The sequence below is a fragment of the Cnephaeus nilssonii genome (assembly GCF_951640355.1).
Source record: "Cnephaeus nilssonii genome assembly, chromosome: 5".
Taxonomy (NCBI): domain Eukaryota; kingdom Metazoa; phylum Chordata; class Mammalia; order Chiroptera; family Vespertilionidae; genus Cnephaeus; species Cnephaeus nilssonii.
The window spans coordinates 25,431,281-25,498,680 of NC_137076.1; the positions used below are offsets into that span (position 1 = coordinate 25,431,281).

Genomic DNA, 67,400 nt, shown 5'->3' on the forward strand with positions numbered 1-67,400 from the left:
AAATATTTTAGAATATAATAGAAGTAATCCTGTGATTTGCAGATTTTTAATATTTCCTACAACTTTTGTGATATTATACTATGTTAGTACAGTTTTGGTAATATATTTAAAATGTTTTTCTTGAAATAGTAATGTTTATTGTATGTAACATTATTATATTTAAAATCATTTTTCTTGAAACATTAATGATTATTGCATGTAACATTATGAAAAATAAATAAAATAAATAACATAGCCCTAACCAGTTTGGCTCAGTGGATGGAGCGTTGGCCTGCGGATTTGGGGGTCCCAGGTTTGGTTCCAGTCAGGGGCATGTACCTTGGTTGCAGGCACATCCCCAATGGGGGGTGTGCAGGAGGCAGCTGACCGGTGTTTCTCTCTCATCGATGTTTCTAACTCTCTATCCCTCTCCCTTCGTCTCGTAAAAAATCAATAAAATATATTTTAAAAAATAAAAATAAATAAATAACATAGATGGTGCCAGGTGGGTACTGGAAATATTGAGAAGAACACTTTGTAAAGCACATGATTGTCTAACCATATGCTGTATACCTGAAACTAATGCAAAATAATATTGAATGTAAACTGTAATTAAAAATAAAAAATTATTTAAAAATAAAAGATTTACTAAATAAAATAAAAAAGAATTCAGGGAAATGCAAGTTAAAACAATGAAGTATCACCACACTTTCACCAAAACAGCTAAAACTAAAAAGACAGACAGTAGCAAGTGTTGGTGAGCAAATGGGACTCTCCTCCGCTGCTGGTGGGAATGTAAAATGACACAGCCATTTGGAAAAAAGGTCTGGCAGTTTCTTTCCTTTAAAAAACAAACAAACATATTTCTTTATTGATTTCAGAGAGGAAGGGAGAAGGAGAGAGAGATAGAAACATCAATGATGAGAGAGAATCATTGATTGGCTGCCTCCTGCACACCACCTTCTGGGGATCAAGCCCACAACCCAGGCATGTGCCCTTGGCCGGAGTCGAACCTGGGACCCTTCAGTCCGCAGGCTGATGCTCTATCCACTGAGCAAGCCGGCTAGGGCTGGCAGTTTCTTATAAAGGTAAATGGGTACCCACCATATGACCCAGCCATTGTACTCCTAGGTATTTACCCAAGAAAAATAAAACTGATTGAAAAAGAAAAAAAAACCCACAAAGACATATAGACAAATGTTCATAGCCGCTTTATTCATAATGGCGAAAACTGAACGCAACCTAGAGGTCTGTGAATGGATGAGTGGTCCAACAAACAGTGGCCCATCCGTATAAGGTGATACTCCTTGGCAATAAAAATAAATGAACTATTGGTAAGTGCAACAGCATGAATAAATATATTCTTAAAAACATTATGCCGGCCCTGGCTGGGTAGCTCAGTAGATTAGAGCATCCACCTGATATGCCAAGGTTGTGGGCCGGCCAGGGCACATACAAGAATCAACCAATGAATGCATAATAGATGTAAGAACAAATTGATGTTTCTCTTTCTCTCTCTTCTTTCCTCTCTCTAAAAACTAATAATAGTAATTTTAATATATATATATATATATATATATATATATATATATATATATTATTTCATAAAGGAAGGGAGGGAGAGAGAGAGAAACATCAATGATGAGAGGGAATCCTTGATCAGCTGCCTACGGCACGTCCGGGGGATTGAGCCTGCAACCCGGGCATGTGTCCTTGACTGGAATTGAACCCAGAACCCTTCAGTCTGCAAACTGGCTCTATCCACTGAGCCAAACAATCTGGGTCAAGCATGTCAAACTCAAAGGCTAACACGGGCCAGATAAACAAGGTTTAAATTTATGTGGGCCGCAAAAAAACCAAAAGCTTCAATTTTCATAGAAACGTAGGTTTATTTCAATAGAGACATGCTGAATACAAAGGGCTGAAATAAATGAGTAATTGTTAACATAAAATAATAGAACATTTTAATAAAAATTAATATTTTTGCTTGAACATTAACTTACCAGACACTGAATAACTGCACAAATTAATAAGCGCAACACAAATAAACCTATTTTTCTTGTTCTCAGAAAGCAAAATATTTCCTATTGCGCACACCAAACAAGTCAGCACAAAATTAATGATGTGGCAATCGGCTGCTAAAATATTCGCTGCTAGTATTAGTGGAGAGAAATGGTGCACCTGCGTGTAAGGCGCGTAAGGGAAATGAATGCAACACGATTATAGTGATCAGTCATTAGCAAACGTTGTAGTTCCTTATTATGTATAATAGGATATTGTAAAAATTAAGCTACGAAATTTTTATTAAAACATTTCTTACATACCGCTATATTGGCTGGGCCGCAAAAATATTCAGTGGGCCGCAAGTGTGACATGCTTGATCTAGGGCTAATAGAATTTTTTTTAAAAAGCATTATACCAAGTGAAAAATGCCAGACACTTTTGTATGAAGTTCTAGAACAGGCATAGCTAATCAACCTATGATAAAAGAATTTGGATCAGGGGTTGCCTTTACAGGCGGAAGTGACTGCTGGGGCCATAGTGTGACTTGTGGGGGACTGGAAACAGTACTGTGGTTACACAGGTGGGTTCAGTTTGCAACAGTTACTTGATATACATTACATTTTTTAAATGGAATTTTAAAATGTAGTTTAAGAAAGAAAGAGGTGGCCCTGCAGGTTGTAACAAGAGTGAGGGTTTATAGGCGCTTACTCAGCATCAGGTGAGGAAATAAGTGCTTTATGTTAAATCTTTATAACCGTTTTCTTATTGGGGAGAGTGACACAGAGAGCTTAAGTAACTTATTAAGTGCTTTGCATTAAATGCTTGCAACCGTTTGTCAGTTGGGGAAAGTGACACAGCCACTTGGAAAAAAAGGTCTATTTAGAAGATTAACACAAAGGGGTTAATTAGCTCACAGTCAGTCAGTTAGTGAGCCTGGGGCTGTACAAGTATTTGAACTCATAAGCCTGACTTCAAATCCCACACATGTTCCACACGCTTTAGCCACAACCCTGACAGTGTAGCCCAACTCAGTTTTTAGGTCCTACTGGTGAGTAAAAATAGCAAGTTGTGTTCAGTGTTTAGTCATTTATGGTATGAGGGAGGGAGAGAGAGAGAGAGAAAGAGAGAGAGAGAGAGAGAACATTACACACAAAGGTACACATACATATGTATGTCAGCATGAAACTAAACAGAAAAAGATCTGAACACTTCCGTGGTTGTTATAGGACCAGGATGGAGTGGAGCTGGCAAAGGGGACGAGTTTTCCTGATCTATGTTCTCTCTCTCTCTCTCTCTCTCTCTCTCTCTCTCTCTCTCTCTCTCTCTAATAGGAGGAAGTATTTATATGTTTCTTAGGTAATTAAAACTCTATCTCAAAAAATAGATTCAAACAAACTAGTCACAAAAGGACAAATACTGTATGATCCCCCTTATAGGAGGTCCCTAGAGGAGTCATATTCATAGAGACAGAAAGAAGAATGGTGGGTGCCAGGGGCTGGGGGAAGGAGAATTGGGGAGTTTAATGGGGACAGAGTTTCAGTTTGGGAAAATGAAGAAATTTTGGGGACGGATGGTGGTGATGGTTACACAACAATGTAAATGCACTTAAATGCCACTGAAGCGTACACTTAAAATAAATAAAATGGTAAATTTTAGGTTATGTATATTTTACCATAATAAAAATTTTAAAAATAGATTTAAAAAAATATGGTACAACACAGCTGTGATGGGAAAGCCCACAGGACGCATAGGACCTAGACATGGGTTGGCAGGTCAGAGAGGGCTTCCTGAAGAGGAGACCTGAAAGCTGAATGAGAACGGGGTGGAGAAAGCAAAAAGGCACAGGCATGCACTGAGTAGAGAGGAAAGAGAGAAAGAAAGAGAGGAACCGAAACTAGGGAAGTCAGTGTGTCTGGGGCAATGGGTTCAAGAGGTGCATCGTGGGAGAGGTCAGCAGGGATCTGCTGTGCCAGGCAGGGCAGCTCAGGGCAATGGGGAGCCATGGGGGATGTGAGAGTGGGGGAGGGCAGTAGGAGCTGTGAGTTTTGGAGAGATCCCTTTAGTGCTGTGGAGAAGAGGTTGAAGAGGGATCTGCTGTGCCAGGCAGGGTCCCTCAGGGGAAGCTGGGGAGGCTGTAGGCCCCTAGGAGGAAGTGGGGCAAGGCCACAGGTCGTGGGGACAGGGGAAATTGCAGCTGAGGCGGGGCAGCTGTTCACACAGAGATGCTCTGTTCTCTGACCCACTGCAGCTTCGGGGCTCATGAATTTTTCAGCCAAACAGGACTTGAGTTTCAGATTCCAGGATGCCTGGCCCAGGCTTTTGGGTTCTATTTACTGCCTGCAAACATCCCTTCTCCTGGGGCCCTTGATGAGGTTCAGTGATGCCTGGGCTGGGGTGAGGGACTGGCAGCTCCCAAGCCCCCCTAAGATACATACCCTTGACCAGAATAGAACCAGGGACCCTTCAATCGTCAGGCCAACACTCTATTCACCGAGCCAAACCAGCTAGGACTATAAATATTTTCTGAATGGATCAAGCTGTGTGCTCAATGGTTGAGCTTCGGCCTCTGAAAGGCAGTCGATCTATGGTTCTCTCTCATCATTGATGTTTCTATCTCTCTCTCCCTCTCCCTTCCTCTCTGAAATTAATAAAAAATATTAAACATATTTTTGAATGAATAAGAGTAACATTAGGAATAATAATAAAAGCAGCTACATTTGCCTTACTCAGAGTGCAACCCTCAGTTCCCGTTACTGAGTGAAAAAATTTACTAGTGAGTAAATATTTGAGTGAAAGAATAATTCATAGGTGAGGCGAACGCACGCGGACCCCATCCTAAAGCCAGCATTGATGGCTGATCAGGACACTGGGGGCATCAGTCCCCTCCAACAAATGGTGGCCACAGGTGCCGGGGCCGAGGTCACCTCCATTTTCATGACTCCCCTGGATGTGGTGAAGGTCCGCCTGCAGTCTCAACGCCCCTCAGTGACCAGTGAGCTGATGCCTCCCTCCAGACTCTGGAGCCTCTTTCGCCAAATTGCCCTCCTCCCTCCAACCCACAGGGAAGTGCCTCCTGTAAGGCAGTGGTGTCCTGGAACCCCTGTACCTGTGCCCAAATGGTGCCTGCTGTGCCACCTGGTTTCAGGACCCCACTCGCTTCACCTGGTGATGACTGTGCCAGCAACTGCCGTCTACTTCACGGCCTATGACCAACTCAAGGCCTTCCCGTGTGGTCGAGCCCTGACCTCTGACTTCTATGCACCCATGGTGGCTGGTGCACTGGCCCGCTTGGGCACCCTGAATGTGATAAGCCCCCTAGAGCTGGTACAGACTAAGCTGCAGGCTCAGCCTGTGTCATACCGGGAGTTGGGTGCCTGTGTCTGAACCTCCGCAGCTCAGGGCACTGGCGCTCACTGTGGCTGGGCTGGGGCCCCACTGCTCTTCGGGATGTGCCCTCTTCAGCCCTGAACCGGTTCACTATGAGCTGGTAAAGAGCTGGCTGAGTGGGCGCAGGCCAAAGGACCAGACTTCGGTGGGCATCCGCTTTGTGGCTGGCAGCATCTGAGAGACAGTGGCTGCCACCCTGACTCTACCCTTTGATGTGGTGAAGGCTCAACGCCAGGTTGTGCTGAGAGCGGTGGAGGCTGTGAGAGTGTCACCCGTGCACGCGCACGCTGACTCCACGTGGCTGCTGCTACGGAGGGGGAGGAGGAGGAGGAGGAGGAGGAGGAGGAGGAGGAGGAGGAGGAGGAGGAGGAGGAGGATGATCCAGGCTGAGTTGGCACCAGGGGCCTCTTTGCAGGCTGATCACCGAGGCCGCCTCCTCCTGTGCCATCATGATCAGCACAGGAGTTGGGCAAAAGCTTCTTTCAGAGGCTCAACCTGAAACAGCCTCTGAGCCAGTGAGAGGAGCGAGGAGATGAGGGCCCCACCCCTTCCATGGATGGTGGGGCAGGAGACGGAGCCAAGTGCCTTGTCCTCAGGGGAGGGGCCTCATTTTTCTTCCCTCTCAGCTCGGCCCCAAGGGTGCCAGCCCATCTGTTGGGCCTGCCCAGGCCCCCACGAGACAGCTTTCTTTCTGCTGGTACTCATCCAAAGCCCCAAGGATCATCACTTTTCCACCCAACCCAAGTTCAAGACCAAGTCTGTTACCTCTCTCCTTCCCCTGCCTCTCGCCCATTTTCCTGTGTTTGTTGTAGCTGGGCCTGCCCCCAAGGCCTACAGAACCCTGGACCTGGACAGTCTGAACCCACTGCTGTTAATTCATGGAGTGTCAAGATGAAAAATTTTTTCATAAATATTTATTGTATAAACGAGGAAAAGAACTAATGATTTGGACAAATATTACTGAGCACCCCGTGCTGGGCCCTGGAAATACAAACATGAACAGGACCAAGTCCCTGCTGTATTGGGTCTGACAGCGTGTGTGAGAGACCGGACGGACGGACGGACGGACGGCTGGCTGTCCTGGGTCTCTACCCGTCCGCACTCCTGGGTGCGATGGGAAAGTGAGGCGGGGTAGCTGTCCGGACCGGACCGGAGTCCTGCCCCTTTCGTTCCCCGCAGGGACTTCTTGTCCGCTGACAGCGCCGCTCACCTGGCGGCCTCCCCTTTAAGACGCGCTCACCTGAGCGCTCACCTGCGCCGGCGCTTCCGCAGGAAGAAGGAAGCGGCGCGGCCGTCGTCTCCCGCCCTCCCTCCCGGCTCCCGGTCCGCCGGCCGCCACCATGTCCGCCTCGGCTGTCTTCATCCTCGACGTCAAGGGCAAGGTGAGCTGGGCGTGGGGTGGGGACGGACAGGTGAGGTGGCGCTCCCTTCTCGCTGGCAGCGAGGGCCCAGGTATCCCCGAGGGCGTGGGGGCACCCCTCCCCCAACCCCCCTCCCCCCACAACCCCGAGTCCGGGGTCCGGTCCCACTGCCTACCAGCCGCGTGCCTGGAGCTGGGGCTTCGCCTCTCGGAGCCTTGGTCTCACTGTCCCTAAACATGGGAATAACAGGGGTCTCCACCCCAAAACAAGGAATACAACCCGAAGCCGGAGGTAAACCACTTAGCACAGCAGCCCCACTGCAAACATGAGGTGATCGATTCATTGAAATTGTTATTTCTGTCACCACCCTCATCCACAGTATGAATATTTGGGGACCCCAATTCCCCTTTGGGGCTGTGTTGTCCCTTTCTGGAGCCCCCTCTTATGGTCTTGTCATTCAATAGCAATAATAAGAGTGATGGGGGAAATAATATTTCTGATAATAATAGTGAGAGCTAAGGCGTCTGAGGACCTGCTCCCAGTTCTAAACACTGGACGAAACAACCTTACCGAGTAGGTGCTGTTGTTATTGATTGCTTACTACCTGCCAGTCAGAGCTAAGAGAGATATCTGGGCATAATCATTTTTATTTTTCTCTTTTAGATATAATCTTTCTTTTTTTCTTTTACTTCTGGGCATGCTCTTTCTTTTCTTCCTTCCTTCCCTCCTTCTATAATCTTCCTTTTCTCTTCTTTCTATAATCCATCCTTCCTTCCATCCTTCCCTCCTTACCTTTCGTCATCTCTATCTTGCCGATTTGGTGCATATGAAGCCCTGGGCAAGAGCAGGATTTCTGGAACCACGGTACTTGGTCCAATTCCTGATTTCCTACTTATTATGAGTACGGTTCCTACCTCAGTTTCCCCATCTGTAAAATGGAGGTGACAGTGACCCTACCTCACAGGGTTGTGGTGAGAACCTAATCAAGCAAACATCCACTCTTTTTTTTTTTTTCTGAGAGTGTATCTGTTAAAGCTGGGGACAATGAAATAAGGAAGGATTTAGGATAGAAGAAGCAACAGGAGAGAGCCTGCTTTGGCACTTCATAGGAAAGAAATGAGCCTGGGCAGGGCTGCTATTGGCTCACTGAAAAGTCAGAGAAAAGAGGGCCTTGGTGACAGGTCCTGGGAGGAACTGCAGCTGCTGCCCATGGCTCCCCCGGTTGCGAGTCTCGTGGGGGCCCTTAGCGGTTGGGAGATGCACACTTAAGAGTGAAGAAAGGGCCGAAACCGGTTTGGCTCAGTGGATAGAGCGTCGGCCTGCGGACTCAAGGGTCCCAGGTTCGATTCCGGTCAAGGGCATGTACCTTGGTTGTGGGCACATCCCCAGTAGGGGGTGTGCAAGAGGCAGCTGATGGATGTTTCTCTCTCATCGATGTTTCTAACTCTCTATCCCTCTCTTCCTCTCTGTAAAAAATCAATAAATATATTTAAAAAAAAAAAAAAAAGAGTGAAGAAAGGGGTGGGTGTGCTCCTGGGAGGGAGAGGGCCACACCTCCAGTCTTTAGTAGAACTATGACCTGGACCTTAGTGAGGGGTCTGGACATGTTAGCTGTTATTATCACGTGCCCATTTTACAAAGGAGGAAACTGAGGTGCAGAGAGGTGCTCAGGCCCCTGGGCCAGGAAGTAGGGCCCAAACCAGGCACTCTGGGTAGAGTGCCCGTGGGTGGAGGGTCCCTGGATCCCAGTGATAACTGGGCCTTCTCTGCCCGCCCTTAGCCCCTGATCAGTCGAAACTACAAGGGCGACGTGGCCATGAGCGAGATAGAGCACTTTATGCCTCTGCTCATGCAGCGGGAGGAAGAGGGCGCTCTGGCCCCGCTGCTGAGCCACGGCCGGGTCCACTTCCTGTGGATCAAACACAGCAACCTCTACTGTATCCAGCCACAGGTGGGGTTCCTGGGGGGCTGGGGTGGTGGCAGCTCAGGCCCAGAGAGGGTAGGCTGAGGATAGGAGTTGCACAGCGCATCAGTGGGGCTTGGGCTGGGGTTGTGTGGGTGGGCAGAAATGGGGTGCTAGTGGGGAACAGGGTGGGGGTTCAGGGTCTGTGCTCCTTTTGAGCCCTTCCAAAATGGCACCTTTTCCTTAACCTCGCTGCCCGCAGTGGTGGCCACCACGCTGAAGAACGCCAATGCCTCGCTCGTGTACTCCTTCCTCTACAAGACAGTGGAGGTAGGTTGTGGCCTCCTATTGGCCAACTGGTCTGTTTGTCCACCTGTCTTGCCCATCTCTTTCATGATCCATTTTTCTAAGAAGCTCTGCCTGACCTCCCTTAACAAAGTCCCATCACTTTGTGTTCTCACTGGCTGCTCTGGGATCACCTCTCGCTACGGGCAGGGACCCAGGGGTCTTCGAGAGAGTGTAACTGTTCAAATCTGAGCCAGAGTGAACTGGTTTCCAATCCTAGCTTTCCCTGCTTCCTGGCTGTATGACCTTGAGCAAGTCTCTTCTCTCTGTGCCTCTAAACGGGGTTACAGCAAGTCCTACCTCGGGGTTGTACAAATTAATAAAATTCATACCTCTAAAGTGCCTAAGACAGTGCTCAGTATACACTAAGTGCTCAATAAAGGCTTGGATTATTGTTAGCATTATCACAAATGTTATAAAATCAGGTAATTTATTGAGCTCTTACTATTTGCCATTCTCAATGACTGAGAAAGTGCTCAGTCATTACTATTCAACAAACAAGAAATATTCATGGATTTGTCTCCTCTCTGCCAGGCAAAGGGAAAACACCTATGCATTAGACGGGTCTCTGTCTTGAGGAGTTAAAGGGCTTAAAGGAGATGAAATCTGGTTGAGTTGCTAATCTCACCATAGCATCATGATACTCATGGGGGGCGGGGAGTGGCTTCATTGAGGAGGTGACATTTGGGCTGAGGTCTGAATGACAAGCAGCCCTCTGTGAGATGAGCTGAAGGAAGAGTGTTTCAAGCAGAGGGAATAGCATATGCAAAGGCCCTGGGGTAGGAATAGAAAGGCCAGTGAGGTTGGAGCAGAATGAGGAGTGGAGAATAGTTCAAATGTTGATGACTAACAGGTGGTTATGCCTACTGTGGTTATGCCTACTAATTCCCAGGGGCTTTTAACTTGGGGACTCCAGACTTCCAAGGCCTATGAACAGAATACAGAAAGTCCTGTGTATTTTATGTATTTACAAACATTCTGAAATGGGCCCATGAACATCAGATATGCAGGGATCCATGTTCCAAGAAAAAACAAACAAAACCAGTTCTAATTCTTCCTGGACTTTCCCACCTCTGGGTTCCTACTTTCCTTGAGTTTTCCACATTATTGTACCCAACATGTTGGATTATATTGGTTCTGTTACCAGTCCATTTCCCCCACTGGACTTTTCCCTGAGGGCAGGGGCCCTGTGGGCTTTGTCCATCATTAATGTCCCAGCGCTGGTATAAAGTAGGCACTCAATAATTGCTTGTTGGCTGGCTGGCTGGATCAATGGGGACCCAGCCTATGGCTACACCAGCTCCACCTCTGTGGGTGTCTGTTCCTGCACCCCCAGGTATTCTCCGAATACTTCAAGGAGCTGGAGGAGGAGAGCATCAGGGACAACTTTGTCATTGTCTACGAGCTGCTGGATGAGCTCATGGACTTTGGCTTCCCCCAGACCACTGACAGCAAGATTCTGCAGGAGTGAGTGTGCTGTGGGAGCAGCCACAGGGCAGGTCATGGTGGAACGAGGTTGAGGAGGGCCAGGAAGTGTTCCTGGGTCCCCCTGTTCATGCTCCCCCTGTTCATGCTCCCTGCCGTCCTGCCAGGTACATCACACAGCAGGGCAACAAGCTGGAGACAGGCAAGTCACGGGTGCCGCCCACTGTCACCAATGCTGTGTCCTGGCGCTCCGAGGGCATCAAGTACAAGAAGAATGAGGTCTTCATCGACGTCATTGAGTCTGTCAACCTGCTGGTGAGCCCCCGCAACTTCACCCCTCCCCTGCCACGGTCTGGGGACAGGAGAGGGGACCCTCCGCCTGCTGACCCTCATGCCCATGTGTGCATCCCCAGGTCAATGCCAATGGCAGTGTCCTGCTGAGCGAGATCGTGGGCACCATCAAGCTCAAGGTGTTTCTGTCGGGAATGCCAGAGCTGCGACTCGGCCTCAACGATCGCGTGCTCTTTGAGCTCACTGGCCGTAGGTGTCTGGAGTAGGGGGTTCATGGAGGAGATGGAGACCCCTCTGCATCTGGGGCCCCAGAGAATTGCAGTTTTGAAATAAGCACTCGAGCACCCTCTGCTGGTCATGGCCAACACTACAGCTGCTGGTTCTGTGAGCAAACGCTGCTTATTAAGTGCTAGGTGCAAGGACAGGGTGGTGAAGAAAAAGACAAATCCTGGCCCTCACAGAGCTGACATTCTAGACCAGGGGTCCTCAAACTTTTTAAATAGGGGGCCAGTTCACTGTCCCTCAGACCGTTGGAGGGCCGGACTATAGTTTAAAAAAAAAAACTATGAACAAATTCCTATGCACACTGCACATATCTTATTTTGAAGTAAAAAAACAAAACGGCAAAAACACCCGCATGTGGCCCGCGGGCTGTAGTTTGAGGACGCCTGTTCTAGAGTATAGGAGGAGACAGACTAGCATTGTATTTAAAAGCCTGACAGTGAGAATCAGATTCCCTGGATTCAGATCCTAGCTCTGCCCCTGGGCAGCTGGGTGACTGGGCAAGTTACTCATCCACTCTGGGCCTCAGTTTCCTCATCTGTAAAATGGGGGTGATGATAGCAGTGGGCTATTAAGTTAAGGGTAGGGACCCTGCCCCAGCCCCCACGGTCATCTTGCATGCTTGGCTCTGAGTTTCAGGAAACAAGAACAAGTCTGTGGAACTGGAGGATGTGAAATTTCACCAGTGTGTGCGACTCTCCCGTTTTGACAATGACCGCACCATTTCCTTTATCCCACCTGATGGTGACTTCGAGCTCATGTCCTACCGCCTCAGCACCCAGGTGAGGCAGGGTCAAGCCCCATGGCAGGGGAGGAGAGTGACCCCAGAACCTCCCAGAGCTCCCCTTCCTTTGTCTGCAGGTCAAGCCGCTGATCTGGATTGAGTCTGTCATTGAGAAGTTCTCCCACAGCCGGGTCGAGATCATGGTCAAGGTGGGTTGGAGGAACAGTACTCACAGTGCTTGATCTGCCCCTCCCACCTCCTCACCAATCTAACTTCCTTCCCCGCCTCCCTGCTGGTTCATTTCCTTCCAGCCACACTGGGCCCCTGGCTGGTTGCCAAACCTTCCAGGCTCAGGTCCCCCAACCCCTGCAGGGCCTTTGCACTGGCTGTTCCCTTTCCCTGGATCATTCTGCCCCCGCTCACCCAGGTATACCCATGACTCCTTATCTCATCTCCTTAATCTCTTAAATTGGAGATAGTCTAGATCAGGGGTCCTCAAACTTTTTAAACAGGGGGCCAGTTCACTGTCCCTCAGACCGTTGGAGGGCCGGACTATAGTTAAAAAAAAAACTATGAACAAATTCCTATGCACACTGCACATATCTTATTTTGAAGTAAAAAAACAAAACGGCAAAAACACCCGCATGTGGCCCGCGGGCTGTGGTTTGAGGATGCCTGGTCTAGATGCTTAAATGTCATCTCAAACAGGCCTTCCCTGATGTACCTATTGAGAATTATACCCGCCCCCAGCATTTCCCACCTCCCTTCTTTGCTCTATTTTTTTTCTTCTATTACCTATCACCATCTATGATCTGTTTTACTTACATATTTACTTTTTTAATATATATGTATACATAGATAGATAGATAGTATATTTATGTGATTTAAAGAATAATGAACTACCCAGCTTATTTAAATGTAATTGACCTTGCCGGCATGGTTGAGTGGTTGAGTTTCGACCTATGAACCAGGAGGTCATGGTTTGACTCCCAGTTGGGGCTCGATACCCGGTGTGGGGTGTGTGGGAAGCAGCCTAATGGTGCTCTCTCATTGTTGATGTTTCTATCTCTCTCTCCCTCTCCCTTCTCCTCTGAAATCAATAAGAATATATTTCAACAACAAAAAAATGTATTTGACCAGAGCCTCTGAATCATTTTCGTCCCCCAATTCCTGCTCTCCCTTTGCCCAGAGGTAATGACAATCTTTGAATTTTATGTAAATGATTTATTTGCTTTTCTTCATAATTTTGCCCCCCACATGTGTAGCCACAAATATTTCATTCCTGCCAGCTTCTGACCCTCATATTAGTGGACTCGAGCTGTATGATTTTATGTATAACTTACTTTGTTCATGTAACATCGATTTAAAAAAATATATATTTCTATTGATTTCAGAGAGGAAGAGAGAGAGAGAAACATCAATGATGAGAGAGAATCATTGATTGGCTGCCTCCCACACACCCCCTACTGGGGACTGAGCCCACAACCTGGGCATGTGTCCTTGACCGGAATCGAACCTGGAACCTTCAGTCCGCAGGCTGACGCTCCATCCACTGAGCCAAACCGGCTAGGGCTGTAACATCTATTTTAAAATGAATTCCGGGTGTCATAGTTTGTGCATCCATTTCTGTAGCTGTAGAATATTCCACCGTGGGAATCTATATGTCTCCATTCTCTCACATGGGTTGTTTTCAGCTCTTGGCTATTCCAGTTCCCATTGCCGTAAGCAGCTTTGTGCATGTGTCCCAGTGCCACAAGCAGGAACTTCTTCAGAGCTTATAGTAGAGCCCTCTTTCACCGATGGGGAAACTGAGGTCCCATCTAGGACGGGAGCTCCCCTCACGTTGAACTTGGGTCCACCTGACTCAGGAGTCTGTGTTCTTAGATTTGCCTTTGTTCCCTGGCCTTGGAGTCTCAGGGGAGCTGGGTTGCACAGTGGATGGTCACCAGGGATGGTCTTGATGCTCTTCAATGTCCCCATCTCTGCAGGAAAGGGAAAGGGGCTGTTAAAGCTAGTGCCTTTCAGAAAAAAACTGCCCCCGCACCATTTACCTCCAAGCCCTCTGCCCCAGATCCCACTTCTCAAATATTCTTCCCCAAATGAGTAAATAATAGTAGTAATCATAATGCTAGCTACCACACATGGGACACTTAGAAACCTTATGTTGAAAGCTTGTCCTGTGTCACACAGCTCTAAATATACATAGAGTGTTGTAACTTCTTCATTCACCTGTAAGGAGGACATGTAATGGTTGAGGACACAGGCTCAGTTTGAATCCCCACTATGCTAATTACCACCTATGTGACTTGGGCAAAATGCTCTTTCTCTCTGTACCTCAGTCTCTCTTTTTTAAATATATATTTTTATTGATTTCAGAGAGGGAGAGAGAGAGAGAGAAAGAAACATCAATGATGAGAGAGAATCATTGATCGGCTGCCTCCTGCTCGCCCCTCTACTAGGGATCAAGCCCGCAACCAGGCATGTGCCTTTGACCGGAATCGAACCCAGGGCCCTTCAGTCGGCAGGCCAACGCTCTATCCACTCAGCCAAACCACAGTGGCCCTCAAGCAGTTAGAGTGGGTCCTCAAGCAGGACCTCAGTCTCTTACAAATGGACTTTAGGAATGGATCCTACTTTACAGAGTCAGTGAGGGGATTAAGTGCTTGGCACAGGGCCGGGCACATGGCAGGGGCTCAGTAAATGCCACCTTCAAATGAAAACCTCTCTCTGATGGGCTCATGGCAGTCATTTTGGACCTGGCAAAGGTGTGTGACATTTTCCATATGGAAGGCACTAAGGGTAGGGCCTGTGGAGTCTCTCATCATGGGTGTGGACCCTGGCTCTGCCACTTGTTAGCTGTGTGTCTCCAGGCAAATGCCTCTGTGCCTCAGTTTTCCTCATCTGCAAATTGGGCAGGACAGTGGTTTTCACTTCAGGGTTGTGGAGGCTCTCGATGAGATGGCACATGGGAAGGGCTTGGTGAATAGTTGCAGAATCCATGAGCAAATTCTTCCTGCTGCACTCTCTCTCCTCCCCAACAGGCCAAGGGACAGTTTAAGAAGCAGTCGGTGGCTAACGGTGTGGAGATATCTGTGCCGGTACCTAGTGATGCCGACTCCCCGCGCTTCAAGACCAGCGTGGGCAGTGCCAAGTATGTGCCTGAGAAGAACATCGTGATTTGGAGTATTAAGTCTTTCCCGGTGAGCACTGGAGAAGTGTGGGGGGGGGGGTGCTCTGCAAGGACCCACTCCAACTGCTTGAGGGCCAGGTGGATAACCAATCAGAGGCCCACATCTGCCTGCACGTGGTTGTCATTGCGGGGGTGGAGGGGGGTGGGGATGGGGTAATAAAGCTGGACATCAGGCTGGCATGGTGGTAAAGCTTCCCTACCAGGTCTGGAGGCAACCAGCCTTGGGTTCAGATTCCCACTCCACTCTTTTTTTTAATTTTTTATTAATATATATTTTTATTGATTTCAGAGAGGAAAGGAGAGGGAGAGAGAGAAATAGAAACATCAATGATGAGAGAATCATTGATATGCTGCCACCTGCATGCCCCCTCCTGGGAATTGAGCCTAAAACCCAGACATGTGCCTTGACCGGAATCAAACCGTGACCTCCTGATTCATAGGTCGACGCTCAAGCACTGAGCCACACAGATGGGGCTCCCATCCCGCTCTTGCCTCTCAGAGCTGCATGGCCTTGGGAAGCCCCGTTCCCCACATGGAGCCTCAGTTTGCCCATCTAGAATAGGCAGGATGTTGTTATCCACATCCTTGGGCCCATGGAGGATTTGGTCTGTCCCTGGAATCTGGGGGGTTCATCAGGTCCTGAAAAGTGGGAGATGGCCCCCACCCACCTTCCAGCCAGGCGGTGCAATCAGAAGCTTAGGCTGTGAGTCTCAGTCAGGAGCCTTTCCAGTCTGTGAAATGGGCCAAGAGCTGAGACTGCTCCAGGGGCTGTTGTGAGGATGGTCTGTGGTGTATCTGATGCCCCCGTGTGCCTTTAGGGGGGCAAGGAGTACCTGATGCGTGCCCACTTTGGCCTCCCCAGTGTGGAGAAGGAGGAGGAGGAGGGCCGGCCCCCCATTGGGGTCAAGTTTGAGATCCCCTATTTCACCGTCTCCGGGATTCAGGTAAGGGAAGTGGGCAGGGTGGCTCTTCTCTTTGACCTCAGTAGGTTTCCCTACTGAGTCACCTCTCCTCTGTAGTCAACCATGTCTTTCCCCCAGATCCGTGGCCGGCAAACTGCGGCTCGCGAGCCACATGCGGCTCTTTGGCCCCTTGAGTGTGGCTCTTCCACAAAATACTACGGCCTGGGCGAGTCTATTTTGAAGAAGTGGTGTTAGAAGAAGTTTAAGTTTAAAAAGTTTGGCTCTCAAAAGAAATTTCAGTCGTTGTACTGTTGATATTTGGCTCTGTTGACTAATGAGTTCGCCGACCACTGCCCCAGATCATTGTTGCCTCTTCTGCCCTCAGCCAGGGTCTCCTCTCCCTCTTCCTCTCCCTCTCACTTTGTTCTGTGCCACCTTACTCCCCACTGACTTGTAACTTCCATCCCTCTCCTATTCACAAGCTGTTCACCATTCCCTTGACCTGTGGCACCTCATCTCCCCCAAACTGTGTTGTGTCTATTTCCTTACACTGTGTCATCTCTTTCTGGACCTCTCTCCTGGACCACCTTCCTTTCCCCCAGTCCCACTGTCCATGCCACATCGTTGCCCCAAGCCATGTCACTTAATTACTCCCAGCCTGTGCCCTTATTTCCCCAGGTCACACATATTCCCCTGGTCCCAGCAAGCTCTCTCCCCTCAATCTGGGCCACCTCCTTTCATTTCCTTTCAGGTCCGATACATGAAGATCATCGAGAAAAGTGGTTACCAGGCTCTGCCCTGGGTCCGCTACATCACCCAGAGTGGTGGTAAGGCAGCCCGGCTCCCTGGGACAGTGGGGTCAAAGAGATGATGGGGACGGTCTTGGAGTTTTGATACATTCTCACTCTCACTTTGGGGGCTCCAGAACTCAACAGGCCTACCCTGTCTTTGTCACCATGCCAACTTGGGCCTTGGTTTACCCATCTTTAAAATGGGGGCAGTTGTCAGTTCCATCTGCTGCCAGGAAACAGGCTAGTTACTGTGGGTTCATTCCCTGTGTTTGATTCATCCTCAGCCTGGTAACTTCCTGGCAGGGTTGATCATGAACACTGGGGCCGGGGAAGGATTGGGGAGACTGTCCCGCTATGCCATTTGCCCCGTTCTGAGATGTCCCTGCTCATTGTTTTCTTACAGATTATCAACTTCGTACCAGCTAGAAAGGAGACGAGGTAGGGCCTGGAACATGGGCCTCCCTCTCCCTCGGTCCTGATTCCGGACTTTAGAGGGAGGGAAGGAAGGTGAGGAAGGTGTGAGCAGGCCTCTGTTGGCTTAGCAGTTTCTTGCTTCCTGCTTCCTGCTCCCAGCACCTGGCCCCCTCCCAGTCTTGTCCTCTACCCATAGACTGGGAGGGATGGCCTCCCAGCTTCCCTCTTCCACTTCCACTTTTACATGAAGAAAGAGAGGAGGAGCTTGAAAGCCCATTCTGGAGTGCCTTCATGCAGTGACCTGCCTTAGGGGGTGTGGGTGCCCCCCTTCTTCACAGCTGCTCATTTGAGGGTGGCATTAAAAAGATCAACTTAGCTGCTGTGTATGTGCTTCTTGGCTGCGGACTGGGGATGCCAGGGACGTCCTTGAATTGCTGGGATGGGAGTGGGTAGCCCATATCCATTCTGCAGCCCTGGTCACAGCTCCTCTGGGTCAGTGCAGCTGCCTCTACCTCCATCCCCTGACTGGGGACTTTCCTCCCCGCCCCCCCCACAGTCAGTTCCCCTCACAGCCGCCAGAGGGCGCTGTTAACTTCTAAGTCAGATCCTGGCTCCTCTGCTCAGAACCCTCGAATGCTTCCCTTCTCGATCTGTGCTACCCAACCCGCCACCTCCATTCTCTCACCTCCTCCCCCTCTATACCTGGCTCTTCCTGGACGCACCAGGCGCACTCCCACCTCGGGGCCTTTGCATTTGTAGTGCCCTTGACCTGGCATGCTTTTCCTTGATATCCACACACACGGCTCCTAACCATAACTTCAGGTCTCAAATCAATGTCACTACTTCAGGGTGACCTCTCTGTTTCAACAGCCTTCCTTTCCCAATAGACTATTACTTACCCCGTTTTATCAACTCCCTTAGCGTTTACCACTCTGAAAATATTTAATTATTGTTCCCTCCTGCCCTGAACTGTAGCTCGCTCTCCAATTGGGCGCCTACTACACAGTAGGTGTTCAGTAAAAATTCCCCCCCCCACCCCCCACCCCTCCAGTAAATGTTTGAATGAAGGTTTCTGCCAAGTTCAACCACGTGGCAGCTGCGGCGTGAACGTTCCTTCTCGTCCCTTGCACTTGCTGTGCTCGGGGTGGCTCAATCTGAGCCAGAACGAGATTTCCTCCTCCTTCACCCTCATTTCCCCGTTTTATTTTCTTCACGGTGCTTAACTCTATCTTAAATTATTTAGGTGCTTGAATGTGCGATGGGAAAGGTTCCTGCGCAAGGTGAGTGGATGAATGAAACAAAACGCTCCGCTCCCTGTTAAGGACGAATAAATGCTTATCGCATAGCATTTATGGTGGAACCCTGGACTAGGCGGCCCCGACGGAGGCGCCGAGTTCCTGGAGCAGCCCGCGTTACCCTGCCCCTGAACTTTCTCCCCCTGGTCAGTTAAACCGGCTCTGTCTCCCGCGCGCCTGGCGCATTTGAAAAACCGAAAACCCCGCCATTGCCGGCGGTCCGCCAATCGCCGCGGCTCGGCCAATCAGGAGCTGCGCCGCCCACGCCAGCACGCAAACCCTCCCCGGCAACGCGTAGTTATTGGCTGCACTGGACGTGTGGGCGGGGCGTCGCAGGGTCGGGCGCCGGGCGGCGCGGCTGGGCTACTGTGTAGCGAGTTCATAAGAAAACAAATCGGCCGCGTTCGGGGGCGGAGCTGGAGCGCGCTGACTCGGGGCCGGACGGACAGCTCCGCAGCCGCGTCGGCGGCGTCCGCTCAGAAGAGACTCCGCCCGCAGAGGAGGAGGGAGGGTGAGTGGGGCGGGGACCGGGCCCCCTATGGGCCGTGGAGGGTTGGGCCTGCTTCCCAGCCCCTCGCGACCTGTCGGCTGACAGAGGGGAGGAGCCGGCCGGGGGTGGGGGCGGTGGGGGTCGCGTCGGAGCCCCCGACTGGCGAGCCAGGCCCGGAGCCTTGCGCCGGCTGGGAGCTCCGCGGGAGGGCTGTTCGGGCCGGCGCCGGTGGTTTCCCCCGCCCTGACCGTGCCGGGGTGGGGCGGGGGGCTTCTCAGGCCAGTGTCGACATGCTGCTGGAGGAGGTCCGCGCCGGCGACCGGCTGAGCGGGGCCGCGGCCCGAGGCGACGTGCCGGAGGTGCGCCGCCTTCTGCACCGCGAGCTGGTGCACCCCGACGCCCTGAACCGCTTCGGCAAGACGGCGCTGCAGGTGAGGCCGGTCTGTCTGGCGGCAAGGCCGGGGCCGCAGAGCCGGGAGAGAACGGGGACCCAGACCCTCTCCTAAAGCCTCCCGGCCCCGGTGGCGGCCGACTGGGACCCGGTCCTCCGTGGGTGGGCTGACGTTACTCCCTGATGTCCCCTTTCGTAGGTGGGCGGTGGATGGGGCTAGGAAGGGGGAAGGGAAGGAAGGCTTTCCATCTCTGGAGGATCCCTTGTTCTTTGGGTGCTGGGGACTCAGTTTTCCTGGGGAGGTTATTTTTCCGTGAGTGAGGAGTCAGCTTCTTTGGATACCGCTTTCACGGGATCGGCCCTTGTTTCTGTGGGATTCTATGGGGAGATCCGATCACTGGAAGAAGGGATTCAGGTCTCCGCCGCGTTCTTACTGTCTGTGGGGTTCTCAGAGATATCCAGTTCCTTGTGTGTGGGGGTGATCTCCGTTTTTTTTTTTTTTTTTTCCTCTTAGATTCTTGGTATATCACGGGGAGTCCTACGGGGGGAACAGTTACAGATTGCTTAGTAGTCCCTATTCCCTGGGAGTCATTTTAGAGAGGAACCTCATTTCTTGAGTGATTCGGGTGTTCTAGGGGAGCATTCTGATTATATGGGAGGGGCTATTCATTGGAGAATGGGTTTCAGATTCCCTGGGCATCTCCTTTCGCTTGAGGGGGCTGTCAAGTTTGGGGGGGGGGCGGCAGTTTTCATTTTATGAGACCAATTTCCTGGAGGGAGGTTTATATTTCCTGGTGATTTCCCACGTCTGAGGGGGGGTGGTGGTCCTCTGGTTCCTTGTGGAGGGTCTTATGTTCTTTGAAAGTTTGCATGACAGCTATTCCTGGGGTGGGTGTTTTTCCTTAGTTTTTTTTTTTGGGGGGGGGGTCCCTGTTCCTAGGAGACCTTGTTCTCTGAGGTCTCAAACAGCTAGCTGCCTGGGGGTTTGCGTTCCCTGGGCTTTTTCCATCCTCCAGAGGACTTCTTCTCTGGTGTTCCCTATTTCTGAATGACCCCTCTCTCCAAGTGATGCCTTTTCCTGGAACCCCTCTTTTGAGACCCCCCCCCTCCTGAACTCTGCCCCTGCACAGGTCATGATGTTTGGCAGCCCCACCATCGCCCTGGAGCTGTTGAAACAAGGCGCCAGCCCCAATGTCCAGGACACCTCTGGCACCACTCCGGCCCACGATGCGGCCCGCACTGGATTCCTCGACACGCTGAAGGTTTTGGTAGAGCATGGTGCTGATGTCAACGCCCCCGATAACACGGGGGCGCTCCCCATCCACCTGGCTGTGCGAGAGGGCCACACCGCTGTGGTCCGTTTCCTAGCTGCCGAGTCTGATCTCCATCACAGGGATACCAGGGGGCTCACTCCTCTGGAGCTGGCGCAAGGGAGAGGGGCTCAGGATCTCATGGACATACTGCAGGGTCACATGCTGGCACCACTGTGACCCAGGACCACCCGCTGCAGCCACAGGACCCAGCTGGGTTCTCTCTCAGAAAAGGAGGAAAGAAACACTTTCTCTTTCTGCTCCTCCAGTCCCACTGCCAAAGGTGGGGGAGCACCAGTTTGTGGCTTGTTGGTATTGATTTCTGGAGTGTGTGTGCTTAAGGGACATTTCCCATTTGTTTTTCCCTTTTGTGTGTTTGGTGAGGAGGGCTCCTATAGGCAACAGCCACCTAAACGGTTCAGTTCCCTCCACTCCCCAGCCTGCTGGGGCTACAGAGAGTCCCAAGGGCAGAGCGTTTAAAGCCTCAGCCCAGAGTGAGGTCATGGCTTCCAGGGCTCCTGGAACCTGGCGACTTTGGCTGACTGTACCCAGAGAGAGATCTCGAGTGTGCACTCTGCTTTTGAGCATGGGGGGAGGGGGGAGTTCCAAATGAATACAAGGGTGAGATGAGTTCATTCATATTTTGTTGGAAACTTGTTTTCCTGTCTCTTGTACAGCTTTAAAAAAAAGATTCTATTTATTAAGCTTTATGGACAAAAGTTGTGTGATAATTTAATGTTTTTACCCATTAAATTAATTCTTGTGCATGATCACAGTGGTGGTGGCTTCTGATTTTTTTAACCTGCGATGGATAGTCACGCGTCCAGGATGTTCGTGGGGGTGGGCACGGGGGTCGCGGGTCCTGGATGCTCCGGGGGAGTGGAGAGAGTGGCAATTCCCAGGGCGCCAGGGGTGAGAGAGCTGGGTGGGGCGGCGGTTTGCGCTGTCGGAACGGAAGCGAGGCAGGAAACCGCGAGTGGAGAAAGGGCCCCCAGATGTCAGCTGGGTGCGGGTAGCCCCCGGGGTGGGGTGGGCGGTGGCTGCAGCCTTCCCCGCAGGGGCGTGCCCGTGGGTGGGGACTGAGGTCACGCGGCGTAAGAGATTCCGGAAAAGCCGGAGGCGGGGTCAGGGCGCGGCCCTCGAAGCCCCGCCTCCTTTACAGTTCGCGTCGGGCGGGGCCGGCAGCAGCCCCGCCTCCCGGGCGCCGGCCGTGCGCGTGCGCAGTGGGACGCGCAGTCGCCATGCCGGAGCCGCGCGGGTCGTCGCCTCTGCGGGTGAACGCGGCGTTCGCTGCGCGGTACAGCCGCTACCGGGAACGTGAGGAGCTGCAGCGGCGTGAGTGCTGGGCGCATGCTCGCGGGGCGCGGGCGCTGCGGGGCCACCGGGAAGTGGTGGTTGAGCTGGTCCCCCCGGGCTGATCGGGGGCTCCCGTCTGTCCCGCAGTGAAAGATCGCTATCGGGACCGAGACGGCGAGGACTCCAGCTCCGACTCTGACTCGAGCGACGAGCGCGTGGTGAGCTTCCTCACCCGGCCCGGGCGTGCGGGCGGCATTCAAGCCCCCACCACATCCTGGTCCCAAAACTCCATAGCGCCGTACCGGGTCCAACCCCCACCCCGATTCCACGAGGGACCGACAGCGTCCGCCCCATCCCCAGGGCGGGGCCCAATCCCCCCCATTCCCCTCCATTCCCCTCCCTGCTATGGGTCCACCTGCCCATCCTGATGAGTTTGGTGTGACCACTCTGCCACATGGGACACCAGCTTCTCCCCACATCAGCCACATCTCACCTCACTGTGCTGCCAGTCCCCACTGCTGGGCCATGTGTCCTCTGCTTCCTGCCCCAGGTCAATCCCGTGTCCCCCAGGAAGCACGGTTCCTTTGCCTGTTACCCTCCTCTGCTCAGATCCTGTACTTATGTGTGGCCCTCCCTCCTTCCCTCCCTTCTCTCCCTGTTTGACACCCCCACACACACACCACACTTGCCTTTCCCCAGCGGGATCCCCTTTCCTTCCATGTAACGTGTGCCCATTCCACCTAATGTATCCTCACCCCTCCACCCTATTTCCCACACCCTCTCAGCCCACCTGCCCTCCTTGCTTACTACCCTCCATTGCTCTCACCACCTTCCTTCTGAAATCTGTCCCCAATCCTTTTCCTGCCCTAGGAATTTGACCCCCAGCAGGAGCGAGACTTTTACAGGACACTCTCCTTGTTGAAGAAGAAGGATCCCCGGATTTATCAGGAAGATGCCACCTTCTACCAGAGAACAGGTCTGGGGCTGCTCTTCTCCAAGGTTCCTCTTGGCCTTATCGTCTGTTGTGACTATTTAATGAATCATTTTATGTTAGAAGTGCTTAGCAGAGTATCTTAGATTATTACCTGTTGACGTTAATAACAGCCGTGTGCTTTGTACTATTCAGAGCGGGAGTTACTCACTGAGTGATCACCGCCAGGTACTGCCGGGTTGTAGCCAGTATGATAACTGTTGTACAGCTGGGAACTGGTGGCTTGGGGATTTGAGGCCTTCATCTGACCCTGACCCTGGCCCAGCCCAGTGGCATTCTCTGTCTGGGGAAGGAAGGGAGTTGTGGTTGTGGAAAATGGCAGGTGTCTTCCGATGACTCCGCAGCAACATCCTCGGAAAGCGAGGAGGAGCTGGCAGCTGAGAAGCAAAAGAAGATGCGGCCCATGTACCTGAAGGACTATGAGAGGAAGGTTATCTTGGAGAAAGAAGGGTGAGGACAAGGCTGGACACATACCATCCTCTGCCCTGCCTTCCAGAGCAGGTGGATGCATGGGGGTCTCAGGGGCAGGGGTGGGAAGAAGCCAGTGACTCACCAGAATTGAAGGAATGCCAGAGAGCATGCTCCTCTGTGATGGCCTGCACCCCTGTCAGCTCCCCCACCTGCTTCTCACAACTGCCCCCCACCACTGGGACAGGCAGACCGTGGGGAGTCTATTTTGAAGCCCCAATTCTTTCTTGCACAGCAAATATGTTGACGAGGATAATTCAGACGGGGAGACCTCCAATCAGAGACTCCAGGTGGGTGGGGTGGAGACCGGGTTGGGACTGAGGGGTCCGGGGCTGGGCCTGAGGGGTCTGGGGCTGGGCCTGAGGCCCACCACTCCCTCTCTTTAGCAGGTCTCGTCGAAAAGTTACGTGGAAGAACAGGAACAGCTCAAGGAAAGGTGAGCTGGGCCAGCGAGTGGCCAAATGGATAGGAGTTGAGGCTCTGGGTGTAGATAGATCTGGGCTCCAATCCAGCTCTGTCACTAACGGCTGTGTGCCCTTAGGCCAGTGATGGCGAACCTATGACACGCGTGTCAGTGCTGACACGCGTAGCCATTTCTGATGACACGTGGCCGCATACCGAGGATGAAACATTTGCTACTCCTGAGGATGAAACATTTGCGACTAGAGTCTTGGAGTTAGTTTTTTCCTCAAAGTGACACACTACCCGAGTTATGCTCAGTTTTTTGGCGAAGTTTGACACACCAAGCTCAAAAGGTTGCCCATCACTGCCTTAGGCACATACTTGCTCTCTCCATGCCTCAGTTTCCTGAAGTTAAACGGGGTTGATAATGCTCTCTATGTCTCAGCACCACTCTGAGCTTGTTAGGAAGAACTCGGGGCTTAGTGAACAGGGTTCGTCTTGGGGCAGGGTTCGGGGCTAGCCTGGCTGTTCTGAGACTTGCTCTTTCGGGTGGGCAGCTTCCGAGCATTCGTGGAGGACAGTGAAGATGAGGATAGCGCCGGGGAAGGTGGCTCCGGGTTGCTGCAGAAACGAGCTAAAACCAAGGAGGAGAAGGTGGGTGCTGGGGCCCGCGCTGGACCAAGGCTGGTGGCAGGGAGGAGGTGCTGGGCTCCAGCAGACCCTCAGTGCCGGCCTTCCCCCAGGCCCAGGAAGATGCTGACTACATTGAATGGCTGAAGGGGCAGAGGGAGATTCAGAACCCTGAGGCCCTGAGAGAACTGGTGAGTTTCCACGCCGTCGCTGAAGGACTACACTGCTTGTCCCGCCTTCATCCAACCTTTTTCTAGAAAGTTACCCTCGAAGGGGTAGCTAAGAGCATATACTCTGAAAATGGGTGTGTCCCTCTTTGGGCCTCAGTTTCTATATCTATGAAATGGGAATAATACCCCCCCACCTATTTCATAGGCTGGCTGTGAAGTTTCAGTTACTTGAATCCATTTGATGCCCATATCTGCCCTCCTTCCCTGCCTCCGAGTGTCTAACCTGGGTCCTGTCACCCCTTCACTCCTAGACTCACCTCAAGGAATATTGGAATAACCCAGAGCTGGACGAAGGGGAGCAGTTCCTACGCGATTATATCCTCAACAAACGTTACGAGGAAGAGGGAGATGAGGAGGAGGAGGATGAGGAAGAGGAAGAGGAGGAAGGGTGAGCAGCCATGTTCTCACCAGGGGCCTAGAGCCAATGCTGGCTGAAAAGCAAAGGACACTGGTGTTCACTTTTGCACACACAACGTAGCAGAGTTAGTCATCCGAGAAGAGCCATGGAGTGTGGGCTCTGGAGCCAGGTGTTCAAATCCTGACCCTGCTAGACTTCTGTGCCTTGGTTTCCCCATCTGTACAGTTGGGGTAACAGTGGCACCTTCCTGTAGGGTTCTTGGGACGATTGAATGTGTAAATAGGGCTGGTACACAGGGGCTTGGCCAACCCCAGCCTCCCTCCATCTTGTCCCTCAGGGTCCCAGGCCCCCCGGTCCAGCTCTCCATAGACGACTCCTCTGACGAGGGGGAGCTGTTTCTAAAGAAGCAGGAGGACTTCGAGCACAAGTACAATTTCCGCTTTGAGGAGCCCGACTCAGCCTTGGTGGGGAGCTAGAGCTAGGGCTTGGGAGGAGCTGGCTCTCACTGGGCTCAGGCCTGGAGAGCCCAGAATTATCCCTGGCCCACAGGTCAAGACCTACCCTCGGAGCATTGCGTCCTCTGTGCGCCGCAAGGACGAGCGAAGGAAGGAGAAAAGGGAGGAGATTAGGGAGCGAAAGAGGAGGGTGAGTGTGAGGGGGCAGTGGGTTCAGGAGAGCCCTTAGCTGTGGGGAGAGCCCACACCCTCCCTCTCCCTCTTGCCTGCCACCCACAGGAGAAAGCGAAAAAGCAGGAAGAACTCAAGCAGCTGAAGAACCTGAAGAGGAAGGAGATTCTGGCCAAGCTGGAGAAGCTACGGCAGGTCACGGGCAATGAGACGGTGGGCTTTGAGGAACAGGACCTGGAGGACGACTTCGACCCCACCCGGCATGACGAGCTCATGCAGGTATGGCCCCCACCCAGGCCCGGCCAGGCAGCCAGTGCTCAGGAGCATGGCTCTGGAATCAGTTGTTTCTTGGTTGTGTGGCCTCAGAGAAGTGATTTGAGCTCTCTGAGCCTTTGTCCTCGTCTGTAAAGTGGGTCTTACCATAGCATCTACCTCAGAGCTGTTGAAGGATAGCTTCAGAGGAATACACATAAACGCTTAGTTGGTAAGTGCTCAAGGAACAGTGGGTTGCTGTGCTTCTTTTAAACTCATTTGTTGTGCCATTACTGTTTATTGTTGTATTTGTGGGAATATAACATCAGGCATAGAAACAGGTGATGAAGGCTGTGTGAGGAGCAGTGGGGACCACAGGAGCCTCAGAGAAGCCCCTGACCAAGCCTGGGAAGTGAGGGAAGGGGACTGAGGATATGTAGGTAGGCCGGGTGAAAACCAGAATGGGATGAGGGGGTGCGATATAGTTGGAGTTTAACCTTCACTTCCTGGAAGCTTCTCAGTCCTGAGCTTCAGTTTCTCCTTAGAATGGGGATACTGTCTGTCTCCTGGTGTTTGTGCAAATGTGAGGTGTAGCCAATATTGGGGATATAATAGACACTCAATAAATGACATGTTTAACAATACCTGCCTTTGCCAGGCCCTGCATTGGGCACTGGGGTTTCAGCCCTCTTGGAGCCCAGGGTCAGCCTTCTTAGAGCTGATGGGGTGGTGAGAACCAGTCTAACATTCCCTGTATGCCAAGCACTAGGCAGCGTAGAGGTCCTGCCCTCTCAGCGCCCTCAATCTAATGGCAGGCATTTAACTGTATGGTTACAACCTGTAGGGTCTGAGTGGTGATGGGGACCTGCAGGGGCAGCTGGGGTCTGAGAGTCCTTTGACCAGCTTTGTCAGGCCCACGCAGGCGCTGGGTCCCGAAGGGTGCGAGGACCATGTAAGGTGCAGGGGTAAAGCTGTCTGGGAAGGATGGGGCCCTGCTGATCCTCCCGGCCCCTGGCTCTGCAGAAATGCTTCGGGGACGAGTACTACGGCACAATGGAGGAGGAGAAGCCACAATTTGAGGAAGAGGAAGGGTTCGAAGGTGAGGTCACTGGGTGGGGGTGGGAGTGCTGGGCCTAAAGCCTGAGGTCCCAGTCCTGAGCCCTCTGGGCTCATCCCTGTCTGTCTGTCCTCTGGAGCCAGATCACTGGAACTGGGACACATGGACTGGGCTGGAGCAGGGTGGAGATTGGAGCCAGCAGGAGCTGCACTGCGAGGACCCAGACTTCAATGTAGGTGCCATGGGGAGGGGGTGGGCTGCCTTGGAAAGTCCCGAGGGCTGCGAGGGCTGGCCTGACCTGCATGTCTTGGCAGATGGATGCGGACTACGACCCCAGCCAGCCGAAGAAGAAGCAGCGTGAGGCCCCCTTAACCGGCAAGAAGAAGCGCAAGTCACACTTTGCTGCAGCTGTGGGGCAGGAAAAACCTGTGTTCAACCCCAGTGAGGCTCCGGTGGGCATTCCGTGGGCGAGCAGGGGCTCCGCAGGGCCAGCACACCACAGCTGCCCAGATCTCTACCCACAGGGGACAAGACGTTTGAGGAGTACCTGGACGAGTATTACCGGTTGGACTATGAGGACATCATCGATGACCTACCCTGTCGCTTCAAGTACCGCGCCGTGGTGCCCTGTGACTTCGGGCTCAGCACAGAAGAGGTAGGGCCCCAGGCGGGTGCGGGACACTGGGAGGCACCCGGGAGGCAAGAGGGAGCACGGAGCCAGTGGTTGCTGCCACAGGACCTGTTTCCTCCTGTCAAAAATGATGGGACTACCCTGGCCAGGTAGCTCAGTTGGTTAGAGCAGTGGTCGGCAAACCGCGGCTCGCGAGCCACATGCCTCAATCAGATTGAGGACGTTTTTAGCAAAGGCCAGCTTAGGAGTACCCTAATTAAGTTACTAACAATGTACCTACCTACATAGTTTAAGTTTTAAAAATTTGGCTCTCAAAAGAAATTTCAGTCGTTGTACTATTGATATTTGGCTCTGTTGACTAATGAGTTTGCCGACCACTGGGTTAGAGCGTTGTCGATACACCAGGGTTGCGGGTTCAATCCCTGGTCAGGGCACATACAAGAATCAACCAATGACTGCATGAATAAATGGAACAACAAAATAGATATTTCTCTCTCTCTCTCTCTCTCAATTCCATAAGTTAAAAAAAGACAGGAATAATAGTGCTAATGACAGGACTGAAATTTCCTACCTCTAAGGGTTCCCATGAGATGGGGAGGGGCTTCAAACAGCCCCTTATAAACATTACAGTTGACCCTTAAACAACTGCTGGCCCCTGTGCAGTCAGAAATATGCATATAATTTTTGATTCCCCAAAAACTCCACTATAGTTGGCCCTTCATAGCTGCGGGTTTCACATCTATGGATTCAACCTTTGCAGATGCAGGCTGACTATATTAAGAGCCTGTTGTTGACTGGGAGCCTTACTGATTCCATGAACAGTTGATTAACTTATATTTGTATATTATACACATTATGTACTGTATTCTTAATATAAGGTAAACTGGGGGGAAAATGTAAAAAAAATTATAAAATATTTATTGACAAAAAACCTGCATATAAATGGACCCATCCAGTTCAAACCCGTGTTGTTCAGGGGTCAACTGTACCTTTGATTCTGTTACTGTTATATGTGCATCAGGGTGGCCTTTAAGACTAGATGGGCTCTGGAATTAGATGCCCTGGATTCAAATCCTGCCTTTGCCACTCATCAGCTGTGTGACCTTGGACTTGGGCTCTGTACTTCAGTTTCCCATCTATAAAACAGGCCTAATGACAGCCCCTACCTTGTTTTTTTAAATATTTATTTCAGTGAGGAAGGGAGAGGGAGACAGAAACATTACTTATGAGAGAATCATTGATCGGCTGCTTCCTGCATGCCCCCTACTGGGGATGGAGCCTGCAACTCAGGGTTGTGCCCTGAATGGAATTGAACCTTGACCTCCTGGTTTATAGGTCGATGCTCAACTGCTGAGCAACACTGGCCGGGCCCATGTGTGGCTCTTTAGATGGCACTTGTCCCTTAGCTATCCATAATGGCTGTCAGTGCTTGACTATTCATCGTTAGTAAAAATAGCTGATGTTGCCCAGCTGGGATGGCTCAGTGATTGAGCATGGACCTATGAACCAGGAGGTCACGGTTCAATTCCAGGTCAGGGCACAGGCCCTGGTTTCAGGCTGGATCCCCAGTAGGGGGCATGCAGGAGGCAGCCAATCAATAATTATGTCTCATCATTGATGTTTCTCTCTCCCCCTCACCCTTCCTCTTGGAAATCAATAAAAAAAAATACATTTTTAAAAAGCTGATGTTTATTGAGCTTATATCATCTGCATTTACTCAATCTTCTCAACAACATTCTAATAGGTTCTGAGGGGATGCCTACCTCATAAATGAGGAATCTGAAGCCTGGAGGCAGGAGCCTCGAGGTTGAGAACCTGGGCCTATTTATAATTAGCAAATCTAGTGATTGGCATAGAGACCCCTGCCCTGAGGCTGCTGGGACCATGGTGCATGGGTGAGGGCTACAGGGCCCTGGCATCTGAAATAAGCCACTTCCCTGGCTGTATGACTTGGCAAGGAACCCCTTTCTGAACCTGTTTCCCTATCTGTTGTCCTCTGCAAAAAACATGATTAGCCTCCACAGACATCAGTTCTGTCTCACCATCATGACATCCTTGCTGGGTGGTACTAGCATTACCCTGATTTGACTGATGAGGTGACTAAGGCTTAGAGTCAGAGCCCGCCCAGGGCTCACGCAGCAGGACCCTCCTTTCCTGTGCAGATCCTCGCTGCTGACGACAAGGAGCTGAATCGGTGGTGCTCCCTGAAGAAGACCTGCATGTATAGGTGACGGGTGGGGCTGGGCCAGGTGTTTGGGAGGAGGGGCAGGCAGGCAGGCAGGCATGGACATCTCCCTGAGCACCCAATGACAGGCGTGTCTGCTGGGCACCCAAAGGTCGGAGCAGGAGGAGCTGCAGGACAAGAAGGCGTATAGCCAGAAGGCCCAGAACTCATGGAAAAAGAGGCAGATCTTCAAGTCGCTCTGCCCAGAGGAGTGAGTGTTGCTTGCCTGGGGAGGGTGGGGTGCCAGGCCAGGGTTTGAGTCTCGCTCTGTCAGCCATTTGTTGCATGATTTTGGGACTGGGCCCTCTCCCTCTCTGAGTCCTGGGTTCAAATCCTGGCTGGGCTACAGCTATATGACCTTGGTTAAGTCATTTTCCCTCTCAGAGCCTATTTTCCTCATTTATAAAATGGGGATAAAGATGGTTCATTTCTTATTTTCTTTTTGAGGATTAAGTGAATTCATGTGAAGTGCTTAAAACATAATAAGTGCCGATAAGTTTTAGCTATTGTTATCATCATGTTATTTCTTGTTCTATAAAGCAGGGAGCAGGGGTGACAGGAATTCCGAGAGTTGATTTAAAGATGAAATGAGTTAATTTATGTGAATACCTTAGTGTAAGCCCAGGCTCAAATACAAGAATTATCAGCAACACAGTCCAGCTTCAGGATTCAGTAGAAAAACCCAGTTTTGGTGTCAGACCCCAGTGTGAATTCCAGGCAGGCGCCCGAATTGCTGCGTTGCCATCTATCTGAGCCTCTCCTTTCCTCATCTGTAAAATGGGGGATGTGCACTGGGAAGGGGTCTAATTGTGCTGGCCTGGGCTGAGCCCTGACTTTCTTCCCCCAGGAAAGAGACACCCACGGAAGCCACAGGGAAGCCACAGAGAGACAAAGCCGGCCCACAGGAGCAGCTGCTGGCATCTGATGGGGCCTGCAGGAAGCAGCCCCAGCCTGAGAGCTCCCTAGCACAGAAAGAGGCCCCCCCTGTGTCACCCACTGAGAAGCCAGCCCTCCAGAGGCGGAGGAGGGGCAAGAAGGCTCGACTCCTGGGCCCCACAGTGACACTTGGAGGACAGGAGTTCAGCCGCCAGAGACTGCAGGCCTTCGGCCTCAATCCAAAAAGGCTGCACTTCCGCCTGCTGGCCCGGAAAAGGAGGAAGCAGCAGGGGCTCAAGAGCTGCCCCTGAGCTTGATGGAGAAGGCAAGGGCCCTCAGATTCTTTCCCTTCAATCAGGCCCTGAATGCATCCCCTCTTGTGACTATATAGACCCACATGTCTCCCTGTGGGCAAAAGGTGCTTCCTGAACTCAACTCCCATCCCTCCAGGCAGTGACCCAGGCCAGTCAATCAGCACCTTCTGCTCCCCAGGACAGTGAGGGACTCAGTGATTAGCATGTGCCCCACTGCAGACAATGGAAGGCAGCCCTGGGATTTCACTATATGCTGGGAGAGAAGTCCCGTCTTACAGATGTGAAGCTGAGTCTACTTAAGCTCCCCAGGAGACGTGGACACCTCATCTTGATATACACCCTGGTCCCATCTCTCAAATGTTCTGGCCATAGCTGAGGTCAAGTCAGATGGCTTTATTGGCCCCCAGCAGCCAGTTCCCACACCGCCACCAGCCCTTAGGATAGGAGCTTTGAGGCCAGTGAGGGCAGGAGCAGTCCAGTGCAAACTACAGTACTTGAGTCAGGCCCTGAGTGGGTGCCTGGGAGCCCATCTGCCATCCCTCCCTCCTTGCCTTGTGAGGAGGGCCCAAATGGCAGGAGGCAGGCCTTTGGGCTCTGTCCCTGGCTTAATGGCCCCAGCCTGGAGGTTTCCTGGGCTGGTCTCAGCTGCGCTTAACGGGGTGAGAAGTGGGAAGTACCATCACCACCAGAGGTCAAGCTCCCACATCCAGTGTGACATAAATAAAAAAATAAATAGTGTTTGTCCTATCTTCTCCCCCATCCCATCCCTTTATAAAAACACAAAGTCCTCAGAGCTGGGGCGCTTGGCCTTGAGGAGCCGCCCAGTGCGAGGGAGCTGCAGAGTTGGCTGGGAGCAGAGGTTGTCTAGGCTGTGGTCCTGAGCATGGCCCTCGGCCAGGGTGAACATGGGGTACCGCTGTGTGGCCGAGGAGGAGCTGAGGACCTGGTGGGAGGAGGGAGAAAGCAGCTCAGTACCAAAAGCAGTAGCCAGTTACCCCATAGGCATAGTTATTTTTATTTTTTAAGGCATAGTTATTCTAACAGGTATATTTAAAAGGTGCTTCCTGAACTCAACTCCCATCCCTCCAGGCAGTGACCCAGGCCAGTCAATCAGCACCTTCTGCTCCCCAGGACAGTGAGGGACTCAGTGATTAGCATGTGCCCCACTGCAGACAATGGAAGGCAGCCCTGGGATTTCACTATATGCTGGGAGAGTAGGGTTCCCTTTCCACGAACTGGAAGGTAGGTGCCCAGAGTGGCTGACGGCGAACCCTTGCCACTATAAGGGGAAAGCCCTGATGGGACAGTAGAGCCAAGAGACAGGGAGCGTCCTGTCCTTGAGCTCCTGAATGCAGCTGTCCTCCAAGGCAGCAAAGACCCTAACTTCATATTGTGCCCCCTTTTGGGTCTATTCAAAGCTGTGCTTTTGTAACGTGTGGGCAGGATGATCTTGACAACACAGCCTGGAAGCAACCTCCCCATGTCTGCTGGCCTCAAGGCCTCTCCGTTCTCCCCTCCAGCCCTGACTTCCCACCCCCTCCACCACTCCTCTTGCTCACCCTGGTCAGCTCTGAGCATAGTGTCTCAAACTCCTTCCTGTTTCCAGCATAGAACCCCACAGTACAGCTGGGGTCCATCTTGGTGAAGGCCATCTTGCGGGGTGAGGTGCAATGGAAGGACTGAGGCAGACAAAGAAGGGGAGCTCAGGGGGGGCCCCCAACTTCCTCCACATACCCCAACCCCACCCTGGGGGTACCAGCTCACCTCCAGGGGGAAGTCAGCCTGGCTGACATCCACGGTGGGCTGGCAGTAGTGGGGGTCCAGGTAGAGCAGGGAGTCATCTGCAGGGGAGGAGGTGTAAGTGGGGTGGGGAAGGGGAAGGTGAGGTAGGACGGAATGTGATGGAGCAGGCCTACCCTGGTAGCCGATGAAATATAGCGAGTGCCGCGGCTTGCCCCCCATAATGCCCAGGCACAGCTCTGAACGCAGGAGCTCCTACAGGGAGGAGAGGGGGCAAAGGTGAGAACTCGGGGCAGGTGCTGTCAGACAGTCCCTCAACAAATACTTAGCAAACACCCAATGTGTGCAAACCTAGGCGTGTGCTGGGCCCTGGGGAGCAGCAGTGACTAAGGTACTATCTACGGAGCTGACATATGTTAGACAAATAAGGAACAAGATGAGTGAGTTATGTGTTGGAAAGTGATTACACTGGGAAAAGAATAAAGGAGGTAAGGGGGCCTTGAAATTATCAATAGAGGCGTCAAGAAAGGCCTCACTGGGAGGTGATGTTTCAGCATCTTGAGAAACAGCAAGTGCAAAGGCCCTGAGGCAGGTGTGTTCTGAGAACAGTAAGGAGGTCCATGTGGGTGCTGCGGAGTGAGTGAGGACAGTGGGAGCAGATGAGGTGAAGGAAGGGACGGTCCCGTGGGCTGTGGGGAGATCTCTGGCCTTTACTCTGAGTGTAAACACACCAGGGTCTTTCCAGCCTTGCTGTGCCCTTTGCCTGGGACTCTCCTCCTCTGGCTCTTCATGTGCCCTGGCAAGAGGGGCTTTCCTTGGTTGTGCAGCCACCCCCATCTGCCCTTCACTAGTTTTCCTTCCTTTACAGTCCCCGAGTTGTAACTCCCAGGCTGTCTACTTGGTTCCAGATTCACTGCCTGTCATTAGAATGTTCACCCCCAAAAGGCACAAATTTTTGCCTGTTTACTTCTGAATCCTCAGCAGCTGGGAGAGTGCTTGGTACATAATAGGTGCCCTGTGACTTGGGTAAACAGATGAAGGAAGCACGTATACCTAACCCAAACTGGAAGAACCCAGAGGGCTTCTGGGGGAGACGTGGTGAATCTGGCTGAACCTACCTTCACGCAGGGCACATACACGGGATTGAGAGTCTCGCCACCCAGCCGCACAGGCACCAGGATGACCACAGACTTCCACTCAGCTGTGCAGTCCGGCCTAGCCACCAGGCGGGCCACATCTGCTTTGTACACTGGAAGGACAGGGCAGAAGGTCATCTTGCTAACCTTCAAGCTTCAGAGTGTGACCCTCCAACCCCAGGGGTCCAATCTCATCCAAGCAACCCCTTGAGGGGTGACACTCCCATTGTCAGTGGAGAAGGAAGTATTTCCAGAACCCCCAAACTCCCTTAGACAATCCCAGGGCCCCCATTTTACAGAGAGCAACCAAGACCCTAAGAGTTGGATGAAGAACGAACTGCCAGGAGGAGGTGGAGCTTCCCCAAAGCCTGGAGCCTATCCCCAATCCCAGGCCCGACTGGTCCTCACGACTCGGTTTCTGGGTTTGCCAATTCGGAAATGGGAGCACAGAGCAGTCCTCAGCCAATGTCCCTGTGTGTCCCTCCTCCTCAAGTCTCATCTGCAGCTGTCCATTCTCCCCCTCCTTCCTTGCTGGTACCCAAGAAGTGGATTCAACCCTTTCTGGAGACTCAGCTGCTATGATCTGAATGCTTGAGTCCCCCCAAAATTTGTATGTAGAAATCCTAATCCCAAGGTGATAGCATAAGGGGATAGCGCCTTTGAGAGGTGATTAGGTCATTGAGGCTGGACCCCTCAAGAATGGGATAAGTGCTCTTATAAAAGAGGTACCCCCCCAATTTTTAAAAACTATGTATATTGACAGATGTTAACTAGATTTAGTGTGGTAATCATTTCACAATGTTCAGGGTAGGACAAAAGTAGGTATACAGTAATGAGTATATGAAACAGAGTTTACTCTTATACTATTATTAATTGTATTATTTTCCATACGGACAACTGTAGACTTTTGCCCCACCCTGTATACAAATATCAAATCATGATATTATATACCTGAAACTAATATATTGTTATAGGTCAGTTATACGTGAATGGAAAAACGCAACAAAAATGAGACCCCAGAGAGCTTGCTTGCCCAATCTGACATGTGAGGACACAGCAAAGCAAGCCAGGGAATGGGCTCCCACAGACACCAAACCTTCCTGCATCTTCATCTTGGACTTTCCGGCCTGAGAATTACGAAAAATAAATTCCTGTCGTTTATAAGCCACCTGGTCTGTGCTATTTTTGTTTTAGCAACCTAAACAGATTAAGACAATAGCTCTCTGTAAAAATCGAACCTTGTCCCAAACCCCTACAATTTTGCATAAAAATTTAGTTTTTGTAGATTCCGATACCAACCCTTTTATTTTATTTATTTTTTTTAAAAATATATTTTGTTTTTTTACAGAGAGGAAGGGAGAGGGATAGAGAGTTAGAAACATCGATGAGAGAGAAACATCGACCAGCTGCCTCCTGCACACCCCCCACCGGGGATGTGCCCGCAACCAATGTACACGCCCTTGACCGGAATCGAACCTGGGACCCTTCAGTCCGCAGATCGACGCTCTATCCACTGAGCCAAACCGGTTTCGGCCCAACCCTTTTATTTTTTAATATATTTTTATTGATATCAGAGAGGAAGAGGGGCGGGGAGAGAGAGAGAAACATCAATGATGAAAGGGAATCATTGATCGGCTGCCTCATGCACGCCCCCTATTGGGGAATGAACCCACAACCCGGACCTGTGCCCTTGACCAGAATCAGACCCGGGATCTTTCAGTCTGTAGGCTGACGCTCTAACCACTGAGCAAAACCGGCCAGGGCTCACTTAATTCTTTTTTTCTTTTTTTTTTTAAATACACTTTATTAATGGGGGGACGAGGACAAATATGTGATACCTTAATCAATAAAGAAATTAAAAAAAAATACACTTTATTGATTTTTTACAGAGAGGAATAGAGAGTTAGAAACATCGATCAGCCGAAACCGGTTTGGCTCAGTGGATAGAGCGTCGGCCTGCGGACTGAAAGGTCCCAGGTTCGATTCCGGTCAAGGGCATGTACCTTGGTTGCGGGCACATCCCCAGTAGGGGGTGTGCAAGAGGCAGCTGATCGATGTTTCTCTCTCATCAATGTTTCTAACTATCTATCCCTCTCTCTTCCTCTCTGTAAAAAATCAATAAAATATATTTAAAAAAAAGAAAAAGAAAAAAAAGAAAGAAACATCGATCAGCTGCCTCCTGCACAACCCCCACTGGGGATGTGCCCACAACCAAGGCACATGCTCTTGACGGGAATCGAACCTGGGACCCCTCAGTCCGCAGGCCGACGCTCTATCCACTAAGCCAAACCGGCCAGGGCTCACTTAATTCTTCTAACAACACTACAAGGCAGAGAAGACCAGACTTTTGTACATGTTAGAGCTGTTTACAGAGTAAGAGTTAACTGGATCTCAGAGAAGTAAGTCCTTATGTCCTTTATTCTATCCTTGGGGAGAAGCCCCTGAAGCTTGCTCTCCTGGATCTAGAGGCAGAAGGACCCTGAGCATCTCTCCCTGAGTAGGCCTTGAATCCTTTCCAAAGGTCCCTCTGACCCAGAACTTGTTTCAGCCTCTGAGAAAGGTGGGTCCTAAGAGGCAGCTGAAGTAGTGACTGGCTCAGGATGAGAACCCCATGACCTTGGTTAGCAGCCCCTTACCTGTGCAATCCTGAGACACGTACACCACCAGGCGGGTGACCTCTGAGCAGCTCTCCACAGCTTTCCTGGGGGCCAGAAGAAAGGCTTGAGTTCCTTGGGGTACCCAGTGGCTCCCATGTCCCCTGCCGTGGTCCTCACCTGAGTATATGTGCCACAAGGGATGGCCCATACCAGTCACCTGCCTTCTTGCCCCAGCTCTGTCCGAGCTCCACCAGCTGGTGTAGGCCGAAGGGGGCCTGGGGGTGGTCGGCGAACCAGGACACAATCTGCCGATGCCGGCGTTCCTGCTCCAGCTCAGGGGCGCCCTGGGCCCAGCGTGGGGGCTTCCAGTGGGCAAGCCCATGGTGCCGGTTGGGAGAGGCCAACCCTGAGGGCTCAGGGGGGCTCAGGCCTGCACCCTCCGCCCATGTCCAGTCTAGTGGGATGGAGTCATTAGTCAACCAATGCCAGTGTGTGGGGGTCACAGTTCCCACTTACTCATGCTTCACACCCAGTTCTACCGCTCCTGAGACCTGAGACTCCACCTTTAGCAATTCTCACAATCCTGAAACATAAACAACTCTAACTCCCCCCCCCCCCCCCCCGCAAAACTTACTTTCTAAGTAATTCTGACGTGACTTTAAACTTTATTTACAAACAATTCTAACACTGCTGACTTATGTGGTTGGCTCATACTCCTGGTGTGCCCCTCCCCCTCCGCCTCTCACCTCTGGGCAGGAAATGCAGCAGGAGGCCCTGTGCCAGCATCATCTGCCCACTTCGCAACATGCAGCCCCAGCCACAGTCCGAAGTCAGACAGCCCCCAGCAATGGGCGGGAAGTCCCGGCGGTAGGTGAGCCACAGGCGGGACCCGAAGTCCCGTTGGAAACGCTGGATGTCACCTATAAGGGCAGGTTTGTCAGCGGCAACACAAGCATCTCCGGGGACTCCCCCAACTCTGGCCTGGGGCCACCAGCTCACCCTCACTCTCAAAGCAGTAGCGGCGGCCACAGAGGTGGACGCTGGAGATCTTGCTGAAGCTCGTCCGGCTTTTGACTGTCCAACCTGTGGAGACGTGCAGCAGCGAGATGCCGGATGCTAACACAGCAGTTATGGCAGCAACAGCGCTCCCATCTGAAATGCGGACCATCCTCCTGCCCATCTCAGGGGGGGCCCTGGGGAACCCGCGCCCTCCTCGCCCCAGATGGAAGTGGGGCCGCGCGGAACAGCCACACCAGAGTTTGCCATCCGTTCAGGGTGAATGAGGGCAGTTCTGATGATCGTACCCATTTTACAGAAGGGAAAGGTGGACACAGGAAGTAAAACAGCTTGCTCAAGGTCACACGGGGAAGGACAGGATTTGGAATCACTTTCCCCGTAGGACCTGCCGCAGGTCCGCCCGGGGCGGGGCAGGGCGGGGCCCACAGGTGCCTCACGGGAGAGCGAATGGCGGAAACTCGGATGCAGGGCAAGGTCTGGTGCCTGGACGCCCCACTGCCCCCCGCCCCGCGCCTCCACGCCCCCCACCTGGCCAAACCCGCGGCCCTCGCCCCCCGGGCCCGCCCTCCTCACCGTACTTGACGTTGTTCCAGGCGGTCAGGAACTTCGCCTTAAACTTGTCCACTTCGCCCGGCTCCCCGGGGGCGGCTCCGGACGGGCCCAGCGCGGGGCCGCCGGCTCCGGGGGGCGCCAGGCCGTTGGGGTCCGGGCCTCGGGGCGCCCGCGCCCGGCGGGCCTCGGGGCGGCGCGCGTCCTCCGGGCTCCCGCGGCGGTACTGCGCGGCGGCCGGCGACACGGGGTGCATGGGCGCGCCGGGGTCGGCCGCCCGCCGGGCGGGGCCGCGCCAGGGCCCGGGTCCGGGCCGCGGCTGGGACGCGAGCGCCCGGAAGGCTCTAGTCCGCCCCCGACGCGGCGGCCCGGTCCCCCGGCCCGGAGCGGGGCGCTGTCCCCGCCGCCGCCGCCATCTTAGCGGCGCTGCCCGAGGACGAGGAGGCGGGCGCGCCCCTCCGACGCCCCGCCCCGCCTCCCGCCCCCGCCTCCCGCCTCCCGCCTTCCGCCTCCCGCCTGGCTCCGGTTCCCGTCCCGGTGGCCCGCGGCCCCCGCCCCTCGCCTTATCGCAGCGCCCAGGCGCGCCGAGCCCTGCGGGCCCTTATCGGAGGCCCCGGAGAGGGAAGCGCCGCCCCGCCCCGCCTCCCGTGGCGCAGGGGACCCTCCGCCCGCCGGGGGCCCGGGCGCGGCTCCCACCTGCCGGAGTCTCCCGGGGACCCGGGCGCCCCTCCGGGCCTGGGCCGGGGGCAGACCTGTGTGTGACGTCCCTCCCCTCCCCACCCCACTCCTCCCCACCCCACCTCTCACTTCCCCCTAGCCACGCCTCCGTGTGCCTCAGTTTCCCCATAAGCAAAAGGGGGCTCAAAGACACGTCACAACAAAAACGAATATTCATAATAATTTTGCTGAGGGAAAGAAGCCAGACAAAAAAGAAGAGAATACTCTCTGGTCCCGTTTTTATCAAACTCTAGAAAGTGCAACCTCCTAATACCATTAGTGGTTGCCTGGGGCGGGGGGCGGGGGGAGAGGCGAGAGGGAGGAATCTATAAAGGGCGAGAGGATACTTTTTAGGGTCTGGGAAGTGTTTACTATCTGGATTGTGGTGCCGGTTTCCAGGATGTGAAAACTCATCCGAGTGTGCACTTTAAATTGTGGTTTGCTGGATGCCAATTATACCTCAATAAAGCTGTAAAAAGTTTTCAATGCATCTAACGCAGAGGAATGTTAGAAAGAGGGGCCGAGTTCATCCTTGTTAAGCTCTTAATGTGGCATCGAAGGTGCAGTTAGGGCTCAGCGCAGGCCAGCCTCAACCTGAAGGGCGAGATGACAGTGTGATGACCTGTGACCCTCAGAGGGTGGCCAGCCCAGCGGCACTGTCCTCAGCCGCTTAAGAAAGTCAGAGAGGATTAGGGTGAGGGTGTGGAATGCAAAGGAGAAGACACAACAGGAAGTCATGTCCCTGACTTTCCCTCTGCTCTCCCTTCAGGCACACCTGCCTCCTTCTCAAACTCAACAGGTCCCACCCACCACAGGACCTTTGCACGCGCTGTTTTCTCTCTTCCCTGAGGTATCTGCATGACTCCTCCTGAACCTCCTTCAGGACTTCATCCAACTGTCATATCTGAAGGGTGACCTCCCTCAGAATTCCTCCCCATGCCCACCCCTGGGCTCCGTTCTCCCTTCCCTGCTATATTTGTTCACAGAGCAGTTACAACCTTGATTAAGTCAGCTCAGGCTGCTGTCACAAATACCTCAGACTGGGTGGCTTGAAAAACAGACATTTATTTCTCACAATTCTGGAAGGTAGAAGTTCAAGATCAGGGTGCCAGTAGAGTTGGGGTGTTGGTGAGGGCCTCTTCCTGGTTATGTCCTCACAGGGCCTCTCCTTGGAGAGAGAGCGAGACTGAGACGGGGAGTGTCTTCCTGTTTTTATAAGGGCATTATTCCCACCATGGGGACTCCACCCTCATGACCTCACCTATCCCTAACCACCTCCAAATACTATCGCATTGGGGTTTAGGGCTTCAACATATGAGTTTGGGGGCACAAACATTCACACCATAGCACTGATTTTATTTATTTATTTATTTATTTATTTATTTATTTATTCAATAGTTTATTGATTTTTAGAGAGAGAGGATGTGAGAACACATTATTGATCGGCTGCCCCCCACACCAAGGATGGGCCTGAAATCTGGGCATGTGCCCTGACTGGGGAATTGAACCGACAACCCTTGCGTGCACAGGAAGATGCCCAAGCAACTGAGCCACACTTGCCAGGGCCATAGCACCGATTTTGTTTTATTTTATTTTATTTTTTAAAATATATTTTATTGATTTTTTACAGAGAGGAAGAGAGAGGGATAGAGAGCTAGAAACATCGATGAGAGTGAAACATCCATCAGCTGCCTCTTGCACACCCCCTACTGGGGATGTGCCCGCAACCAAGGTACATGCCCTTGACCGGAATCGAACCTGGGACCTTTCAGTCCGCAGACCGACGCTCTATCCACTGAGCCAAACCGGCTTCGGCCATAGCACTGATTTTATATATACAAAGTGGAGCAAAAGTAGGTTTACAGCTGTTCAGTTCATATGGAAAATAATACAATAATGAATAAGTAATAATACAAGAAGAAACTGTTTCTCATACTCACAACTGTAAACTGACTTTTCCCCACTGTGTATATATGTTTTACATATATAATTTCTATGTTTATTACTTCTGTTTCCAACACAGCTTGAGGGTGGGGGTGTCTGTCCATCCTGGTCACTGCTGGGTCCTCAACACATAGCCGGTGGCCTGGCCCACAATAGGTGCTCAGCAAACAACACGGTAGGTGCCACAAGAAAGCTGTGAAATGGAAAGAGAACTTGTTGCCTTACAGGGGATAGATGGGTGGTGGGGGCCACAAACCCTCTTCTGTTTGATCTGGTGTCTGACCTCCACCATGGCCACAGCTGGTTCCCCTTGAGAAGGGGGTGTTTTACTGTGGGGCCCTGGATTCCTCGACCTTCCCCCCTCCTCCATGAGCACAGCCACAACATCAGCTCTCCACCTGGGTCTCCGTCCCCAGCCCAAGGTCCAGCCACCACCTGTGTTGCCCCTGGAATGTCCTCTGGGTCCTGAATTGATCCTGTATTTCCCCACCACTGGCTTTTCCTCCCCAGCCCTTGCCCGCCCCCAGCCTCCATTGCCTTTCTTACCAGGGTCTGTCTTACCACCTCCTAACCTGTGTCCCAGTTGTCCTCGTATCCCCAAAAGCAACATAATAGTCCTGGCCACCTGCAGGGATGCTGCAGCCAGCTATCTCAGACAAGTGACCTCCCGTCTCTACGCTTCGATTTCCTCATCTGCCAAATGGGGTATGAGGACAACTAGTGCCTACTTCCTAGGGTTTGGGGGGGGGGGGAGGAAATGAATATGCAAAACACTTAGAACACTGCCTGGCTCACAGCCATCCCTACATTCATTGCTATTGTATATCTATCTATCTATCTATCTATCTATCTATCTATCTATCTATCTATCTATCTATTGATTTCAGAGAGGAAGAGAGATGGAAACATCAATGATGAGAAAGAATCATTGATCGCTGCCTCCTGCACGCGCCTACTGGGGATCAAGCCCACAACCTGGTAGACCAGGAATCGAACCCTGACCTCCTGGTTCATAGGTCAACGCTCAACCATGAGCCACCCCAGCTGGGCTGCTCTTGTTTTCATTCTTATTCCCACCACTGCCCTCCCAGGTCAAGCCCCCATCACCGGTGTTCCCTGGTTCCTGGCCTCCTGGCTGCCACCTCTGACCCCTCAAATCCATACAGCAGCAGGAAGAACACATCTATTTATAAAATTATTGTTTTCTTTTTCAAATGATACTAAGCTTCATTTTATTTACTTTAGGCCAGCAGGGAGCGGGCCTACGCCATCAGTCAGACATATCCCGAGGGCTCCTGAACTGTGAGAGGGTGCAGGCTGGGCTGAGGGACCCCCCGAGTGCATGTATTTCGTGCACCGGGCCTCTAGTTGATATATAAGGTTAGTTTTATGTGTACAAGATAATAACTGGGTATTTGTATATATTGCAAAGTGACCATCACAATAAGTCTGGTTGACATCTGTTAACGAAAGACAAAATATTTGTTCTAAATATAAAATTATTTAAAAAAACCCAGAAATTTAAAAAATTATATATAAAATTATTTTTATGAACAATTTTCACCACACACACACACACACACACACACACACAAATCTAGAGCAGCTCTGTCCACTAGAAACATAACATGATATATAATTTTCAATATTCTAGTATCTATGTTAAAAAAGTACAAACAATCCAAATAAAAAACGGGCAGAAGATCTGAACAGTCACTTCTCCAAAGAAGACAAAGAAGATGGCCAATAGGTACATGAAAAGGTGCTCAACATCACTGATCATCAGGGAAATACAAATCAAAACCACAACGAGATAGCAACTCACACCTGTCAGAATGGCTATCATCAAAAAGACAAGAAGTAACAAGTGTTATCACTTAGCATAAAGCCCTCAAGTTCCATCTATGTTGTCACAAATGGCAAGATTTCCTTCTTTTTTATGGCTGAATAATATTGCATTATGTATAATGGAATATATATAAATATATATATATTTCTCACCTGAGGATATGTTTTTTATTGATTTTAGGGAGATAGGAAGGGGAGGAGGGAGAGAGAGAAACATCAACGGTTGCCTCTAGTATGTGCCCCAACCCGGTATTGAACTCTCAATCTTTTGGTGTACGGGATGACACTCCAACTAATTGAACCACCCGCCAGGGCTGGAATTTATATTTCTTTCGTTTCTTTTTTTTTTTTTTTGAATTTATATTTCTTTACCAATTCATCCACGGATGAACACTTAGGTTGTTTCCGTATCTTGGCTATTGTAAATAATGCTGCTGTGATTATGGGGGTGCAGATATCTTTTTGAGATAGTGTTTTTATTTTCTTTCAATATATTCCCAGAAGTGGAACTGCTGGGTCATATGGTAGTTCTATTTTTATTCTTTTGAGGAAGCTCCACACTGTTTTCCACAGTGGCTGCACCAATTTACATTCCCACCAACAGTGCACAAGGGTTCCCTTTTGTCTCCATCCTCACCAACCCTCATTGTTTCCTGCTCTTTTGACAATAGCCATTCTGACAGGTGTGCGTTGATATCTATCTCATTGTGGTTTTGATTTGCATTTCCCTGATAATTAGTGATGTTCAGCACTTTTTTTATGTACTTGTTGGCCTTCTGTACGTCTTGTTTAGAGAAATGTCTATTCAGATCCTCCAAAAAGACATATTGAAGTCCTAACTGCAGGTACCTGTGGCTGTGACCTTATTTGGAAACTAGAGGCCTGGTGCACGACATTCGTGCACTGGGGGGGGAGGTGTCCCTCAGCCAAGCCTGCGCTCTTTCGCAGTCTGGGCGTCCTTGAGGGATGTCCCACTGATGGCTTAGGCCTGCTCCCAGCTGCTGCTCCCCACATCCTTAGTGCTGCTGCGGAGGTGGGAGAGGCTCCCGCCACTGCTGCTTCACTCGCCAGCCGTCAGCCCGGCTTCTGGCTGAGCAGCGTTCCCCCTGTGGGAGTGCACTGACTACCAGGGGGCAGCTCCTGCATTGAGTGTCTGCCTCCTGGTGGTCACTGCTCGTCATAGCAACTGGTTGTTCCACTGTTCAGTTGATTTGCATATTACCCTTTTACTGTATAGGATAGGGTCTTTGTCAATGTAATTAGTTAGGATGAGGTCATGTTGGGTTAGGGTGGGCCCTGAATCCAAGATGACTGGGTGCCCTTATAAGAAGGGAAGACAGCCCTCGTTGGTTTGGCTCAGTGGATAGAGCGTCAGCCTGCAGATTGAAGGGTCCTGGGTTTGATTCCACTCAAGGGCACATGCCTGGGTTTTCAAGCTCGATCCCCAGTGGGGGGCATGTGGGAGGCAGCCGATCAGTGATTCTCTCTCATTGATGTTTCTAACTCTCTCTCCCTCTCCCTTCCTCTCTGAAGTCAACAACAACAACAAATAAGAAGGGAAGACAGAGAGATACGCTCACAGCAAGAAGGTTCTGTGGCCTTGGAGGCAGAGACTGGGGTTATGTAGCTGCGGGTAAACCAGAGATGCCAGTGACCACCAGAAGCTAGGAAGAGGCAGGGAGGGGTTCTCCCCTCTCCTCTGGAGCCTTCCGAAAGAGCATGGCCCCAATGACACCCTGACTTTGGAATCCAGCTTCCAAACTGTGCGGGAATCCACTTCTGTTTTAAGCCACTCGGTTGGTGGTGATTTATTACAGCAGCCCCAGGAAAGCAATGCAGCCTGTTGAGCCCGCCTCTTGTCCGTGCCTCAGCTTGCCCATCACCTGCTCGAGGCGCCCATCCTGACCTCCAGCTTGGGCCAGGCCTCGTTTATGTGTTCTCAGGCTTCCCTGGACCATAAGTGTAATAACGCCCAACCACCCGTGCCATTGCTTGTCAACCCCGGTGTCCCCTGTGAGAGTGAAAGCCGCACAAAGATGAATGACAACTGTCCTATGGCCATTATTCTTTCAAGAACATCCATCATCCCTTGCAGCGTGCCCACGGCAAGGTTCAGCAATGCCAACGAGAGAAAACAAGCTGCACCTGCTCTCCAGTGCCTCTTGTGTGGAAACACGCAAGACACGCAATAACTGCTTGTTGAATGACTAAATGAATGATTACAGAACAGCTGTCCTCAGAGCCTCCTCCCAGCTGTTTCTGAGTCTCACAGCTGACTTCTCTAGGGCTCCAGATTAACTTCCTTGAGGCTTGCCTTACTGGCTTTATCTGTCTTAAGTCATCTAACCCTCAGCCCAACCCTATAGGGTAGGTACAAATAAGATCCCATTTTACAGATGAGAAAATAGAGGCTCAGACATAGAGCTCATGCAGTAGGGGAGCTACTATTTTTCCCTCGTGGTAATCTTCATCGTCACCATGCATTTACAACTCAGAAAGCAACTCAATAAAAACACGGGCCAAAGATTTGAACAGGCTTTTCACAAAAGAAGATAACTGGATGCCAAGGAGCACATGAAAAGATTCTCAACATCATTAGCCATAAGGGAAATTCAAAATATCACGGTAATCTCCAAGCCCATCGGAACAGCTAGAATGAAGACTGACCTTCCCAAGGATACAGAGGAACTAGAACATCTGAAGTCCATGCAGTTTGTCGTATGTTGTGATAAAATGTGGCGAGCCGGCACGGCCATGGCATACGCAGCCCCAGGGCGCCTTATGTGCCACGCCAGCTCAGCCAGGTTCGGTGACCCTGAGAGGGGGCGGTGAAGGATTGAGAAAAGACAGACAAGAGAATAAAAGCTGGGTCTGGGTGGGACGCTGCTCCCAGATGGAGAGACAGCGCCACGGACTACAAGCTGTGTCTTTATTTTATAGCCAGATTCCACGAGGCAAAGTAAGGGCATGATCAAGATGTTTACAACCTTCTCGTGGGTTTCTATCCTACTCAATTACGTACACCTGAACTCTATCAAGCCCACATCACTCAGACATGTGGGACCACGTGTTCAGACCATAGATTCAAGCTTACAATATAGCTGTTGGCTATAATTGTGCTGGGAGGGCTCTGCCCTCCAAGCTGGGACTTGCACGTGGCCATGTGAGGACTGTGCCCTCTCATTAGACCGAGGCTTGAACCTGTCCAAACACTGTAGCCGCTCTCCACAATAAAATTGAAAAACAACAGCAACAAATCAGTGTAGTGGGCACCAATGAAAAATGGTACTGAAGTGAAACTCAATAAGGTGGGATTGTCTTCCGGTGATTGCATTTTGGCATCATTGCCTGAATTTTATCATGGGTCTCTCAGAAATCCTAAGAATGTTTCCATGCCTCTCTACCCAGTTCCCATGCCCCTTAGTGAAATAAATCAAGCCCTAGAAATTCCTCCCAGACTAAGCAGTTGCTAGAATAAATTACATCCTCTTGAAGAAAACATAAATATGTGGATAGATGCTTTCTCACGATAAATGAGACTTTCCTTGCTCAACTTCCTTGCTTGCTTGGAGCCACGTGTCCTCTGCCTCTCATGCCTCTATTGTACTGCGAGTTGTGTGAGAGACTGCTCTAGAAATGAGCTGCGCTCATTGCTGCTTTTTTGGCTGAAAGTTTGCAAAGCTAATTTTTTCATTCAACAAATGTATCTTGAGCATCTACTATGTGCCAGATTCTGTGCTAGATTTGGGGCTGCAGCAATGGATAGCATAAATACTGTTGTCTCTTGGGATCTTGGAGATAGAATGTGGGAAATAGATGAAGAACTTATTACATAAATAATTACGTAGTTACCGGTTTAATAAGGGTCATGTAGGAAAACACATGCTTACAATAGGGGGAAGAAATCTAGTTTGGGGACTTTTTTCTAGGAGGACTTCTCTGAGGAAGCTACATTTAAGATGGGCTCTGTATTAGTCAGAATAAGTCAAGTTTCGCTGCACTAACAAGCAAGTCCAAAGAGCAGTGGTTTAACACAACCAAAGTTTATTTCCCCCTCATTATACTCATCCTACATGGGTTGACAGGGACTCAGCTCCACACAGTCATGCCATGGTCTATGCTGACAAGGCACCCACCATCTTGTAGCTGTACCATTTGGAACTCATAACCTCCATTGCCATTGAGGGACAAAAGGGAGATTGGAGAAGTGTGTGTGTATGATTTTTTGGTGCCTCTGCTCAGAAGTGAGTGACATATTCATCTCTAGTCACATTCAAATGGCTGAAGTTAGTCAAGGGAGCCACTTAATTCAATGTAGTTTGTCACTTAATAGGTATTGTTCTGCCCTACAAATGTCTATCATGGGACCTAAAGGATGAGTAGAATTAGCCAGAAAAAAGAGAGGAGGGAAGTGCATTCCTGGCAGAATGAACAACACATTCAAAAACAGTGGAAGCAAAGAGACAATGGGTCTTTGGACTCAAAATTTAGACAACAGAGGACTTCCAATCCATGCCACTATTTCCAGCCAAAAACACTGATCAAATGTAAGGAGCAAATAAAGACATTTTAAAACATGGAAGGTTTCAAAAATATTACATCCCATGCTCTCATATTTTCAGAAAGTTACTACAGGGTGCACCCCACAAGAAGTAAAGACAAAGGCGCGACATTGAGGAAATGGGTCCCAATGTAAGCTATAAAGAGAATTCCCGGGAGGGTGAGAGGAGGAATCCCCCGCAGAAAGAAGCCAGGAGAAACACAGAATTCTACCTATAGATTATCTGGCAGATTTGACCTTTTAGAAAGTTGAATTGAGATACACTGTCAGCACTTCTAAGAAAGACAAGTAAAGAAAAAAAAAAGGCAATTAACTCCAGCTGGAGAAATGATACATCATAATAATTATACTTCTCCATTGTGTCCTCCAAAGAAAAAATAAATTACATTTCCATAAAAACAATGAAAAGAATGTGAGCCACCAAGACATCAGGTGCATGCGTGTCTCATATCCAGTTGATGATTCAGTGGCACCACGTGATGCTGAGCTGCATCTGAGACCCAACATGAACTTCCCAAACTGAGCTGACCTTTCTGCAGCTCTGGGGCCTTCCAGTTTCAGCTGCTTGAAACACAACCTGTCATGGTTGGGGAACTCTCTATGGCTCCATGAAGGTGCTCTGACTAAACTTAGGATAACCCTCCCTTCTCCAACCTGGCCAGTCACGCAGTCCATCCCCTAGGGCAGGTGATTGGTTTAGTTATGACACGTGATCTGAGCTGGATCACTGAAATTCAGTGCTGGGACTTCCGGTTGAAACACTGGAGTAGCTGGATGTCTTTCTCCAAGCGGCTGCTGGGTGGTGATAAAGCATCCACAGTGCAAAGCAGAATCTTGATGAGATGAAAGCCCAGTCAAGTTAAGAGACAGAGAGTTAGCCCTAGCTGGTTTGGCTCAGTGTTTGATTCCGGCCAAGGGCACATGCCCGGGTTTCAGGCTCAATCCCCAGTAGGGGGCATGCAGGAGGCAGCCGATCAATGATTCTCATCATTGATGTTTCTCTCTCTCTCTCCCTCTCCCTTTTTCTCTGAAATCAACAACAACAAAAATTTATATAAAAAAAGAGAGACAGAGAGTTAGATTCCTGGTGACATTGGAATTTCTTGGTCCAGCTATGCCTGAAGTCAACGCAGCTTCTAGACACCTAGATTTTCAGTTACATTGAGCCAATTCATTCCTTTTTTCCTCCTTTCATACCAGTTTGAGTTGTTTTGTTAATCCTCACCCAAGGATATTTTTCCCCCATTGATTTTTAGAGAGAATGGAAGGGAGGGGGAGAGAAAGAAAGATGTGAGAGAGACACAAGAATTAGTTGCCTCCCACACGCACCCCGGAGCCAAGGATCAAGCCTGCAATCAAGGTATATGCCCTTGACTAGACTCGAACCCTTGACCCTTCAGTCCAAGGGCCCACACTCTAACCATTGAGCCAAACTGGCTACGGCCAGTTGTTTTTTAGTTGAACTTAGTTGTTTTTTTTCTGGAACTTCCAACTAAACAAATCCTGATAAATACAGCCCCTACTCAAGGCCAGGCATTGCACTAAAGACTTGACATAACTGTCTCATTGAGCCCTATGAGAGAGGAAATAATTATGATTCCTATTTAGCTGACGAGGAAACTGGAGCTCACAGAGGTAAATCCATCTGCCCAAGATCATCAGAGCCAGGATTCCAACCCACATCTTTCTGACCCCATAATCTGCCCCTTTTGACGGTGAGTAGTAATGGTCAGATTTGGAGATTCAGAAGCAGGATGTACGGTATGGGAGAGGGGAAGGGGAGGGGGAACAGGAGCCAGATGCCAATGGCACAGCTCCTCGAACTTTCTCCAAAGGGCACCAAGGAGTGACGGAGCGTTATGAGCGGGGGGGGGGGGAGGACAAGAGGAAGGGCGTCCTGCAGTGTGGACGATGGGATCAATAAAAATAGTAACAGAAAGTAGTAACTCTCCAAACCACAATGAGAAGCTACTTCACACTCACTTAGGCTGGCTGTAATAGAAAATAATGCAAATAACAAGTGATGTGGGGAAATCCAAGCCGCTGTCCATTGCTGGAGGAAATGTAAAATAGTGCAATCCTTTGGAAAACAGCCCGGCAACTCCTCACAAGATTAAACATAAGGTGCCCATATGACCCAGCAGTTTCACTCCTGGGTATCTACCCAACAGATATGAAAACGTATGCCCACACAGAAAAACCTGTACCATCTTTAAAGATGTTTTTATTGATTTCAGAGAGAGGGAGAGATAGAAACAACAATGATGAGCCCTATTTGGTTTGGCTCAGCAGATAGAGCATCGACCTGCGGACTGAAATGTCCTGGGTTCGACTCCGGTCAAGGGCACATGCCTGGGTTGTGGGCTCGATCACCAGTAGGGGGCATGCAGGAGGCAGCCGATAAATGATTCTCTCTCATCATTGATATTTCTATCTCTCTCTCCATCTCCCTTCCTCTCAGAAATAAAAAAATATATATTTTTTTTAAAAAAAGAAACATCAATGATGAGAGAATCATTGATCAGCTGCCTCCTGCATGCCACCCACTGGGGAGAGAGCCTGGAACCCAGGCATGTGCCTGTTAGATCCGTGCCGACAGGAGCCAGGCCAAGAGAGGTTGTGAGAGTTTAAGAATTTTTATGACATTCTCCCACAGCAGGCTGAGACCAGTGTGTCGGTGTCAGCACCAAGGGAGTGTTTATGTTTTCTTCTATAGGGTCAGGGTTGCACCAGCCAGGGTAGCTGCCTGAACAACAGGATGACCTTGGAAGAGAGCAGGGTGTCTGATGGGCACACAACTCAGGCAGAAGGGAGTGCCCGAGTCGGCTGGAGAGTGTATCTTATCTTCTGCAGGTGCAGGCTGTTTGCTTCAAGTTATGGAAAACAACTTATAGCAATGTATTTCAGAAAACACGTCCGAACAGGAGAGGCCAGGGGTAGTACTTCCTAACAGTGCCCTGACTGGGAATCAAACCGGTGATCTCCTGGTTCATGGGTGGACACTCAACTGTGGAACCACACCGGCCAGGCAGAACTGTGTACTTTAATTGGATGAATTGTAACGTGTGTGAATTATACCCCAATAACAGTGTTAACAAATAATACCTGACTTTTAGTGAGTGGTTAGCGCTGGGCCAGGCAATGATTGCATTAACACTGTCAAGATCACTGTGAAATACAAAAAGACTTTCATGACAGAGGTCAGAGAGGTTAAGCAAGTCACACAGGGAGCCCGTGGTCTGACATTTAAGGACCCACCAGACCTAACCCATGCCCCACCCCCAGTTTCACCCTCTTGCCACTTTCCTTCCCCTCAGCCGAGTTCCTGCCCCATTGACCTGATTTCTGTTTCTTTTAAACACACACTCTTTCTAGCCTCCAGGCTTTTGCATGTGCTGATCCAATACCTGTGCCCAGCTGTTCTTTTCCCTCCCCACGTAATCTGTGAAATGAATGTCTAAGTGTGGCGGGGCGGGGGGGCAAGAGAGAAGATGCTGCCTCCACATTTCCAAGCCTAAAGGAAGGAGTACGAGGAGCAGGGCACTTAGAGGGCTGCGTGGGAGGAAAGATCAGGGCCTGACTCCAGAGGATTTGGCCCCTGACCCATGCGTTTGGAGCCCTAGGCCTGGGTTTAACCCAAGGTGTAACTGGGGACCCTGGAGGGAGGATAAGGTCAGATTTCCCCCCTCGGGGGTTTGCCAGGCCTGGGTGAATAGGTGAGAGGTGTGGTTTGCCAAATTGTTGCCCAGAACCTCAGGACAAAGTGATACCCCCCCCACCACCACCACCAAGCTGCCCCCTCCTCCCTTCCCCCTCCCAATTCATAACCTCTTCGTAAAACCTTTCAGGATCTTTAATAAGAAGTCCTCAAATAAAATGGAATGCTGCTCAGCCATATGAAGACATAACGTCCTGATGCCTGCTACAATGTGGAAGGACTTCAAACACATTATGCTCAATGAAAGAAGTCAGATGCAAAAGGCCACAAATTGTACGATTCCATTTACACAGCTTAAGTGCCCAGAACAGGTAAATCCTTAGAGACAAAATGCGGATTGGAAGTTGCCAGGGGCTAGGAAGGGGGTTGGGGAATGACTGCTTAATCGGTGTGGAGTGTCCTCTTGGGAAAATGAAAATGTTTTGAAATTAGATAGAGGTGGTGGTTGCATACCATTGTGAATGTACTCAATGCCACTGAATTGTTCCTTTAAAATGATTCATTTTGGCCCTGGTCAGTTAGCTCAGATGTTTAGAGGTTTCCCAATGCACCAGGGTTTTGGGTTCAATTCCTGGTCAGGGCACATACAAGAATCAACCAAATGAATGCATGAATAGGTGGAACAGTAACTCTCCTCTCTCTCTCTCTCTCTCTCTCTCTCTCTCTCTCTCTCTCTCTCTCTCGTCAATAAATAAAATTTTAAAAGCAAAATAATTAACTTTGTTATGTGAATATCACCTCAATTTAAAAAACTAAGATAGCCCTGGCCGGTTTGGCTCCGTGGATAGAGCACCTGCCTGCAGACTGAAGGGTCCCGAGTTCAATTACAGCCGGGGACACAGGCCCGGGTTTTGGGCTTGGTCCCTGGTGAGGAGCGTACAGGAAACAGCAAATCCAGGATTCTCTCTCATCATTGATCTTTCTGTCTCTCTCTCCCTCTCCCTTCCTCTCTGAAATCAATAAAAAATATATTTAAAAAGAAAACTAAGCACTAACCGGTTTGGCTCAGTGGATAGAGCATCTGCCTGCGGACTGAAAGGTCCCAGGTTCGATTCCGGTCAAGGGCATCTACCTTGGTTGCGGGCACATCCCCAGTAGGAGGTGTGCAGGAGGCAGCTGATCGATGTTTCTCTCTCATCGATGTTCCTAACTCTCTATCTCTTTCCCTTCCTTTCTGTAAAAGATCAATAAAATATATATTTAAAAAAAGAAAGAAAACTAAGATAAAAGGAAGTACACTAGGCCTTTGCTCATGCTGATTCCTTTGCCAGGAACACCCTTCTTATAGCTTTCTTGTTATTCTGATCTCAGCTCACTTCATCTCTTCAAAGAGGCCTTCCCTCCTCTCTGAATCTAAAATAATCCCCAGTCACTGGCATATCACATTATGATATTCTATTTGCAGAATTATCTTCTTCTTTTATTTATTGAATTTTAGTGAGAGAAAAGGAGAAAAAGTTAGGGAGCCAGAGAGAGAGAGACATCAATTTGTTGTTCCACTTATTTATGCATTCATTGGTTGGTTCTTTTTTAAAAAAAAGACTTTTAGTTGATTTTTTTAGAGAGAAGAAGGGAGAGGGAGGGAAAGAGACACATTAATGTGAGAGGAAAACATCAATTGGTGCCTCCTCACACCCCCTACCAGGGATGGAGGCATCAACCACAACCCAGGCATGTGCCCTGACTGGGAATCTAAGTGCCACCTTTCGGTGCATGGGACAATGACCAACCAACTGAGCCACACCAGCCAGGGCCATTGGTTGATTCTTGTATGTGCCCCGACTGGAGACTGAACCCTCAACCTTGGCGTATCTGGACGATGCTCTAACCAACTGGACTATCCGACCAGGGCCAGGGAGTTATCTCCTTGTGTAGGGATTTCTTTTATATCCCACCAAAATGTGAGCCTCTTACTGGCAGGGGACAGCTGTGTTCCCATTTTCAGATGAGGAACCTGAGGCGCAGGGCAGTTTAGAAAACTGACTTTCCTGCCACCTGTCTGCTCTGGAACCCACGCTCCTGGCATCTCCATCTCCCCCAGGGGTCTGAAACTCAAGCCATCTTCAGGGGCCAGGCTGGCGATGCAAATGTCCAAAGCCGCCAGGCGGCACGGCCTGGGAGTATCTGCCCCCTGGAGGACCGCTCAAGCAGACATTTTTTTACCATTTAAAAAAAAAAAAGAATAAACTTTATTTTTAGAGCAGTTTTAGGCTCACAGTAAAATCGAGCGGAAGGTACAGAAGTTTCCCATATACCTGTGCCCCCCAAGCTTACCCACTATGGACACCCCACATCACAGTGGTGCACTTGGTATAACTGATGAGCCTACATCGGCACATCATCATCACCCAGAGCCCACAGTCCACATGAGGGTTCACTCTTGATGTTTGCACATTCTGTGGGTTTGGATAAACGTGCAGCGACATGTAGCCACCATTACAGTATCACACAGAGTAGCTTCACAGCCCTAAAAATCCCATGTGCTCTGCCTGTTCATCCCTCCCCACCCCTAACCTCACCAACCCCTGATCTTTTTACCGTCTCCATGGTTTTGCCATCTCCAGAATGCCACAGACTTGGGATCATATGGTGTGTAGTCTTTTCAGATTGGCTTCTTTCACTTAGCAACATGCATGTAAGGTCCCTCCATGTCTTTCCTTTTTCTTTTTTTTTAAATATATTTTTATTGATTTCAGAGAGGAAGGGAGAGAGAGATAGAAACATCATTGATGAGAATCATTGATTGGCTGCCTCCTGCACGCCCCCTACTGGGGATCCAGCCCGAAACCCCAGGCATACACCCTTGACTGGAATCCAACCTGGGACCCTTTGGTCCGCAGGCCAACGCTCTATCCACTGAGCCAAACCAGCTAAGGCCTCCATGTCTTTTCATGGCTTGAAAGCTCATTTCTTTCTTTTTAAAGGGATGTACCACAATTTAGTCACCCACTCACCTGCTGAAGGACATCTTGGCTTCTTTTAAGTTTTGGCAATTATGAAGCGGCCAGCACACCGTGCGCAGGTTTTTGTGTGGAAGGCACCACGTCCAGCCCCTCTCCAGGAGAGGGGAGCTTAGCCCCGCCACTTAAAGGGAGGCGTCTCAAGAATTTGTGGACAAAGATTAAGGCTACCAAGGTGACTGATAATATTCTGGGGGGAAACTTGGATGCTATGCGAATGTCCTGCTTCTCTTTAAAGTTCGGCCCATATCCTTTTCCATTAGTCAGTAGAGTGTATGTGCAGCGATTATTATAGTGGTGCTCTCATGTGAATTTTCTTTAGAAAAATAAGTTTTTAGTGACTTTAGAGAGAGGGTAGCTAAGGGAGAGAGAGAGATAGAAACATCCATGAGAGAGAATCATCGATCGGCTGCCTTCTGCACGCCCAAAACTCAGGTATGGAACCGGAAATCGAACCAGTGACCTCTTGGTTCATGGGTCAATGCTCAATCATTGAGTCACCCCAGCAGGGTCTAACGTGAATTTTCTATTTTCATCATTCATTTTACATTTATTAATTATAATTCTTCTCTCAGGATAATTTATCCCTTCTTCCTCATTTTTAAATTGATTCAATAATGTCTTTAAATCAGTATGAACTGTGCTCATTTATTTTATTATTTGGGTTATAATTCCAGGCCATTGGTATTTATTTTGTTGTTCAGATTGTCCCAGCTGTGGCCAGTGGGAGTTCTTTGAGGCTGGCTCCTACGTCCTTTGGCTTTTTTCCTTTTTTAAGCACTTTCTGGCTTTGGAAGATGCTCCAAGATCATTTTGCATTTTACTCTGACCCAACCCTAGAATCAGCCATTTCTCTAAGGAGCCCTGGTTCCAGAAGCCCAGATCTGGGTGCTGAGTTTACTCGTGGCTACTAGGATGTCACTTTCGGGGGCAGACGGAGCTAGGAAGCATGCGTGTATGTCCCAACCCATGCATGCACACTTATCTATATTTATTTTTGTGTCTGTTAGAAATAAACATGTCATGCTGATAACCCCAGGCTAGTACCACATCGCTTATTTGTAATTTGATTACCCAATAGCATGAAATCTGTCAGCGTCTACGGCATGTGTACTATTTGTTCAAGGCTAGCATATAAGTAGATCCAGAACGGTTAACCCCTGAGAAACAAGTTTACTGACTGCAGTACAGTACAGTGTTTCTGTACAGTTCAGAGGAAACCTCTGAGCTGAGCAAACAAACCTGTGGTTGTGAGCTGGAGTTGGCCCTCTGGCCTCCACTCTGAGACCGTGGTGACCGCTCTGGTCACTGGCCATGCCCAACTTGTGGGTTCACATCCGGGTGCAGCCGTATTCACCGGCCTCAGGACTGGTTGGTGGAGGGTGGAGAAGGGGGGTGGGGACCTCTGCTGCAGTCCCCTGATCCTCCTGACGGGTGGGGTTGGAGGGGACCCTGAGAGGCACCTGGCCCTTTCAGAGGTGCAGACACGGCGCAGGGAGAGTGGGCGAAGACTGGGTGAGGTGGCCTCTCCAGGCAGGAGCCCTGGCAGCAGAACCTGCCAGGCGAGTGTGCCAGCCCAGGCATGCATTAGGCGAATGGGTTGTGGCAGGATTTCAGAGGCCAGGGCCGCCTTTCCCTGAGAAGGGACCAGGCTTGGCTGAGGTGGGTGTGGTTTGGGTAGCTGGTGTTGCCGGGGCCCTTGATGGGGCCTGAGTCCCCTCCTGGTGCTTCTGTGAGGGTGCAGTGGTGGGCAATGGCACCGAAGCGCACGGTGGGCGCTTACTGCTCATCCCGGTTCTGTTCCCGTCGTTGCTTTCGTCCTCAAGAACATGCCGCAGAGCGGGCGCTGTTTTCTCCATTTTACAGATGAGGCCACCAAGGCTCAGGGGGGCATCAATTCAGCTGAGTCTGGCTCCAGATTCCCAGCCCTTAATATCTACACGAGAGCTGGGCAGAGGGGCACGCAGGGTCCCTGCCTCCCTGGAGCTGGGGGCCTAGGGCACAGACATACTGGAGGCCAGAAGAATAAACAAATAACCAATGGAGCCCTAGCCGGCTTGGCTCAGTGGATAGAGCGTTGGCCTGCAGACTGAAGGGTCCCGGGTTTGATTCCGGTCAAGGGCACATGCCCGGGTTGCGGGCTTGATAGTAGAAGGTGTGCAGGAGGCAGCCGATCAATGATTCTCTCTCACCATTGATGCTTGTATCTCTTTCTCCCTCTCCCTTCCTCTCTGAAATCAATAAAAAAATATATTAAAAAAATGACCAATGTAATTTCAGATGGTGCTGTCGTGTGAGATTGGGGAGGAGGGGGCCGATCGAAGAAGGCCTTTGTGAAGGACGCGGCCAGCCTGGAGGGGCTGGAAGAAGGGTGCTTCGGGCGACTTCCTTCCCAGTGCCAAGGTCTGGGAGTATGTGAGGAACAGGGGAGGCCAGGGGGCTGGGAGGAAGGCAGAGGGGGGAGGAGGGAGGAGGAGAGACTGTGCAGGGCCTTGTGGGCCCTGATGGGGGCTTGGGTGTGTACTCAGAGCGACATGGGGAGCTGGGGAGCGTTTGGAGCAGGGAGGGGGTGTGATCTGAGTTTGAAGTGCTGTTGGCTGCGGGTATGGAACGGGGTGGAGGGATGGAAGCAGAGTCCTCCTGGAGGTTCCTGACATCTGGCCCAGTCTTCAGAGCCCGATTCCCTAGGGTCCCAGGGAAAGAGGCGCCTGGAGGAGGCGGGAGTGGGAGGTGCTGGGCCCCCACAGACCGACCTACCGCAGCAGGAAGAGCCTCCCTCCACTGCGGGCGCCATTGGAGGTGAGACTGCTGCCGGGAGGTGTGAAGCAGCCACCCTCCCACCCAGGGTGCGGCTTCCCCTTGCAGAGGGTCGTTGACGGGGCGCCTGCTGCGTGCGGGGCTGGTTCTGCTGCGTTTGGGTGTTCTCCCAGGCCCCTTCCAGCGGGCTTGGTCGGCGGGCTGTAGGCACTCGCTGTGCACAGCGTTACCCCCACCCCTACCGGCAGTACCCGCTGGGCTGCCCGCGCGCTTGGATTGGTCAGAGCGGGCAGGAGCGATCAGCGGGGACAGGAGCCGCGGGATTCTGCCAGTGGCTACCTGGGGTCGCGACCTGGCCTGGGTGTCCCTCTCCCTCCCTTACCCGGGACGTCTAAGATCCACCCCATTCTTAGCCTCCCGTTCATCGCCCCGGAGGCCGGCAGAGGCTGCGGCAGCCGAGGCAAAGGGCACCGTCCTGGGGCCGCCAGGCCCAGCCCCCCTTCCGGGCTATGGCCTCTGGTGGGAGGGTGAGGGAGCTGGGCCCGGCCAGGGAGCTCCTGGGAACTGGGGGTTGGGGGGTGCGGGGCCAGCTGGGACTGGCCCGCTGGAGGAGCGGAAGCCTGGAAGAGGCGTGGGAAAGCGACACAGATACACACACACACACACACACACACACACACACACGGTTGGAAACTGGGAGAGAAACAGCGAGAAAGACACACAGAGAAAGTGTGCAAGATATTCATTCATTCATTTCCTCACTCACTGGGGGTGGGGTGGGGCGTTCCTTATTGGACACCGGCTTTGTCCCCGCAGTGCCCACGACAGACTCAAACCCCTGCCCCCGAGGGGCTGGCAGTTCGGTGGGGACTCAGCCCCGATGAACCACAGATGAGTAAGTCCCACACTTAGGAACAATAAGGGTGAGGGAATGGGATAACCAGGGGGGCGCACGGCCCACATCCTCCTTATAGGGGTGAGGGGCCGGATGTTCCCACAAGAATCCTTCCCGCGCTGCCCTCCCGCTGTCGCCCAAGCCCGCGGTGGGGGCGAGGATCCTGGGAGCTGCCGGGACCTGCCTGCCGGGGAAGGGGGTTCAGGCTACTGCCGTCCCGCAGGAGACACCTCCTAACCCACATTGCCCGAGTCCCTCCCCCGACCCGGCGTTCTTGGGGTGCAGTCCTAGGGGGTCAGTTGGAAGGTAAGCGGGAAATGGGGAGGGACCAGTGCCCAGGAACCCAACCACAGATGGGATCCCTCTGCTGCGGTGATGGGGGGGCTGGGGGGGGGGGGGAGAAGAGGCTCAGGCTGCAGCCGCCCCGCTGGGAACCCTCCCCGTTCCAGGCTCTCCAGGTCCTCCCACCGCGACGGAGCGTCCCGGAGCGTCCCGGGTCCGGAAGGGGCAGCCGAGGGCTCGCCGGTGCCAGTCGCCGCCGGGGCGCGCTCTGAGGCTGCAGCGGATGGCACCGGCTGGCAGCCCAAGGGGCGGGGCAATTGCTGGCGACCGCCTTAGCTCGGCGTTGAGGGCCAGTCTCCCCCCCCCCACACACACACACCCTCTTTCCGCCAGCCATCTTCAGTCCCGCCCCCACGAGCGGCACCCGAACTCTGGGCTCCAGGCTGCGCGTCTGCGGGGGGCGCACGGACAAGGCGCAGGGTGAGTGTACAGCGCCGGGTCCTGGGGACGCGCCTGGCTTGGTCTGGCCCGGAAAGGTTGCCCTGGCCACTACCCGGGCCCCCTTACTTGGAGTTCCCGGGGCCCCTCCTGGAGGCGGAGAAAGCCAGCGACTCTGCCGGTGTAGCTGTGTGGATGCTGGCGCGGGCTGGGGGTGGGGGCGCCCGGAGTCCTCAGGCCTTGTCCTCTCCGGCCACTCCACTGCAAGTTTCCCTCCCCGAGGACTGCTGCCCGGCCTGCGGGGCCAGGCGGGAGGTGCGGAGGCCCCATCAGAGAAAGGGCATCCCGTGTCTGCGTGTATTTGATGCCCCTGCCCCGCAGCGTGATGAGCCCCAGACTCTCTGTGGGTCTGGGTTTGTGCCTGCTTCCCGGTGTGCGACTGAAGCCGTCTGACAGGCATTCCATCCAGCCAGGTCCAAATAAGTCGGTTCCCCTCCCCAGGCCTTAGCTTTCTTGTCTGTTAAATGGGAGCTGCGCGATGGTGTAGCTGTTTCTGCGTGGCTGTGTGTGTGGGAACATGAACACCAGTGTGGCCGTTTCTCTGCGAGGTACTTCCTTCCAGCCTCGGTGTCTTCGTCTGTAAATGGGGCTATGGTGAGAGGTGTCCAGGGGACGGAAGGGCACCGTCGTGAGGGGATCATCATGCTTTAATGACAGTGTGCCTGTCAGCTAGAGCCTCTCTGTGCAGTGTGGAGCCTGGCGGTTGCTCTCGGGCTCTGTCTCTGTGAAATGGGCCGATAGGTTCAGCGTTCTCACGGGGGTTTGCGGTGGGTGAAAGGGCAGGAAAAAGCCCTGTGTGCAGCAAGACATGTAGACTGCGGAGCTCAGGGCTCCAGGCTGAGCATGGGTGGAGGTTGTGAAATTGTGGCCTGTGTGACTGGGCGTGAGACCCTGTCTGCACGTGGCTGTTGGTATTGCTGTGTGCCTCTGCCTGTGTTGCTTTAACTATGGATGAATGTATGTTTGTGTTTTGCTGATGGGGTCTGACCATTTTTGCCCTAGTTTGTGCCTGTGCATATATTCTTGTCGGCGTGTCACTGTATTCGTGTGTCCCTTTCTATGTGTGGCTGCATTTGTGTGCATTCTGTTTATGGTTGAACATGCCTCTGGTTATCCCGATGATGTGTGAGTTATGAGTGTATCCCTCAGGAACGGTGGGGCTGTGTCACGCTGTTCCCTATTATCATTTCTGTGTCAGCCTGTCACCATGGCCATCCCCCTTCCATCCGGAACCCCCCCTGCTCCCCAGTGTACCTGGGAGGTGGAGGGGAGGGGGGTAGGGCCCCTTTCCCAGTCCTGCGAGGCCCATGCCCGCCTCCACAGGCAGCGAGGATGGTTCGCGCCCAGCCTGACACTGCACCGCCTCTCCGCAGCCTCGGGGCGGTGGCCCATGGAGTCGGGGCTGCTGCGGCCTGCGCCGGTGAGCGAGGTCATCGTCCTGCACTACAACTACACCGGCAAGCTCCGCGGCGCCCGCTACCAGCCCGGCGCGGGGCTGCGCGCCGACGCCGCCGTGTGCCTGGCCGTGTGCGCGCTCATCGTGCTGGAGAACTTGGCTGTGCTGTTCGTGCTCGGACGCCACCCGCGCTTTCATGCGCCCATGTTCCTGCTTCTGGGCAGCCTCACACTGTCTGACCTACTGGCGGGCGCTGCCTATGCCGCCAACATCCTGCTGTCCGGGCCGCTCACGCTGCGCCTGTCGCCCACGCTCTGGTTCGCAAGAGAGGGCGGCGTCTTTGTGGCGCTCGCCGCCTCGGTGCTGAGCCTCCTGGCCATCGCGCTGGAGCGCAGCCTCACCATGGCGCGCCGGGGACCCGCGCCCGCAGCCCGAAGGGGGCGCACGCTGGCCCTGGCGGCCGCCGCCTGGGGCCTGTCGCTGATCCTCGGGCTCCTGCCAGCGATGGGCTGGAATTGCCTGGGCCGCCTGGACGCCTGCTCCACCGTCCTGCCGCTCTACGCCAAGGCCTACGTGCTCTTCTGCGTGCTCGCCTTCCTTGGCATCCTGGCTGCCATCTGTGCGCTCTACGCGCGCATCTACTGCCAGGTGCGCGCCAACGCGCGGCGCCTTCGAGCGGCTAGGGGCTCCTCGAGCCGGGCACGCCGCGCGCCGCGCTCTCTGGCTCTGTTGCGCACTCTCAGCATCGTGCTCCTGGCCTTTGTGGCGTGTTGGGGCCCCCTCTTCCTGCTGCTCTTGCTCGACGTGGCGTGCCCGGCGCGCGCCTGCCCCGTGCTCCTGCAGGCCGACCCCTTCCTGGGCCTGGCCATGGCCAATTCTCTTCTGAACCCCATCATCTACACGCTCACCAACCGCGACCTGCGCCATGCGCTCCTGCGCCTCGTCTGCTGCGGCCGGCGCCCCCGTGGCCGAGGCTCGGGAGCCTCCCAGCGATCCGTGAGCGCCGCGGGGGCTTCGGACGGCCTGCACCACTGGCTGCCCCCCAGCCTAGATGGCAGCTCCAGCCGCTCTGAGCGCTCGTTGCCCCAGCGGGACGGGCTGGACATAAGCCTCTCCACCGGCGCACCCACAGCCCCAGGGACCCTGGTACCTGCACCAGCCGCAGAATGACCCCCTCTGACCGGCCATTGCCCTTCCTAAGAGCTGTTTTTGCAGACTTTTTCTTTTTTAATAATGGACTTTATAGGAAAACCAGCCGAAGATGGTGGAGAAAGAAGACGCAGGGAAAGGTATTTTATTGGCTGGTGCTAAACCCCACAACAGTGAACAAAACTGACAAAAATCACTGTCTTTGTGGAATTGACGTTCTGGGGGCGGGGGGGGGCACAGGAGATAACGGAGTGAAGAAATAATGGAGATAGTTCCAGTGACAATACAGTGCTGTGATGGTGCCAGAGGAGGCCTCTCTGCAGAGGTGGTGACATGTGATGTGAACTGAGACATGACTGTCCTGGAACACACGAAGCAGAGCGTTTCCTGTGAGGGAACAGCAGGTGCCAGGGCCCCGAGGCCGCAGTGTGTCTGGGTTCTACGACAAGCAGGGGTTCAGGTGTGGCTGGAGCAGCGGTGCAAGTGAGAGGGGAGAAGACAAAGGCAGGGAGATGACTGGCCAGATCACTCAGGGTCTGTGGGCTCAGGGGAGGACCGTACTTCTGCTCTAAGTGAGGTGGGAGCCATGGAGAGTTCTAGATAAGGGAAGGACTTGACTTGGTTCTGGTGTTCACGGATCTCTGTGTGAGGCAAAGGTGGGAGCTGCAAGAACAAGGTGGTGGCTGCACGGGCCAAGGAGAGTGATGACGGAGACTCAGACCGTGTGGATTCTGGACAGATTTTGGAAACAGCGGACAGAATTACTGAGGAATTGAGTGTGGGAGTGAGAAAGGAGTCAAGGACAGCTCTCCAGCTTAGAGGCGAGAACACCAAAGACACGGCACCCTACAATCTGACGCTGGGAGACTCAGCCAATTCTTAACTGAAACAGGATTTGAGCGCGTGTCAGACCCTTCATAAAAATGTAATAAAGTAGGAAGACCAATTACAGCTTATTGTGCCTGGCTGGTCATCCCACAGTGGTAGGCCCAGGACACACCTTTTCACCCTTACTGCAACCTTGCAAGGTGAGTTTCCCCACCCCGTTTTATAGGTGAGGGAACTCTAAGCAGGGAGTACCTTGCACTCGCCCAAGCTGTCAGGCTCCTAGGCCTGCAGAGCTGCAGGCTGAGTTTCTGGCTCCTCCGGAATGGGGGGCAATTCCAGAGCCCCGTTTGTGCCCATAAAAGGCTCCAGACTGCTGGCCAAGGTCCCTGGCTGTCCCAAGGCGCATTCCTGACTCCGGTGAGGTGGAGCCGAGCGGGGGAACTTGGGGCTCAGACTGCCACACGCCTCCTGTCGGGAGACAGCGGAACTGCAGGCAGATGCAACGTGTGTTTTGGGGGCACTGACCCAGCCTAGGGGGCCTGAGTCTCTGCCGGCCATGCTCAGGCCCTCCCAGCAGGCCACGCACACAGGAAACGAACCTATTTCTTGGAACACAAACACACTCAAGCCTGGGGTCACGGTCTCAGGACTGGACCCAATTCCCAACCCAGCCTAACACTCCTCACCCCAGGCTCCTTCAATTTTCCAGGGGAGCCTGGCGCTCACCCCATTGTTCAGTTGTTTAATGATGTGATGGCAGATTTATTTGCTTGTTCACATTTTACAAAATTCAAAAAGTACTAGTTACCTCGTTGGCCATGATCACTGTGGGGGTTCCTGGGAAACTTCCAGAGCTATCTGTGAATAAATGAGCTGAAATGTAAATACATCTTCTCTCTTTTTACACAATTTTAGCACTGCTCTGCGTCTTGTTTTGTTCTCTTAATAGTAGATCTTGGAAACTGTTGCCCATCTACAGATTTTGTTCTGTCTGGCTGCCTTAGTCCACTCAGGCTGCCATAACAAACACCATAGCCAGGGTGGCTTGAGACAATAGACATTTATTTCTCACAGTTGGAGGCTGGGAGTCCAAGAGGAGGATGCGGTGTGGTTGGGTGCTGGTGAGGACTCTCTTCCGGGCCAGCAGAGAGTTGCCTTCTGGCTGTGTGCTCTCATGGTGCAGAGAATTCAAGGAGCTTTCTGGTGTCTCTTCTTATAAGGGCACTAATCCCCTCATGGGAGCCTCCTCCCCATGACCTAATTTAAGCCTAATCAATCCCATTCATAGCACTTGTTCTTTTTAAAAAATATATACTTTATTGATTTTTCACGGAGAGGAAGGGAGAGGGATAGAGAGTTAGAAACATCGATGAGAGAGAAACATTGATCAGTTGCCTCCTGCACACCCCCTACTGGGGATGTGCCCGCAACCAAAGTACCCGCAACCAAAGTACATGCTCTTGACCGGAAACGAACCTGGGACCCTTGAGTCTGCAGGCCAATGCTCTATCCACTGAGCCAAACCGGTCAGGGCAGCACTTGTTCTTAAACACACACACACACACACACACACACACACCATTTTGAAATATTGAGGTAAATATTCATACAGCAAATGTCTTACTCCTTTTCGCTGACAACAGTATTTTCCAGCATGGATGTGCCACTACTTACTGCACTAGGACCCTAGGGATCCTAGGAGATTCATGTAACTGGGAGGTTGTGGGAGGGGGGGGCACCCCACCCCATCCTCCTAGCGGGTTTAATCCCAGACCCCAAACAAGGACGTCAAATCCTCCAAATTCACTCTGGAGGCTGGAGGAATCCTTTCTTAGACTAACGTATGTTCAGCCTAGTGTTCTCATTATTCACTTAGTTTTTTAAAAATATATTTTTATTTTTATTGATTTTAGAAAGGTAGAGGGAGAGAGATAGAAATAGTGATGAGAGAGAATCATTGATCAGCTGCCGCCTGCATGACCCCTAATGGGGACCGAGCCCACAACCTAGGCATGTGCCCTGACCAGGAATGGAACCTGGGACCCTTCAGTCCGCAGGCGGATGCTCTATCCACGGAGCCAAACAGCCAGGGCTATTCACTTAGTTTTATGTTTCAAAAAACTTAAATCGCTCAGCTGGCGTGGCTCAGTAGTTGATCATGGACCAATGAACCAGGAGGTCACCCATTAGATTCCCGGTCAGAGCACATGCCCAGTAGGGGGTGTGCAAGAGGCAGCCAATCAATGATTCTCATCATTGATATTTCTCTCTCTTTCCCTCTCCCGTCCTCTCTGAACTCAATAAAAATATAAAAAAAGTAAATAAAAATAAAAAACCTTAAATCCACTTACTTAACATTTAACTTTATATAAACAGCATGAAAAAATAGCAATAGTTAACATCTGCTGGGCGCTAGTATTAGCGTATCATTTCACAGGGAGGAAGCTGAAGCCTGGAGAGTCAGGTTACAGTCCCACCGCACAGAGCCAGGGGGCGGCAGAGCTGGGGTTTGAACCCCCGCTGGCGCTGACCACGCGCCTCCAGATTGGAGGTAACTGAAATATAAAGACCAGGAAACCCCAGCTAGCTGGATATTTCTAGCTGGATCCTGCAGCCGCCGGGCCGTGAGGCCTAGTTAAAGGGAGAAGGGCTGGTGTTGGAAAGCAGCTCCGCGCTGAGACGACCAAACAGGGCGCGGAAGGAACAGTGCGAAGGGGTAACGGGGACAGGCCCTCCTGGCCCCGCGCCAGCGCCGGTGCCTGATCCTGTCCCAGCGCTCCGGGCACCTGAGGGGAGGGAAGGGCGGGGAATCTCGGCTCCTTCCCTGCCGCGCCCTCTCCCCGCCTCCTTCCCGGGCGTCCTCAGTCTTGCCCCAACCCGACGGCCGCGACCCCGCAGACCCGGAGCCGAGGTTCTCCGACAGCGGAGGGGTTCCTGGGTCCCCGACAGCGGAGGGGTTCCTGGGTCCCCGACCGTGAAGGTTGGGTGGGAGCCGCCCCCGGCCCGGCCGCCACCCCTCGGCGCCCGGGTGTCACCACCGCGCCCGGAGCCGCCGCCACGTGCTGGGCATCCCCGCCCCGCAGCGAGCGTTCGCGAGGCCTCGCGGGGGCCGAGGTGAGCGCGCCCGCAGCGGCGACAGGGAGGGTGTCCAGGTGCCGGCAGGGCTCGCCCGGCCTCGAGCCGGGAACTCTCATCCCCGCGGCGCTGACCACGCGGCGGGGTGCGCCGAGGGCTGCGGCCCCTCACCCGCCGCTGGCCGCGGGGATGGACGCCGTGACGGCCGCGCAGGGGACGTGCCGCCTGGCGACGGCGGCGGGCAGGGGAGGGGGAAGCGGCCCGGCGCCGGCCCAGCCGCCGGAGGCCGGGCCGCGGGGACTCTTATTCTGACACCGCCGCCGCCCGCTCTGCTTAGTCACGGTGACCGCGCGCCGCCTCCCCCCGCGCTGCGATGGAGGCGCCCGGGCCTGGGCGACGGAGGCGGAGCCCGAGCGCGGCCATGGCGGGGTGAGTGAGCGGCCTGCGCCCGGGCTGCGGGCGCGGCGGGCCGGGAGCGCCTCTGCGGCCGTGCGGGGGGTCCGGGAGAGGCGGCCCCGCTGGCCCGGTCGCTCGGGGTCCCCGCGGCCCGGCGGAGGGCCAGGAGGGCGCGGCTCGAGTCCTATCCTTTTGTTGGACGGCGCGAGTCGCGGGGTTGCCCGGGAGAGACGCGAGGCGGACGAGAGGCCCTGGGAGCGCCGCTCCGACAGAGGCGCGGGGACCCCGGGGCGTTGGGGGGCTTGATCTGCGCCCTGGGGTAGGCAGTCGCGAGGCCGCGGTGGGGCCACTTCCTCCCTTCTCTGGGCTTCGGTGGCGGCTCCTGCGGGGCATGCGCAGTCCCGGCCCGGCCCCCCCCCCTCCCGCCCCCCCTCCCGCCCCCCTCCAGCGTTTGTGAGGGCCCAGGGCCCAGGGGGCACCGTGGACCGATTGGCCACAGACCAAGAGACAGGCCAGGGGCCTTGGCCGGGGAGAGGTGCCCAGCGGCGCCCTGGGCCCAGTGGAAACAAGCGTGGAGGAGGTGCCCGTAGGCACAGTGGAGTGGGCAGCCAGCCAGCCACAGCTTGCTGACCCCTGCGCCTTGTCACGTTCCAGGCTGGACGTGGGGGAGGCCCAGGAGAAGGTGGTGTAACCCTGACCTGCACAGGGCTGCCTGCCTTCTGAAGCGCTGGGGCTGAGGGTCAGAGGGATGGGCCGCCCCTCCACAAGCAAGCCAAGAAGCTCATTTCAGTTCTTGACAAGGGCGGCAATGGGAATAAAAACAGGAGGTGAATCTGAGCTGAGCCCCAGAAAGATAAGATGGAGAACCCGGGGAGCCTCTTGCAGGTCTCCCAAGCAGGACCTTTCAGAACATAACTCATGCCCTGGCTTTCCAGACTCCAGAAAACCCTCCTTTCTGTAGTCATTACACTCTTCCCTGATTCTCCAGGTTGTCTGTCTCATTCTGCCTTTGAGCCTTTGCATTGCTGTTCCCTCACCTGGAAAACTAACTCTCCCCCCCCCCCTCCCACCAGCTTTCATATATTCATTCTTTTTGTCTCAGCTCTAACAGAGGCCTGGACCACCCAATTTAAAGTAACTGCCCCCAAGTCACACTGTCCATGCTGTTATCATTTTCTTCATGACCCCAGTTTCTACTCAAGTCTTGTTTATTTTATTTATGGCCATTTCCTCCCCAGGTGTCAACTCCAGCACAGTTTATGTCTGTCTTTGTCACTGCTATGTCCTCGGTGCCTAGAACAGTGCCTGACACACAGTAGCTGCTCAGTAAATGTTGGTGAAATGAATGAAACAGTGAGCTGGACATGATCTAGGAAGGGAAGGGCCAGTAAACCGCTGGAACAGAGTGAGCAAAGGGAAGAGGACAGGGGCTGACTGTGGAGGGCTTTGCAGGCCATTGGTTTTACTCATGCTATAGGGAGTTGGGGGGTTCTGAGCAGGGGAGGGACATCATCTGACATGTTTAAGATGGACCTGTGGGCTGGTGAGGCTATGGGACATTTAGCAAGAACAAATGGATGCTGCTTCACCTGGGCTTGTCAAGGAAAACTGGTCTAGGAGCCGCTTTATTTTTAAAAAGGAGGCCTGGCCCCAGGCCCTGTCCCCAGCCCTGTGCTCTCCCTCCTCCAGGCCCCTGAGTGTCAGTGGTGGTGTTGTCCCTTGTCACCTGGAACCCCATGCAGCCGGAACCCAGGCCTAGCGGGGCTGGGGTCCACGCCCGATTTCTGCCCCTGAGGTCGCAGCGCCCTGAGGGTTCAGGGGACACAGTGATGTACGCCTCCACCGAGTGCAAGGCTGAGGTGACACCCTCCCAGCATGGCAACCGCACTTTCAGCTACACGCTGGAGGACCACACCAAGCAGGCCTTCGGAATCATGAACGAACTGCGGCTCAGCCAGCAGCTGTGCGACGTCACACTTCAGGTCAAGTACCAGGATGCACCGGCTGCACAGTTCATGGCCCACAAGGTGGTTCTGGCCTCATCCAGCCCTGTCTTCAAGGCCATGTTCACCAACGGGCTGCGGGAGCAGGGTATGGAGGTGGTATCCATCGAGGGCATCCATCCCAAGGTCATGGAGCGTCTCATCGAGTTTGCCTATACAGCCTCTATCTCCATGGGTGAGAAGTGCGTGCTCCATGTCATGAACGGTGCCGTCATGTACCAGATCGACAGTGTCGTCCGTGCCTGCAGTGACTTTCTGGTGCAGCAGCTGGACCCCAGCAATGCCATCGGCATCGCCAACTTCGCTGAGCAGATTGGCTGTGCTGAGCTTCACCAGCGTGCCCGGGAGTACATCTACATGCACTTCGGGGAGGTGAGTGAGGGGACGGGACATGGAGCAAGGCTTGGGGTGGTATCAGAAGGACCAGGGACCAGGGGTGGTCAGTCACTCTCTTCCTTGAGATATGAGGGGTGAAGGCAAGCAGCTGGAGAAGAG

The 67,400-nt window shown here is 52.4% G+C and overlaps 6 protein-coding genes and 1 pseudogene across 13 annotated transcripts in view; 6 read left to right on the plus strand and 1 right to left on the minus strand.

Moving 5' to 3' along the window:
* The first annotated feature begins 4,833 nt into the window (after window positions 1-4,833).
* LOC307100580 (mitochondrial glutathione transporter SLC25A39-like) lies at window positions 4,834-5,889 on the plus strand (annotated as a pseudogene). The gene is made up of 3 exons: window positions 4,834-4,975; window positions 5,046-5,686; window positions 5,756-5,889. The product of its transcript is annotated as a mitochondrial glutathione transporter SLC25A39-like (transcript).
* Window positions 5,890-6,597: 708 nt separating this feature from the next.
* On the plus strand, window positions 6,598-17,405 carry AP1M2 (adaptor related protein complex 1 subunit mu 2). 2 transcript variants are annotated; one of them, XM_079771431.1, is made up of 12 exons: window positions 6,598-6,752; window positions 8,512-8,668; window positions 8,897-8,964; window positions 10,316-10,446; window positions 10,572-10,719; window positions 10,818-10,944; window positions 11,611-11,759; window positions 11,839-11,910; window positions 14,743-14,901; window positions 15,710-15,835; window positions 16,545-16,620; window positions 16,988-17,405. In XM_079771431.1, exons 1-12 carry the CDS (start codon window positions 6,711-6,713, stop codon window positions 17,008-17,010), a joined length of 1,278 nt encoding a protein of 425 aa, XP_079627557.1. In that variant the 5' UTR covers window positions 6,598-6,710; the 3' UTR covers window positions 17,011-17,405. The 2 variants fall into 2 exon arrangements, with proteins under 2 accessions (XP_079627557.1, XP_079627558.1); XM_079771432.1 differs by having other exon boundaries at window positions 11,617-11,759; window positions 16,988-17,397.
* Window positions 17,406-18,071: 666 nt separating this feature from the next.
* CDKN2D (cyclin dependent kinase inhibitor 2D) lies at window positions 18,072-21,311 on the plus strand. 2 transcript variants are annotated; one of them, XM_079771434.1, is made up of 3 exons: window positions 18,072-18,804; window positions 19,062-19,214; window positions 20,305-21,311. In XM_079771434.1, the coding sequence occupies exons 2-3, from the start codon at window positions 19,074-19,076 to the stop codon at window positions 20,662-20,664; spliced, it is 501 nt and encodes a 166-aa protein (XP_079627560.1). In that variant the 5' UTR covers window positions 18,072-18,804; window positions 19,062-19,073; the 3' UTR covers window positions 20,665-21,311. The 2 variants fall into 2 exon arrangements, with proteins under 2 accessions (XP_079627560.1, XP_079627559.1); XM_079771433.1 differs by lacking the exon at window positions 18,072-18,804 and having other exon boundaries at window positions 18,909-19,214; window positions 20,305-21,271.
* A 364-nt stretch (window positions 21,312-21,675) lies between these two features.
* On the plus strand, window positions 21,676-30,836 carry KRI1 (KRI1 homolog; the record flags this gene model as incomplete). 2 transcript variants are annotated; one of them, XM_079772849.1, is made up of 19 exons in its annotated part: window positions 21,676-21,819; window positions 21,928-21,998; window positions 22,651-22,756; window positions 23,116-23,221; window positions 23,475-23,529; window positions 23,626-23,675; window positions 24,199-24,295; window positions 24,385-24,462; window positions 24,753-24,889; window positions 25,197-25,323; window positions 25,409-25,504; window positions 25,594-25,764; window positions 26,761-26,836; window positions 26,938-27,026; window positions 27,109-27,235; window positions 27,319-27,449; window positions 29,588-29,652; window positions 29,762-29,860; window positions 30,497-30,836. In XM_079772849.1, exons 1-19 carry the CDS (start codon window positions 21,726-21,728, stop codon window positions 30,834-30,836), a joined length of 2,115 nt encoding a protein of 704 aa, XP_079628975.1. In that variant the 5' UTR covers window positions 21,676-21,725. The 2 variants fall into 2 exon arrangements, with proteins under 2 accessions (XP_079628975.1, XP_079628976.1); XM_079772850.1 differs by having other exon boundaries at window positions 23,629-23,675.
* A 2-nt stretch (window positions 30,837-30,838) lies between these two features.
* Window positions 30,839-38,149, minus strand: ATG4D (autophagy related 4D cysteine peptidase). The gene is made up of 10 exons (XM_079772851.1): window positions 37,903-38,149; window positions 37,312-37,395; window positions 37,059-37,232; window positions 36,490-36,766; window positions 36,352-36,416; window positions 33,698-33,828; window positions 32,756-32,834; window positions 32,604-32,680; window positions 32,399-32,518; window positions 30,839-31,782 (listed from the first exon to the last, which is right to left on the minus strand). Exons 1-10 carry the CDS (start codon window positions 38,132-38,134, stop codon window positions 31,609-31,611), a joined length of 1,413 nt encoding a protein of 470 aa, XP_079628977.1. The 5' UTR covers window positions 38,135-38,149; the 3' UTR covers window positions 30,839-31,608.
* A 19,114-nt stretch (window positions 38,150-57,263) lies between these two features.
* On the plus strand, window positions 57,264-62,259 carry S1PR5 (sphingosine-1-phosphate receptor 5). Of its 3 annotated transcripts, none has more exons than XM_079772375.1 (3): window positions 57,264-57,278; window positions 57,954-58,040; window positions 59,432-62,259. In XM_079772375.1, the coding sequence occupies exons 1-3, from the start codon at window positions 57,275-57,277 to the stop codon at window positions 60,622-60,624; spliced, it is 1,284 nt and encodes a 427-aa protein (XP_079628501.1). In that variant the 5' UTR covers window positions 57,264-57,274; the 3' UTR covers window positions 60,625-62,259. The 3 variants fall into 3 exon arrangements, with proteins under 3 accessions (XP_079628501.1, XP_079628500.1, XP_079628502.1); XM_079772376.1 differs by lacking the exon at window positions 57,264-57,278 and adding an exon at window positions 57,343-57,584; XM_079772374.1 differs by lacking the exon at window positions 57,264-57,278 and adding an exon at window positions 57,291-57,584 and having other exon boundaries at window positions 57,954-62,259.
* A 1,774-nt stretch (window positions 62,260-64,033) lies between these two features.
* The window catches only part of KEAP1 (kelch like ECH associated protein 1), an 8,862-nt gene continuing 5,495 nt past the window's right edge, over window positions 64,034-67,400 (plus strand). Inside the window, exons 1-2 of one of the 2 annotated variants that reach the window (XM_079771915.1) lie at window positions 64,034-64,545; window positions 66,592-67,277. In XM_079771915.1, the coding sequence (XP_079628041.1) occupies window positions 66,639-67,277 (639 nt within the window). In that variant the 5' untranslated portion in view covers window positions 64,034-64,545; window positions 66,592-66,638. Of the gene's footprint in view, window positions 64,546-64,803; window positions 64,936-66,591; window positions 67,278-67,400 lie in introns of those variants that run through there. The other variant, XM_079771916.1, reaches the window with a different exon arrangement.

Excerpts from the sequence above, each read along its gene's own strand:
- AP1M2 (XM_079771431.1), top strand. The coding sequence starts at position 6,711 with ATGTCCGCCTCGGCTGTCTTCATCCTCGACGTCAAGGGCAAG. Across the intron at positions 8,669-8,896 it reads CAAACACAGCAACCTCTACT|TGGTGGCCACCACGCTGAAG; the intron begins GTATCCAGCCAC and ends CGCTGCCCGCAG. Across the intron at positions 10,945-11,610 it reads GCTCTTTGAGCTCACTGGCC|TTTCAGGAAACAAGAACAAG; the intron begins GTAGGTGTCTGG and ends CTTGGCTCTGAG.
- CDKN2D (XM_079771434.1), top strand. The coding sequence starts at position 19,074 with ATGCTGCTGGAGGAGGTCCGCGCCGGCGACCGGCTGAGCGGGGCCGCG. Across the intron at positions 19,215-20,304 it reads TCGGCAAGACGGCGCTGCAG|GTCATGATGTTTGGCAGCCC; the intron begins GTGAGGCCGGTC and ends GCCCCTGCACAG.
- ATG4D (XM_079772851.1), bottom strand. The coding sequence starts at position 38,134 with ATGCACCCCGTGTCGCCGGCCGCCGCGCAGTACCGCCGCGGGAGCCCG. Across the intron at positions 33,829-36,351 it reads CGTGTCTCAGGATTGCACAG|TGTACAAAGCAGATGTGGCC; the intron begins GTAAGGGGCTGC and ends CTGTCCTTCCAG. Across the intron at positions 32,519-32,603 it reads AGGCTGACTTCCCCCTGGAG|TCCTTCCATTGCACCTCACC; the intron begins GTGAGCTGGTAC and ends TGTCTGCCTCAG.
- S1PR5 (XM_079772374.1), top strand. The coding sequence starts at position 59,191 with ATGAGTGTATCCCTCAGGAACGGTGGGGCTGTGTCACGCTGTTCCCTA.